The 72089-nt window shown below is 37.5% G+C and overlaps 3 protein-coding genes across 4 annotated transcripts; all 3 read left to right on the forward strand.

Moving 5' to 3' along the window:
- The first annotated feature begins 4854 nt into the window (after nt 1–4854).
- On the forward strand, nt 4855–24079 carry LOC121424949. Its single transcript, XM_041620848.1, has 4 exons — nt 4855–5287; nt 6095–6193; nt 6761–7147; nt 23876–24079. Exons 1-4 carry the CDS (start codon nt 4984–4986, stop codon nt 24061–24063), a joined length of 978 nt encoding a protein of 325 aa, XP_041476782.1. The 5' UTR covers nt 4855–4983; the 3' UTR covers nt 24064–24079.
- Nucleotides 24080–27649: 3570 nt separating this feature from the next.
- Nucleotides 27650–38908, forward strand: LOC121425132 (aqualysin-1-like). Its single transcript, XM_041621124.1, has 8 exons — nt 27650–28095; nt 32147–32296; nt 32944–33073; nt 34004–34125; nt 34805–34946; nt 35468–35652; nt 36551–36722; nt 38227–38908. Exons 1-8 carry the CDS (start codon nt 27961–27963, stop codon nt 38364–38366), a joined length of 1176 nt encoding a protein of 391 aa, XP_041477058.1. The 5' UTR covers nt 27650–27960; the 3' UTR covers nt 38367–38908.
- Nucleotides 38909–44690: 5782 nt separating this feature from the next.
- LOC121425076 (PRELI domain-containing protein 1, mitochondrial-like) lies at nt 44691–53801 on the forward strand. Of its 2 annotated transcripts, none has more exons than XM_041621038.1 (4): nt 44691–44792; nt 47361–47585; nt 48544–48766; nt 50995–53801. In XM_041621038.1, the coding sequence occupies exons 2-4, from the start codon at nt 47497–47499 to the stop codon at nt 51295–51297; spliced, it is 615 nt and encodes a 204-aa protein (XP_041476972.1). In that variant the 5' UTR covers nt 44691–44792; nt 47361–47496; the 3' UTR covers nt 51298–53801. The 2 variants fall into 2 exon arrangements, with proteins under 2 accessions (XP_041476972.1, XP_041476973.1); XM_041621039.1 differs by lacking the exon at nt 44691–44792 and adding an exon at nt 44895–44947.
- Nucleotides 53802–72089: the final 18288 nt, after the last annotated feature.

Genomic DNA, 72089 nt, shown 5'->3' on the forward strand with positions numbered 1-72089 from the left:
TGTCACTAAATAAAATTTTCGCTCGAGCTCGCATTGCATTTTAGGTGATTTAATACATATTTTGTTCAATATGGAGTTTAAATATCATTATAATATGATATACAAAACATATTTCATCTCGGAAATCGAACTTTCATTATTTTGTGTGGTTTACAAATTGATTTTTAAAAAGTGCTCTGTAAAAATTATGGTAAAAAGTTTCATGGTCTGAATATTAACATTTTCTGCTCGCGCTGCGCGCTCGCAAATTTTGATTTATCAGGTAACTATATATTATTTTTCTGTATTCCATAAAGTTTTCAAATTATCCTTATCAGGTCTGATTTTCAAATCGTATCAGCTAGCGCTGCACGCTCGCATTTAGATTGGCGAGTTATGTACACTGTAAAAAATGAAGTGCTAATTTAGCACTTACAATGCTTGCATAGTGACTGCACTACGAGTGCTGATTTTCTAGTTTAAATTTGAACTAGAATATCAGCAGTCGTAATGCAGCCACTATACAAGCACTGTAAGTGCTGAACTAGCACTTCATTTTTGTCTCACCTGCAAAGCAGAGTGAGACTATAGGCGCCGCTTTTCCGACGGCGGCGGCGGCGTCAACATCAAATCTTAACCTGAGGTTAAGTTTTTTGAAATGACATCATAACTTAGAAAGTATATGAACCTAGTTCATGAAACTTGGCCATAAGGTTAATCAAGTATTACTGAACATCCTATTAGAGTTTCGTGTCACATGACCAAGGTCAAAGGTCACTTAGGGTCAATGAACTTAGACCATGTTGGAGGAACCAACATCGAAATCTTAACCTGAGGTTAAGTTTTTGAAATGTCATCATAACTTAGAAAATATATGGACCTAGTTCATGAAACTTGGACATAAGGTTAATCATTTATCACTAAACATCCTGCATGAGTTTCACGTCACATGACCAAGGTCAAAGGTCATTTAGGGTCAATGAACTTTGGCCGAATTGGGGATATCTGTTGAATTCCAATCATAACTTTGAAAGTTTATGGATCTGATTCATGAAACTTGGACATAATAGTAATCAAGCATCACTGAACATTTTGTGCAAGTTTCAGGTCTCATGATTAAGGTCAAAGGTCAATTAGGGTCAATGAACTTTGGCCGAATCGGGGGTATCTGTTGAATTACCATCATAAATTTGAAAGTTTATTGGTCTAGTTCATTAAACTTGGACATTAGAATAATCAAGTATCACTGAACATCCTGTGCGCATTTCAGGTCACATGACCAACGTCAAAGGTCAATTAACTTTGGCCGAATTGGGTGTATCTGTTGAATTACCATCATAACTTTAAACGTTTGTGGATCTGATTCATGAAACTTGTACATAAGAGTAATCAAGTATCACTGAACATCCTGTTCGAGTTTCAGGTCACATGATCAAGGTCAAAGGTCATGTAAGGTCAATGAACTTTGGCCATGTTGGGGTTTTTTGTTGAATAACAATCATATATCTGTAAGTTTATTGGTCTAGTTCATAAAAAGTGGACATAAGAGTAACCATGTATCACTGAACATCTTGTGCGAGTTAGAGTAGTATTCAAAGCCAGCACTGCTGCTATATTGAACCGCGTGATGCAGGTGAGACGGCCAGAGGCATTCCACTTGTTTACAGTGTGTGTCTCAATATTGATTATACAACAAACTACTTAAAATCCCCTTCTTATGACAGTGAATAAAAAAATAGGCTCCCAATTTCCGCTCGCATTAATGGTTAATAATATATTAACTGATGCATCCTTGTTATAATTACAAAAGTGATTGTAATGTCCAGTTTTCAGGCCATCATATCATCAGATTTCGCGCCCTCATTAGGCATTAATGAATTAAGATATTAATTTAAAAATTGTTTCATATCGAGCTTAGCAAGATGAATAGGAAGAAAGTCTTCATTTGCACATTATCATTGTCCAGTTTCAGATCACAATATCAAAAATTTTCTGCTCGCGCTTTTTGCTCTCATTATTAATCCCTATACTCATTCTTTTCACACTCTAAAAATGAAGTGCTAATTTAGCTCTTAAAGAGAATGTATAGTGACTGCACTTCGGAGTGCTGATTTGTCTAGTTCAAATTTGAACTAGACAAATCAGCACTCCGAACTGCAGTCACTATACACGCTCTATAAGAGCTAAATTAGCACTTCGTTTTTTAGAGTGCATGATTTACAAAACATGAATAGAGTGTCCCGTTTTTAGGTCTAAATCTCGATTTTTTTCCGCTCACGCTTCGCGCTCGCATCAATTCTTTAGTTATATAGCTATCTTGTTCACGATTATAAGAATTGATTAAAATTTGCCATTCTTTATGTAGAAATGTCAAAGATTTTCAGCTCGCGCTTTGCGCTCGCATGATTTGGTTGTTGAAATACGTAACGTCTCCATTTGGCTAAGTGGCATATGCGTTTTGCGTAACGAAAATATTTGTAGTTTAATACACAGCGTACAATTCGCTGAGCAAAATGCCGAAAATTTCATCAAAATCGGATAACAAATAATAAAGTTATTGAAGTTTAAAGTTTAGCAATATTTTGTGGAAACAGTCGTCATGAATATTCATTAGGTGGGCTGATGATGTCACATCCCCACTTTCCGTTTTCTGATCTTATTACATAAAATCATAATTTTTTCATTATTTCATACGTGTGTGAATAATTATGTCTCCCTTGTAATGAAATAAGTTGCATCAGTAAATATCTAATGCACTAAATCAGTTGTCAATTCAATTTTTCTAGTTTTTAAAAGAAAAAATCTGAATAAACCTAATTTCATGTAATAAAATACAAAAGAACAAGTGGGGATGTGAAATTTTCAGCCCACCTAATGAATATTCATGACGACTGTTCTCACAAAATATTGCTAAAGTTTAAAATTCAATAATTTTGCTATTTGTTATCCGATTTTGATGAAATTTTCGACATTTTGCTCAGTGAATTCTACTCTATATATACTTTAAGCCCGGATCATCCCTTTAACAGGTACCTTTTTGAACATTTCAAAACGAATATGAAAATTTTCTGCTCGCGCTTTGCGCTCGCACTATTAATGTAAGGAAGGTTCTCAGTTACTAATCCTTTTCATGATTTCCAAAACATGAATAGAGTTTCTCGTTCAGTAGGTCTAAATCTCGAAATTTTCCGCTCGCGCTTCGCGCTCGCATTGTTCAGTTATAAACCTATTCTGTTTAAGTTACAAAAAATGCTTAGAATTTCCATCCTTCGGGTAAAAATATAAAGAAATTTCAGCTCACGCTTCGCGCTCGCATTATGTGATTTTTAAATAAGTAACGTCTTCTTGGCTAACTGCATGCAATTTCTAACAGGTATCTTATCCATCCGTTCATTTCTGCTCGCGCTTCGCGTTCGTAGTAATGATTTAGTTGCATACACATCCTTTTCAGGATAACAAATAATGCTCAGAATCTTCAAATTTTAGGAAAAATACATAAGATTTCCAAAAATTTAGCTCGCGCTTCGCGAGCTAATATTATGACATTATATATTTATGTTGATTAATAAGAATAAAGCTAAAAAGTGACTGTTAGGACTACTCCTTTATGACACCAAAAATCATCTTCGAGCGGCCGATCGGGGAAAATATGGCTGAAAAAAAATTCCGCCCCCCTCCCTATTGGCGAAGGCTGGATCCGCCCCAGAAAGGCTCATGATAATGTTCAATGGTCTGATCTGCAACACTAAGAATAATTCCTACACTATGTACTCTATATTCTCTGACAGTTCTTTGTCTTTTATAATATTTTCCCGATGATCACTTCCCTTTTTCATTCCATTTACTCACTCTGTGGATTTTTCACTATTTGCATTATGATGGATGCGTTCACTCGATCGATTTTCGAGCATTTTCTGCTTTATTTATTGGACATTTTGGCTCCACTATCTTGCTGAAAGGAAAGGATAGGGTGAAGAAGAAAAATCGACGTGCAACAAGGTGAACAATGTAAAATCTGCAAAAGGGTAGGGCTTCATGCGGAAGCTTAAAAACGTGAGAAAGAGGAAGGTGAATGCCAAAACATCGATGAATAGGAAAAATAATTTAGAATGTCAGTTACAAAAAAAATTGTATTTTCCCGATCACAAGAATCCGTTATCACTGCATCACAATACGTGCTGATTTGAATTCGTCTGAGGATTTTTGCACTCCAAGCGTGGATAAGTGGTATTGGTAATAATCTTCTGAATACGGTCTTAGAAAAAAAAAATTGAAGTGCACGATACATCAAGAGGCTGGTTGTACATATGGGTGTGCTAATAAAGTTGTTTTTCGGTCGTTTGGATTTTCTTTTTTTTCCACTTTTTAGTCAATATAGCTATTTTCAAATTTGCTCCACAGTGTAATCTTAACGTGGGTCCAAGACATGTCAGATGAAAGTTAATCTTTTTGACAAATTAGAATCGAACGCGATTGAAAATACCATTTCCCCGCGCTACTTTAATCACAGTAGCACGTTTACACTTTTATACGACAAAGTTTTCTCTCCTTCATTTCCTGAATATCTGTCTAAACTGATGGCACTGATCTATGTAGACAGCATTTGAGGTTATTTGGTTTTATCGCTCAGTTTCATGTACACACTCTTATAAACACGATTTGGTCAAAACAATGCTTTGGTGAATGTGCGTCCGACCCACAGATTAAAATGGTGCAAACTAACCAGTTTATTAGAATCTAACAGAAATTTGGTTGAGATTAACCATTCGGTCAGATATCAACCAGCCGATTTGTTACATTGACCAATAGAGTGTACTAGCATTGTATTTCTGTCATCAAGGATGAATCTTTCACTAATGAAATTGTTCTATGCTCTTTTCTTTCACGATAGACGTTTCGCCTTTCAAGGGAAGATGAACATAGACAACTCAATATCTCCTTTGCCACGCCCTTCTAAAGGTATTTAGACACGCCCCTCTCATCCCACCGGCCCTCATCATCACCATGGAAACGGATAACAAGATCAGTCCCACCGACTTACAGCTCCGGAACCTCTCCGAGCACATCCCTCCAGAGAAAGCCTTTGGACTAGGCCTTAGTCTTGGTCTCACCAAGACCGATCTATCTGGTATCATCCGGACCAACGATCCCATCGGGAACGCGTTCCGAGTACTGGTCTGCTGGCGGACCAACTTGGACCCGACGTTAATTGGTTGGAGGAATAAAGTCGAAGGGAGACGAACAGAACTGGTGAAGTTGAAGGCTGCCTTGAAAGAGAATGGCCTGCAAATATTCATTTCGTGCATTGGTAATGATCGAAATCTATATATTTTTTCTTTTCCTTTTCTCCCTTTCCCGCCTTTTATTCAATTGAAACCCGTAGGTAAGTATCTCTCCCCAAAGCCACCCTACGAATTAAGCTTTACTAGTCTTGGGCAATTTGAAAATCGTTTGCCCAATTGGTAAAACTGACATAAAACCCTGAATATCTCTTTTCATGTTTACTGCAAACCTATAATGGCGCATGAGATTAACTCGGAAATTAAGAAGATTAAGATCAAGAAAATGAAAAATCGGTGTCATTAGATATTAATCTTATTTTTTTATATAACTGGATGATTCATTGCTCTGTGTTGGCATAATTTGCTGTCGACAGAGATAGTGATATGAATTAAAATCGAGGTATATCAGACAAACAGTACATATTACTCTCCTTCTTCAGACTAGATTGTTTATGCTTTCCCATCAAATCAATTTGATATGAAATAAAAAAAATCATTAATCGCATCGTTAAAAGGTAGTACCCGAATGTAACAAATCGTATTAGATAATTTTTTAATGTGGGAAAGCGTTATAAAAATCCAAATTATTGAATACAAAAATCGATAAAAATAAATAGGTCATTATTCCTTCCCCTTTGTTTTATTTTTCTATATTAGTGAAACAATTCTCAAACATGTCAAAACGTATAGATTATTGAATAAAATGTTTGTTTAAATAATATTTTTCATCTTTAAAAAAATCTGTTTAGTCACAGACCTAAACCACTTCATACTTTTCCAATTACAAACAGATAAAATCGAATTGATTAACATATTTTCATCTACCTTTCCAGATGCTCATGTAACTATTGAAGGTAAAGAGATCAACATGACAACACCCACTGTCAATCTTGCACTACCGAATCCATCTCATGAAGCACACAGAAGACAAGGTTTGTTTCATTTCAGAATAAAATATGCATGGTTCTAAGAAGCGGGGGTGCTGACGCACCCACACTTTTTTCAGGGGTGCTGTGTTTGTTATTTACACGGGCACCACCTCTGGAAATCAGGCTGGCGAAAAAAGAAATAATACAAAAATAATCAAATTGACATTTTACATATTTTGTCCCTATCAAATATTATTGAATTGTTCGCAATTGCAACGGGGATGTTCACACTTTCACCTATCAACTTGTCTTTTTCCTCTAAAAACAAGTGTTTATTTGGATTGGATTCCCCTTTACTTTATTTCAGCAATTCCACTTAAGCTGATGTTATACATGTATATTCCCAAAATCATAAAAAATCACTTTTTGTTATGTCATTCCACTAGGCGTGAGCGATCACAGTATGGTGATCTGCTCATTAGGCATGCTGTAATGCACAAATCTCCATCTGTGTGTCATAAATATTTGATTTCAGAGATGTAGTCCTACCACCCCAAAAGTTCAAATATCTTTACACATGTATTTCGGTTTTGTAGGCTAATGTGTGTTCTCTCACCGCATTTTCCTCAGAAATTGACATCCTTTCTACCGTCGAAAGTGGTGACGATATTTTGACAGAGAAACACCGTTCCCACCTGTACCATCTCATAACGCACCCTGCAGACTCGGAAGAATCCTGGTCAGTCATCCGAGGACTCAAGTCCATCTTTGAACCGTACGCAAGATTGAAGAACATCATGGTGTATCCCTTGCGCTTCACAGTGGACGTTGTGACACTAAAGGATCTGAACTCTCTCTGGAAAGACATAGGTAATGGACAACTAGCCGAAGATTTATTGCCAAAGATTATGACCAAAGGGACCAAAGAGGGCGCTGTCCAAGCTGACCTGAGACCGATGGCCTTGAGGCTGGAGGTAGACAAGGAGTCGTTTGCCACTGGAGTGCAATTTTTCAAAGGTAAACCTTAGAGAGTTAACTCTAAAGCAATTGTTTCCATGTTATTTTCTTTATTTCCATACTGCACCCTTGATACTCATGATTATATTATACTGATGTTAACAAAAAAATTATTATCTTTTATTAGCTTCTCTAAAATGAAGGTAGTGGAGAAAACCAGTTGTTGAATGTAATCATACGAATGTGCACGATTGCAACATCAGCGCGCCAAGGGTTAATGGTCTATTTCGATTGTTGATACAGGAAATGTTAAATATATGAAGATAATGAATTAAATTATTGTAGCGGCACAGCTTTGCAAGACGGCCGGTGGCCGCCCACCGTCTTGCGCTGCCCACGTACAAAAAAAAGACGGGAGTCAAAGAATGACAAGTTCGATGAAGTTAAGTTGTGTATCAGGTTTTATTCTAAATCAAAGTCAAATTACATGCTGGATAATAAATGTCGCATCTCTGGGCTGGACGACCGACGACAGACAAAAATCAAACCGACATGGCCTACGGCGGCAAAACAAATCGGGAACGAAAAACTGCCCCTTGTCAACTAAACACTCCCTTTTTATCCCCTTTTTGGTCAAACACCGCGTGGCGAAAAAAGCCTTTCCCCAAGTCGACCCTATCACTTTTGGTATAATGCGCGAAATTAATCCGCCTATAATGTAAGTATATAAAACGGAACTTAATTATTGTGTACTTCGATTCCAAATTCAAGTTCTTCGGCTTTCCATTATTCTTCCTACTTACGTAACTCTCTTGACCACTCCCCCAACTACTCTCTCAGTCAATTAATCCTCTTTTGCGACTCTTGTCACTTCAGCCACTCTCACTCACAGCTCACTTCCACCAAGGAATTACCAACACTCCTTGCTTCCACACCTGTTCACATTCTCTCTCTCTCTCTCTAATCACTGAAGAATGCAAGCGAGCCGAAGAACATGAATAAGAAGCAAAGTAGTAAAATAACTGAAGTTCCAATGGACTTCTATTAGCCCTGAACGCCTAGCAACCCAGTCAGTTTGCCCTCTTTCACTTCCACATTCCAATCGCTAGCCTGGCCCAGAAAAACTAGCAAACGAAATCAACACCTTTAAGGAATGTAAACGATGGAAGAAGGCGAACGAACTTCTTTACCCAAACAAACAAATCTCTATTTTCCATCCCGCTATAACTCTCCCCTACTGAATCGATCTGTTCCATAAGATCGCAAAAAAAATAAGGAAAAAAAAGATTTGTTGATACTGACGGTCGTCCATCCATGACACTTACAATTTGTCATAAACAATATAAACATTTCAACATCGTTCTATATTTATGCCAAATATTGTTTTTTTCAAAATCTTCCCTTTTTGGCAAATAGATTGCATGTATATACATTGTACCTGTACCTTCTTCAATTAAAAATAGGATTTGGAGAGCTTCCATCAGGGGAATGTCAACGTATAGGCATTGGGAAGTGGATGACCCAAGCTTCCTGCTGCTTCATCGATGACATCACCCCTTCAAAGGTGAACACTCCAGACCCCTGAAAAAATGAATTGAAAGATTAAGTTACAAATTCAACCTCTAAACATCTATTAAACCTTCATTATACCTCTTATGCAAACTAGTTACGTCAAAATACTACAGGTACATAAACATACATGTACAGTAGTAATAATAGCAATGATACATGTGAAATGTAAAATTATCCATATCCGTATCTATATCCACCTTACAAAATGAAAACCAACAGCAGTAAATCTGGTCATCTTATATATATATATAAAAAAAAACTATAAATAACCTTAGTTAACAAGTGCATGTTTCATGTCCAAAATGATACTAAAAAAATCTTTTGCATCAGCATACTTGTATAATGCCCTAGTAAAAGTGTTTATTAATCAATTGAACATTAATCAATGGATGGGTTGTAATTGTAAACCATGAACAATCAACTTCAGGCATTATATATCAACCATGAACATGTATCATAGACAGTAAACAGTAAATATTTTGATATTGGACAGCATGCATGCACATGTTAGACCTCGCTCTGCTATGGTTACAAATAATGACGCTTATTCTGAAAGTTACTATTATTGTGTTATACTTTCAGAATCATTACTTTACAGTGTTTTTTTTTTTTTTTTTGTACAATTCATCCTTCGCTTCCAAACAGATGACATAGTGCACTTCTAGGGTAAACCTCCACATTAAAAATATAACAATTGTTAAAAAAAAACCCTTCTTTCATTTGTTCAGATTTTACACGTCCTTTTACATGGACAAAAAAATAACCCAAACATTTCTTGTTTTCTACCATTTACCAAGACTTTGGGATGATGTCAACACTACCATCAGAGGTGGATATCCCATGCCTCCTCCAGTTCCGTTTGACACCATCCTGCCGTCTGATATGTAGTTTTCCTATAAGGACAAATATAATTACATATTTACAGATTAATTAATATCACAAAATATATTAAATGATCCATGTCGGCAAACCAAACTGGGCCAGTCAATCAATAGAACCAAGCAATCATACATATAACCCATAATCACTGATGTACATCATTTATCCCACAATAATAAAAAACTAATTAAATCCAAAAATGTGTCTGACAAAAACTTACTATTCTACGTAGGTATAGCTCCTTCCCCCTTTCTGTTATGGGGTGCATCCGGCAGGGAAGGGTGCTCCCAAACCCAGAACAGATCCCTATGTATTTGTATTATGTACCATTCTTTCAAAGTTGAGTCCCCTTCTCCAAAACTTCTCAATATTAGTTATTTACCACCTACTTCCAAATTCATGCTCCTTACCCCACTCCCTACTAATCGTTTCACAAAGCTATGTCCAAATAATAAAACTGTCAGTCATAAATAATTGAAGGCGGAGTCCAGCCCAGAGACCCAAGGTAAATTTTTAATTGTTTACTTATTACTTTATTTTTCCAATACAGACTTAGGTAAGTTGTATGGATTAGAATGAATGCCTTTATTTTGTCTTTAAGATCTCATCTGGACGACACTTGTTCCGCCTCTGGTACGCCCACTTGTACGCCCCCATCCGTACTCTGGTTAGACCAGTACTCTCCCCTACTGTTTCTGTAGTTACTCTTTCTGGTACTAAAACATATTCATCCTCAAAATATTTTCTAGAATCCTTGTAGCTAACAATGATTTTCCTTCTCTCATAACCCAAAATCTTCCATATTTTGGTCAACCACATCTAATTCAGAAGGTACTTTCCTTATTAGCCTACGATTCACTATCTTTGGATTACCTCCATTAATAGGTCGGATACGATAAATATCCTTAGTAAGATTTATCCAAGCAATAACATATAATTCATCAAAATAAACATTCTCCAACTTGTGTCTTTTACTAAAAGCACACTTCTTTAAGTAAACAAGAGATCCTATGCCCAGGGGAGGGGGACTTGCAGAGATATTTGCATCAGCTCGGGCCTTATTTCGGGCTGCTAACTTGTCGGTCCTTTCTCTGACAACCTTTTGAGCCCTCTCAACCAACTCGGCTTGTTCTTTAACAAAGTCTTGTCCCCATTCTACATCAGACACACCCAACAAATGATCTAAAGGAATACGCTCTTTCCTACCAAACATAAGAGCAAAAGGGCTGACCCTCGTAGTTTCGTGGGGGGTGGTATTGTACATGTAGACAAGATGAGGCAATAATTCAGGCCATCTACGTCTATCACGCTGATCCAGCGATTTGATTAGGCCAAATAAAGTCCTATTGAATCTTTCAGCCTGAGCATTACCCTCAGGATGATATGGTGTTGTACGAGTCTTACGTATACCATAAAGCCTACATAATTCTTTTATCACCTGACCCTCAAAATTACGTCCCTGATCACTATGAATTCTATTTGGAATTCCATACTTTGTGAACCAGTGCTCTTGTAGAGCTTTAGCTACTGTTGAGGCGTGTTGATTTCTACAAGGGATTGCCTGAGCTAATTTCGTATATACATCTGTAATAACAAGTACATCCTCAAATCCTCCCTTAACCAGGATCTAACTTAACAAAATCAATAGCAATAATTTCCAATGGACTAAATGCCATTAGATGTCTCATTGGGGATCTTACCCGAGGCTGCATCTCCTTTGCCTTAGCACATTTAATAATCTTTTAACATAAAATTCTATATCACGAGCCATGCCAGGCCAATAAACTCTTGACCTAGCTAATTGTTCAGTTTTATTTCTACCTTGATGTCCCCATTCATCATGACATCCAACTAAAATACTCTTACGCAAACACTGTGGGAGTAAAATTTGAAATATATTACCAAATAAAGGATCAAGAACCTTCCTTCCTAATATTCCATCTTTAACAGTAAAATTAGACCATTGATATAACCATTGTTTCAAACTATCCGGTTCTGAAAAACGTGCGGGAAATTCATCCCCCGGTTTCCAGTGCGCACTTCACCGTTCCCACACAAATCTCAGTTCTGGGTCAATTTTCTGCATTTGAATGAGTCGTTCAGGCGAAAAGGAAGGAAACAAATTTAAAAAAGTGGTCCCTAACAAATTTTCCTGGTCAGAAACACCAGACTTCGATTGGATTTCATAAAAGGCTTGCTGCAAAGATTGCACAGTTTGTTTCTTTCCAAAATGTTTTTGAAATAGTTCAATAATACTTTTAGTATCTTATTTCCCCGAAAAACAACTTTTTTACGTGCTGCACCTTCCAAATTTGCTCTGATTATGCCGCACTTTTTTAGTTTCAGAGATTTGGTATTGTTCACAATAAAGATCTATTTCTTCTAACCATTCGGTAAGGGAAATGCCACCTTGTCCAGAAAATCTCTCAAGTCTGGTACTTCTATAACTAGGGGTAAACCTACACCTTTGTAATGCTCCGGTTAAACCGGTTACTAAATCTTCAACTAACTTTTCAGCCATAATTTTTCTATGTATATGTGAATACTACTGAAAGGAGATGCAACCTCAACTACGATAAACCTTCAGTTATAACACTTATAAAATAGCCCTTATAAAAATCGCCAATGGTATTTGAATGGTGCCGAATGGTAGTTGAATGGTGATCTGAATGGTAAATGGTACGCGAATGGTATTTAAGTGGTGTTTCAATGGTAAGTTCTGAATGGTAATTGGTAGTTTATTTAATGGTAAATGGTATACCATATACCCAGTGGTGTCTCAGTGGTATGTGACTAATGATATGATTGGTATGATGAATAGTATACCATACATCCAATGGTGTCTCAGTGGTATACAATGGTGTCTCAGTGGTATTCAATGGTGTCTCAGTGGTATGTGCCTGTAATGGTATGATTGGTATGATGAATAGTATACCATACATCCAATGGTGTCTCAGTGGTATACAATGGTGTCTCAGTGGTATTCAATGGTGTCTCAGTGGTATGTGCTTGTAATGGTATGATTGGTATGATGAATAGTATACCATACATCCAATGGTGTCTCAGTGGTATACAATGGTGTCTCAGTGGTATTCAATGGTGTCTCAGTAGTATGTGCCTGTAATGGTATGATTGGTATGATCAATGGTATACCATACACCAATGGTGTCTCAGTGGTATTCAATTGTGTCTCAGTAGTATATGCCTCTAATTGTATGACTGGTATCATGAATGGTATACCATACACCAATGGTGTCTCAGTGGTATACAATGGTGTCTCAGTGGTATTCAATGGTGTCTCAGTAGTATGTGCCTCTATAACATGTATAATGGTATGATTAGTATGGTGAATGGTATACCATATACCCAAATGGTGTCTCAGTGGTGTCAAATGGTGTCTGATTAGTATGTGCCTCTAATGGTATGACTGCATGGTATACCATATACCCAATGGTGTCTCAATGGTATACAATGGTGTCTCAGTGGTATTCAATTGTGTCTCAATAGTATGTGCCTCTATAATGGTATGATTGGTATCAATGGTATACCATATACCCAATATGGTGTCTTAGTAGTATGTGCCTAGTGGTATATATAATCATGTTGGATAATTGTAAAGCCATAGTGGCTTAGTGGTGTTTGCCTAATGAATGCCATTTGTGTTAATGGTGATGCCCAATTGCATTACCCATTATGTTAAACATAATTCCGAAGATTTAAAGAAAATATATCAAAGATTAAAAGGTATTTAGAGTTAATTAAATATTTGAGCTGTGACTTTTATGCGAGCAGCTTCCCCAAATCAAGTGCAATCGCTCATGATTGTAAACATGGTCTCTTGCATTCTTTTAAATTGTCTTTTTCCTTATTAAGTAAAAGGTCTATATGTGTTTAAATATTATTGATCCAGTGGTTATAATACAATATTATAAATTTGTTATATTTTACAATTGTACATATTACCTTCTAAATTTAAATCTGATGCAATGGGTGCAAAAATAAAATCAATCGGTCAATGAAATCTTTTTTGATAATAATAGAATAAAATTTATTAATTAAAAATCAAAACCCTTAAGGGTTTTGATTTTTAATTAATAAGTTTTATTCTATTTTTATAATCATTTTGCTTGTTTATGGCCGCGTTTTATAAAAAGAACTATATATTGTTCCAAGAAGATATTTGCAATCAATCCCAAAATTCGATCAGATGCAAATACACAGGTGATGATAAACATTAAGTTTATCTAGAACATAACAATTTGGATTTTTTTATGGATCAGTTGCAAGTTTGCAATGAAAAGTATGACTCTCATGATTTTGGAGTCTGAAATTGATTTGCGTTCGATTGCTTCGATTGCAAGTTTCTTGCAATGCCCCATATTTTTCTCAAAATGAATTCACTGTTGGTTGTCTTGGTCCCCCAACCTCTATCAAATTCCCATCCGCAAACCCTGATTTGGTCTGTCTGCAACGTCAAAAGCCCCCTCTGAAACCATTTGTACGCTATTATAGCTGCTTCCAATCATGAATTATTTCTCTCTTTTTTTTACAAATGATATTTTCAAAATTCTAATTCTATTTTTTAGGCCCTTATTATTCTTTCCCACTTGTGGACAGCGTTTATAAAGAGGAGAGATATTCTATAGGCCGGTCATTACTTGATTGAAATGATTTATCCACATGGTCTTGCTCCCTCACCCCTATCAAAATTCCCTGCCGCCATACAATGTAACAGAAAAGAAATCTACTGAATGAAATCTCAATTTCAATCATTAAAAAAGCAAATTAAAAGGGAAGAGGAGTGAGTAAAAAAATATATATTAAGGGGAAAAAACAAGAAAAGAAAAAAGGCAATGAAGAAAAGAAAGATTAACAGAAAAGAAAAAAAGACAACGAAAATAAAAAAGAAAATAAGAGAGAGAACAGGAAAAAAAAGTGAAGGGATCGAAAACTTTTTTCATAGATTCCAAGATCCAAGGAAAACAGTGGCACTCACGCCATCATGGTTTCCAACCCAGAACCAATCGAGAGGAAAAAGAAGACACCCCTGATTTGGTTTTAATTCACCCCCCCCCCCCCCGGCCCCCCCCCCCATGCGTTGGCAAGCGCAGCAGGGCCGCTTGGCTGCTTGCTATAGCTAGCTCTATCGCACGCACGCGCGCGCGCACGTCTAACCGCCAATTGCAAGATTTGAAAAAGAAAACTCCGTCTACCGGGACCGTCGTTTTGCTGTTGATAAGTCCGTCGATAATTCATCAAAAACTAAAGGAACACGGTTCAGATTCGGACAGCGACTTCAAAGTCATTTGTAGAAGGCTAAACAGTAAGTTCTATAACAATTATCTTTGATTTGTTTCTCAAATTGTCTCAAAATGTTAGATGTCGGTCGACTCGGGGTACTGCCACGACCACTGCACTGCCACCGCCATTGCCCCGTTGGCGCTGGCCGCTGCTCTACTGGCCGGGACGTGGCTATGACGATAGGGAGTGCTTATGCTTTGTGTTGGCTGAGTTTAGCTCGGCGAGCATTGAATAGATTAGTAATTCGCTCGTATTGCCTGATGTTTATTGTCAATGTTTTACAAAAACATCTCTGAATACGTTGAATTCATGAATGAATGATTTGTTAATGCTAATGTCAAGACTGTCAAAGCGTTAATTGTGAAACACTGCACAACGTAATTAATTCACTGAAATTGAAAACTTGCCAACAAATATTGTTTTGGAATTAGGCCTATAATTTGTTGTTGTTGATAGATGTTGGTAAATGAGATAAAATGGAGGTGAAACATGGTAGGGGTCCTAAAGTTTGAAAAATGATAAAGACTACGCAGCCCCTATAATTATAAAGTTACACTGTACACACACCACTCATGCGTGTGTGGAACTGTGACTGGACAGAGTGACAAACGATTCCTATTCAATTTTTCTACAGAGGCTGCAATGATTATGCAGAGAAAAGTGGCGCTAATGCAGTTTTGCACCGGCCGATTACCAGCATACCTCATCACCAAAATTTGTTCCCAAATGTCATGACAGGTCTCTCAGTCACATTTCGATGTTAATACCACCGCTTTTCAAAATATCGGGAACGGCTGTATTTAGTCTTCGATCTCGACGCGTTGATCTAATCCGTAGAAATCACTTCGCGGTTTGCTTGGATTCGCTGTAATGTTTATTGGGACTGAAGTTAGCAAACAAATCATGCTAACATGTGACGAACAAACAGCCAGCATGCCGCATGCTAATCTTTTGGTCACATAACTTCGGTCCATATCAACATGACGGCAAATCCAAGCGATCCGCAATATTTTGAAAAGTGGTGGCATATTGTGTATTGACCTCAAAATGTGTGTAGACAAATAAGAAAATTTCTGGTGGGGAGTTTTGCTCGAAGTTGGCTGGTGTGAAACTTGTGAAGCATTAATGCGGGAGGGTATTATTAGATCTTTTCATGGGACTAGGCATATCAATTTTTAAAGTAAATTTTATCCTTTTTTAAAGTTTGTCCTGTGATCACAATTTATCTGTTTTTATTTATTTACTGATCAAAATTTGCCTAAAACAATGTCTGGAATTCATCCACTGGCATATGATTGTCCATGAACGGATCCATGATTTCTCAAAGGGGGTAGTGGGGCAGATTTTCCCAAGGAAATTTTAAATAACAAGCAAACCAAAAAAGAGATCCTCACTCTTGTATGAGACAATATTTTCAATATAAATATTTGCTGTAACTTTCGAAGGGGGGGGGACACTTGTGTAAGAAAGCCACATTTTTATCTTGCTCTCAAGGTGGGGGCACAGGGGTCCATTGCAGAAAGAGTTGCGTTTAAACGCAGGTCAAAAAATCAATCGCAAGTCCCAAATGCGCGCTGTTGATTGGTTGAAAATCAAGTTGTGTATGATATTTAGAGTTGCGATTTATTGCAACTCTAAATATACAACGGACCCTGGGTCAAATGTGCCTACTTGGATCCGCTTCTGCGATTGCCAATACCAGGGATATGGAATTTATGTCGATTACCCTCCTTTTGAAAATTGCTGCTCTGGAAATTTGATTTCAGATGACATAGCTATTACTAGTATAAAGCATGCACAGTTATAATACAGCCTTGTCTGAACTAAGCTGGACAATATCACATTTCCTTATTGTTTTCCTGAATTCTGGGCTGGTAATCAGAGATCCATGAAAAATATCTCTAAGTAAGATCATTCTTTTTCTATTACTATTCTATTTTTGTTTGTATCTGCACATACATGCAGATTTTACAACACTTAAATTGATTTTATTTCATTTTCAAAGTTTGGACGACGGATACACTGTTGGATAAGGTAGATGGTCCAGCCTTATATGGGATTGGGAATGACACGACGGGTGTTGAACACAGAAAACGTGCCGTGTACAAGAAAAAAATGGAGTTTATGAAAGGTATGTGTGTAAGAATTTTCTTCAGTAGGAAAAATTGCGAAGCTTCATGAGATAAAACAGATTGTATTCCTGCAGTGGCATAGAGCTCTGAAAAAAAAATCAGTATGTTGGCTGAGGAGGAGGGGTGGACACTTTGTCCTCAGGTATTCATTTGTTGTGGTATTTGTCATCATTGGGGCATCCCATTAGATAATAGGTTATTTTCTTCCCATCTATGGTTAAACATGAATTTATTTATCATATTTTACAAAATGTTTTGTTGATATTTGTTAATTGGTACCATTCAATTGAATGGTAGTGTATACTGCAAATTTCTCGATATTTAAAAAAATATATGAACTTCTAAAGAAAGCTCACACACACGAGAAGCATTGATGTTTTGAACCCTTAGCTAATATACTGTCCTTTGCATTGTTTTCATCCAATATTTCTTATTACAGCCTTCAAGGAATTAATCCTGCCAGGTACCCATTCACTTCACCTGGGTCTGGTGCAGCACAGTGTGGATAAATTTCGGGCTGAAGGAAAACACACCATGGCTAGGACTCAAATTCATGACCCTCTGTTTGTAAGGTGAGAGTCAGAACCACACGACCACGACGTACCCAAGCTGATGTCATATCCCCAATTGTTCTTTTGTATTTTATTACAAGAAGTCATGCTTATTTACACTTTGTCCTCCGAGAACTATAAAAAATGGAGTGAAAATTTATTTCAAAGACATGTCCACCCTAACAAAAAGTTGATTTGATTAAAAAGAGAAAAATCAAACATAAAAATTGGATGAAAAATAAGAAAGGTATGACATTTTTAAGTTTCACTCAATTTCACTTAATAGTTATATGCACATCCTGGTCGGTATGCAAATGAGGGAACTGATGACATCACTCACTCATTCACTTTTCTTTTGTTTTTTTAAATATGAAATATAATTTTCTCCCCATTGACCTATGAAATAAAGTTTTATTTCTCACTGAACATGTGGAGTTACCATTGCTTAACATTATTTGGTTCAGTCCAGTTGGTCCTTATTGTCAAATCTGTAAAAATTGAAATATTGTAGAATTCAAACAATGAAAAACAAAACAAAAAGTGAGGGACATCATCGATTCTCTCATATGCATGTGGGTAAATTGTGCATATAATTATTTTGTGAAATATAAGCGAAATTTCAAAATGTCATAACTTTCTTATTTTGCATCCGATTTTGATGAAATATTTTGCATGATGCTTGCCTGATTTTTCTCTGTTGATTCAAAACAACCTTTTCTGTGGTGGACTTGACCTTTAATGTGAAGATATGCATTGCTGGAAATAATGATATGATACTTGGGACATATCATACACACATGTATGAAAATATGAAATAATTATGATTTCATTTCATACAATAAGCCTAGCAAATATTCCTGACGATGTGTACGTTAGGTTAATTTTTTACCAAAATATTGTTAAAATTTCAAATTCAATAACTTTGTTATTATTAGATGCTAACGAAATTTCAGCATGATACTTTTCTGATTCATTCTCTCCCTACCAAAATCTCCCTTTTCTATGCTTTCTTTCTATGGTCCCCTTCATTCTCCTTATAACTATTTTATGTGTAAATTGTAACCGGTCGTCCAACCCATTTGATTGAAGGGCTAGAGGTACTCGAGACTGAAAGTTATATGATATAATTCAAAGTGTACATCAGACAAACAAAAAGCACTGAAAATTTCATCAAAATTTGTTTGACGAATTAAAGTTGTTATTTTTTGGTAAAACTGTTCTCTTCAAGTCCTCATGAATATACAAAATCACAATTTATATATTTTTTGTATTATATGAATTCAAATTTTGTCCAAGCTAGGTTGTAAAAAATTACAATTGACTACTGATTCTGTGTAAGACAATCATATTATTTCTCACACATAGTTGAGTTATTCATCTGATTCAGCACAGCAAAAATAGACAGAAAAGAAATAAGTGGGTATCTTGTATATATTATTTTCTATATATTTTGCAAAAAGAGGTCTCTATTTTTTCTGTTTTTTAGTGTTCCAAATTGAATAATTTTCTTTTCCCTATTTTTATTATATTTTCTTTCTATGTGTGATATATTATTTATTTCTTAATGTATCTTTATTGTATTTATGATAAACTTTTGGCGTGTTTCTACAGTAAATCATTAAAAACAGTTTATCTTTTCCGGACTTGAATATTCTTATCGCTCTTAAACCAACCTGTTTCTACAGACCGAATAATCTGATTAACTTGCATTTCGCTTCGCAAATACGGCAGAAATCGGAAAATTCAACCTATAACATCAACATTGCATTTCGGTATGTCTCGTTAGGAAAATTTTCAAAATTCATGGTAGATCTCACTCATTGTAGCAGGGATACGTGTTTCGCGATCAGCTGGCGAGATTAAACAGGCCAGAATATATGTATACTGTGAGATCGCACTTCTGGGTTCAAGCACTTAAGCCAGACATGCATGCTATTTTGCCCCATGTTTTACAGAAAAGTTAAACGGATTAACATGGCAATAACCACCTCTCAAAGATGGTTATGAGAAACCGTATTTTGCGTGATGCAATTTATCAATTAACCGCATCGCTTATGTTTCTACAGGAAACTTATACAGGATTCTGGATACTTAGGCGGGTAATACTTTTTAACAATTCTTTGTAGAAACACGCCATTGATATATCTTTTTAGGTGAAAAGAAAAAAAGAGAACAATTTGGGGGTACTATTTTGCCCCCTTTTGGGGACATTTCATTTCTTCTAGGTGTGGTACCCTTTATTCATTTGGCCATGTGAAGGCTATCGCACATTTTGAGTTTAATCTTCGAAATTTGGCGTTCATTAGTTTGTTGTCCAAATTCTGTCTTACATGTAAATTTGTTTATAGGAAGATTAACATAATATCTATGTGGAGTGCAATCATTGATCTCTTGTAGTGTTGCGTAGTCACATGTATTCATAATATGGTGCTTTTATGCCATACCTGTCAATACTCTTTTGTACTTGAACTTATTAGTAAAAAAATGTTTATTAATGTTGTTGAAAGCAATTACACACAACAGATTTAACATCAAGTATCAGGTTTGTATGCAGAACAGTGGTTTTTCCAAGTACTCAATCAATGTAAAAAGCAATAAGAGAGAACAGGTTTATTCTTGGAAATGTTAGTCTTCATTTGTTGTGTTTTTCAATCAAACTCGATCTGTCTTGATACATGTTTATTTTTTTCATAACAAGATTGACAGAGATATCAAGGAGTAGCTAAGTCATATATATTAATAACTTATGTGCTTTAATTGTAAAGTCTATACTTGTGAATACTCTGTGCCATTTATGCTGTACTTAAACTTCTTATAGTAAAAACATTTTAATGACGTTCTTGAAATAACTGCTTTCATTTTTTTTCTTGTGTATACTTATTCCATTATTAAGCCTACCATTAACCCCAGAGATATGCTGTTCACCATTGGTCTACCATTCACTGTACTTTATTGGCTTACTATACATTGCACATCTTTGTTCTACTGTCTACCATTGGTCTACCATTGAATGTACACTTGTGGTCTGTAGTGTATGACCAATGGTGTTATTTGAATGGTTGACTAATAGTATAGAGTGTATGGTATGACAGTATTGTATGGTAAATGGTAGGTCAATGGTGTACAGTGTATGGTAAGCCAATGGTGTATGGTGTATGGTAAGCCTACGGTGTACGGTGAATAGTAGTTCAATGGTGTATGGTAGGCCAATGGTGTACTGTAAATGGTAGGTCAATGGTGTACGGTGTATGGTAGAATGGTGTAAAGTGAATGGTCAATCAATGGTGAACGGTGTACGGCGAATGGTAGTTGAATGGTGAGCGATGAATGGTTCACGAATGGTGTACGTTGAATGGTACGCGAATGGTGTACGGTGAATGATACGCGAATGGTGTACAGTGAATGGTGTACGATGAATGGTACGCGGATGGTGAATGGTACATGGTGTATGGTCAATGGTAGGCGAATGGTGTAAGGCAATTGGTAGGCCAATGGTGTCCAGTGAATGGTGGCTGAATGGTAAATGGTAGGCCAGTGAATGGTGGCTGAATGGTGAATGGTGGTCAATGGTAAACCTGTCTATAGTGGCCATATGGTAGATCAATGGTGAATGGTGTTTGATCAATGGTATATGAATGGTAAATGGTGCTCATGAATATGGTAATAGTAACGTCCCAATTATTTAAATTAGTTTGAATGGTATACCATTGAGGCTTGAATGGTATACCATTGGTGTATGGTGGGTGCTGTGCGAATGGTATTCCAATGGTATATCAATGGTGTATGATGAATGGTAGTCAATGGTATACCATTCAATTTTTTTTATAAGGGAGTCTACTATCTAACTCTGGGAGAGAAAGGTAACCAATCGAACCAGACGCAGAACCTAGGAAAAAAGGCATTTAGTTAAAATTGTGAAATGTGTAAGTCCAGATCACAATAAACATTGGGGGTCTGACATAAAGGTAAGCACAAAAGACTGCAAATTCTATATAGATTTTCTGAAGATGTATTTTCACGTGTTGCCAAAGAACACTATCAAAATCTAGATTTTTACTATTATTCTGTCTAGTGGTGTATTTGCAGAATTTATTTGTGCTATCCCCTTCAGATCCCAATGCACACTAATGCAAAACAGACATAATAACAAACTGCATAGCTACACACATATCTTAACACATCGTCATGTTGAGAACGAGTTCATATCTTTTCAGATACATTTCAAGCATATCTTATAGTTTGTAATATGAGAGTCTACATTAAATGTGAATGACTGTTCTGGAAAAATCTTACAAGGGCTTCACTACATACCAGCGACTCCTGCTGCTTCACTCGCCAAGGCTATCGGCTTCCAAACGACAGTGCCAGCTTCCACCGTCGAAGATATCGAAGACAGGGTCTACCACACCACGTCGATGACGAAGATGAAGGGCCGTGTCGAAGCGTTGGTTGGAAGAACGATGTCTCGGAGCTCCTCGATAGCGTCCAACTCCCCGAGCCGGACTAGCGCCTGCGGCCTTCAGTACCTAACCTCAATCCATCCTCATGAGACGACCAAAGGAAAAGCAATCGCCCTGCTGAGTTCCTTTACAGCCCCTTCCAAGACGATTCTCGCGCAGTTAAACGACTCCTCTCACCGCAGTGTAATGTGAAATCACCAGACTTCGTCGGTACCAACTAATCCGGAGGGTTTTAGTGGAAACCAGCTATGCTACCCCGTCAGGTCTATTTGCAGTGGTTTTCACAGGTCCCTCGACTCCTCGCTACAATGCAGCCACGCGTGAGTCCCAGGACGAAGGGTTCTTTCTCCTGAGCTCAACGGCACATGTAAGGTCCCAACGTCGAAAACCCGGGCGATGTGGGGGCTCAATCCAACCCCTGCAACTGAATTTCTCTCTCCAACGTTAAAGTTAAAATAATATCAATTCACATCCTCGAACAAAAAAATAAGCCGGAACCGGTGACATGAAGTGAAGCTCTCCTTGTTGAATTTATATCAATGTCCGATAAACATTGTGTTTATGCGTAAAACCAGACTGAAGGACTAAAACGTTCCCCGAACATGCTGAAAATGACGGTCCACCCCATCCGTACTACCAATTTTGTAGCGGCACAGCTTTGCAAGACGGCCGGTGGCCGCCCACCGTCTTGCGCTGCCCACGTACAAAAAAAAGACGGGAGTCAAAGAATGACAAGTTCGATGAAGTTAAGTTGTGTATCAGGTTTTATTCTAAATCAAAGTCAAATTACATGCTGGATAATAATAAATGTCGCATCTCTGGGCTGGACGACCGACGACAGACAAAAATCAAACCGACATGGCCTACGGCGGCAAAACAAATCGGGAACGAAAAACTGCCCCTTGTCAACTAAACACCCCCTTTTTATCCCCTTTTTGGTCAAACACCGCGTGGCGAAAAAAGCCTTTCCCCAAGTCGACCCTATCACTTTTGGTATAATGCGCGAAATTAATCCGCCTATAATGTAAGTATATAAAACGGAACTTAATTATTGTGTACTTCGATTCCAAATTCAAGTTCTTCGGCTTTCCATTATTCTTTCTACTTACGTAACTCTCTTGACCACTCCCCCAACTACTCTCTCAGTCAATTAATCCTCTTTTGCGACTCTTGTCACTTCAGCCACTCTCACTCACAGCTCACTTCCACCAAGGAATTACCAACACTCCTTGCTTCCACACCTGTTCACATTCTCTCTCTCTCTCTCTAATCACTGAAGAATGCAAGCGAGCCGAAGAACATGAATAAGAAGCAAAGTAGTAAAATAACTGAAGTTCCAATGGACTTCTATTAGCCCTGAACGCCTAGCAACCCAGTCAGTTTGCCCTCTTTCACTTCCACATTCCAATCGCTAGCCTGGCCCAGAAAAACTAGCAAACGAAATCAACACCTTTAAGGAATGTAAACGATGGAAGAAGGCGAACGAACTTCTTTACCCAAACAAACAAATCTCTATTTTCCATCCCGCTATATTATTTTTTTCCCAGGTTTTTTCTCTGAATTCTAATTCGGAGAAATTGGAAGTCTAATAAATCGATAAATGTGTAGAATCATTTTTCAGATTATAGTCAAGCGATGTTATACGATGGTAACTACAATGAGTTTGTCCCCCTTCTCACTTATTAAGCAATCCGATCTAACAGTCACGACAGTGGGGAATGCCTCTCTCCATCCCCCCCCCCTCTCTCTCTCCTTCTCTAATGCTCTCTCTCCCTAGCTCTCCCTCCATAACCTTCCCATCCCTCCCCAAACCCTGCATCTTTCTCTTCCTTTTCTATTATCATGATCAAATGTATCTCTCTCTTATATGTTCGATCATTCCAACCATTACAGATCTCGACCCCACATTGTCCTCTCAAGACGACGGTGATCACGGGACCTCGCAGACCTCGACTGAGGAAGACGGCTTCAATGTATGGACCGCTCGGAGACCAAAGACGGATGTCGAGATGCAAGACAGCCAAGAAAGAGGGGCCAAGCTTGTCTGGAGGAATGTCTCCCAACACAACTTTGGATTCTGAAGAAAAGACTTCACTTCATGTTATTCCGGCGTTAAATCTTCAGTGCTAATTCAACACCCATGAGTGTCATGACAAAACTGTTGGTGTTATAATGTTCAAACTCTTTTGTGTTACCTTCTAACTCATCGGTGTAATTTTAAACCACAGGGTGTGGTCCTCGTGGACACCAACTGGTGCTGGTTTTTACACCTCAGTTTTCTATGTTTTTTTTTATTCAAGACATGCAAGATGTTAAACATGATTGTATTCCATGCGGAAAACTTCTCGGCATTTCCAATACAACATTTTAAGTTACTTTACCTTAATTGTTGCTTAACATAAATCTTTGTGCTAAAACTAAAGCGGGAAAAAGTGGAAATAGTCACGAGCAAATAGTGAAGTTTGTTATATAATTGTGTTTTATCACAGAGCACATTGCGTAGAGCTTTAACGACAAGAACGTTATATATATTTGTTACACATAAGAGCATTATTGACTTGTCCGACTCATAGACACTGGTTTGGGAATAGCTTTGGTGTATGAACATAATGAAGGTGAAACCTATTAATAAAACCCATCAAATGTTCCAAATTATCAAAGCGCAGTAGAGTATATGCACATAGTAGCTGCGCTATATAAATGGACCTATTATTATTATTATTGTGTGCTCTATTAAATTCAATTTCTCTTTGTGTCAATGCTGGCGGGTCGATTCTCAAACCAACATTTTGCTTTTCATGAAGACCTATAACCCATGTTTGTCACTTTCCACCCAGGTATATTATGGGTTATGCCAGCGTCCAAGACTAATCATGCTGATTGCAGAACAGCATTAATCACGAAGAAGTCTGAATGGAGAAGACGGGTTACTAGTATACAAGATGGTTTAACCTTGCTTTTATATTAATATCGAACAAAATAACTCAATCCTGTATTTACAATGAGAGCTTCCAATCCTCTCTTTTATTATTATGGTGCATACTAATAAAATTCTTCATATGTATTCACCATTTGTCAATGTTTACTTATGAGGGAGAACGATGATTTCATTTTGGTCAAAGCAAATTGTTTCCAGGTTATTGTTCTTATATACGTGTATGTACAGTGAAAACACTGTTTAAACTTTTGTACAATCTTATTTACTATATGAACTTTACAGACATGACAGAAGTTGATTAACAATGTAAACAACCATGCTTTTTCATTGAAATTTAGATATTAGATTTCAAACATGGTTGTTGGAGGTGATATGCACTTGTTTAATCCATTTAAACAATTGATGTAAGGTTCCTACGGTAAACGGCGTTGTTTAACAATATTAAATCAAAACAATGCTCACCTACACCAATGAAACCGATGCCTGAACGGTCAAAACTATTACGCTATTTCGAATAGCATATCATCGGCCGATCTGTAGTCTTCGGTGTGACTGAAGTACCATGTGTACTATTCTATGTTAACCTAATACTATGTGTATCCATCTCATAACAATGGTGCAATGGCGATGTGTAGATTATAGGTCTGTGGTTGATTAATGAAACGAGTGTTCGATCAAATTAATGTAAACTTTAATAGTAAAATGATAGAGATATCCAGCATTTCAAACGATTTGTTTACTACATTGTTTAAGCTTGTATTTCTGATTCTCTTGTTTTCACATGCAGTTCTGGGAAGGGTTGCTAGAATGTCCCCAAAATAACGCTTCATATCGGGTGTTTTTTATATTTCTTGTAGTTTAAATGATTTGATTAAAATGTTTGTCAATGTGTCTAATATCTTGAGAGCAAAATGTAATTTGAATACTGTAGCACATTTTTCTATTGACCCCGTTTATATGATTTATAGAAATGTTGTGGCTCAAATTCCACCGCAGCACTATAGCATCCTTTAGCAAGGCGTTTATCTACATTTGCCACTCTTCACCCTGATGTAGTAAATGGGTAGGAAGGAATGTCTTGAATGCTCGAGCGTCCGATCACGATAGCCGTGTTAAAGTCGGGGTAATACTATGCAGAGCTTAGAAACAGTATGTTGCATATGATTATTTACATCACTTCAACATCACCGTACTAGTAACCAAGGTAATTTAGATATGTGTCCCCCCCTCTCTCTCTCCCCCCCCCGCCCCACCCCGCCCCCCCCCCCCCCCCCCCCCCTCTCTCTCTAGAGATTATTTGTATGATAAACCATGATGCTTAGTTAGAACCTATTAGGCCAAGAATAATGTCTGCATTCGACTTTTATAAAATATTTTATAATTATGAGAGTATTTTCTCTCTCCTGCAGTATACAAATGTGTAATGACATTTAAAATTTCTTTAAATCCCACGATATAATATGACTATTGGAACTATATTGCAAAAAAAATTGAGATCACTTGCAAATCCATCTTAAGTTCTGAAATCGTGCGTAATCAATGGCAATGAGCTGTCTCAAAGAAGTGAGTAACAATTTTCGTAAATCAACTACAAATTTGTGGCTTTAATCAAAGTATTTACTATTGTTTGGGGACTCCGCTTGATTTTGTATACAGTATTGAACGCAATTTTCTTGCATGCTACTTATTTCTGAATATGTGTCGTAGCTTTTATGGTAGTTATCATAAACTTTTGGGGGATGGTTTCAAACTTTTGCAAATAAACATAACTTATGGCGTGATGATCAAAATTAAACATTGTAAGTAAATAAAAGTTCTATATTTCGCACAATCCTTTTTACTTTTTGTCAGTGTATTCTGTGTTTATATCGTGTTATCTGCTGTTTCAAAACGCGAGTTTCACTTTAATTCATTACCAATCTATAGTTCTTTTTTAGTCCTTTTGGGCATTGCCTTCCGGGAACGTTAGAATGTGGAATTGAAGACTAAAACAAGGTTTCAAAAAGAGTAATTTCGAACATGTATCAAATATTCACCTTTCTAGAAATCAGAATCGTGCAGATCTTTCACTGGGACAGGGAGTGGTAACAGAACAGAGGGAAAAATAGTATTAAAAAAAACTTACAGCCGAAAATTTAACAATATTACAGCCAATTTTTTTTTATCGCGATGAAAATAATAAATTATCTGAAGTCCTAACAGATTGGTTTACAGCATTATTTCATGCGAGACTATTGAATGACGGAGCTTTGATGTGCCTTAAACCAATTGTATTGATTATCCAGGCCTTGACCATTACCCTTTAGCAACTGCACTCTTAAAACAAATCAGTCAAATTGACTAGACCAGTAGTCAGCTGGGAGCAACTGATATGGCAATCACTGATATTCACATTTCTGACATATATTCTAGTCAGAAATAACTCTTCTAGTAAAATATGACTAGAAAATAGTCAAATATGACTAGAATAACAGTTGCTCCCAGCTGACCCTATTAATCAGTCATTTTTGACTGATTTGTTTTTAGAGTGTGAATTCATTAAGCCAGGTATCAATTTGGTGACGATTTTCTAATTAATCTACCCCCCTTGCATGGAAATCCTGGACAAATCCCCCCCCAAAAAAAAAAAAAAAAAAAAAAATCATCTCGGTAGATGGCGCTCAGTGGGTAAATTGTTCGTGAAACTATCAACTATCAGATCAGGATTGACTGCACAGGAGAAAAGGAAGTAGACCCATTATGTGTTATTATGAGAGGTCAGTATTCTAAGCTCTGCTTGAGAAAAGTTGAGAGAACAAAGCTCTTTGTAGATTTATGTAAATCAAACTGGTCAGTTGATCAAACAGTTTCAATGGAGCTGGACATACTAGAAGAGCAGTTTCGTGTTGGGATATGCTCTGTTGGTTTCATTCTGTTTACAATCGCCGGAATAGTTTGTACGAGCCGTAGCCTTCCCATTGACAACTCCGATCCATGTACTTACATCGGGCTATATTAAATTATATTGCACTGGAAGCGATTGAGACTTGGTCTATATTACATGTTCATATCATGTAGAACGATGAATCTCCTCGTCGTAATTCTGGCCACCTTGGTCGTAGCTACGACTGCCAACAACGCCACACTGTACACGGTGGAAGAAGCATTGGAAGACCAGTATATTATCGTGGTGAAGGTAATTATATGCTCCCAATATGTTTTACGTTTGATATCACGAGAAAACAGGTTCTGACTAAGGCACTCTTTACTCGTCTCAAAAGTACAAAACCAAACCTATAATACACGCAGGGATTTGACCTACTGCCCTCGAAATAGTCGTAGTATATCAGACCTGGGAGTTGGGAGAGAAGCTGCTTGACTCAACTACTAATGCTGAATATATATCTAGGATCTGTATTCTCCACGTTGCAGGGTTGTCGACCGACTGATCGTATTAGCCGCACGCACATGCTCAGAAACATTTTCTTTTTATAACCTACCGTATTAAAAAATGATGTATAAAAGTAAAATTGTAATTCATTCAGTAAAATTCAGTAAAATTGATATTCCCATAGTCTACATATTTTTTACAATAGAAAAAAGTGATATGATAATCATTTAATGCTAACCTGGCAGCCTTCCGAAATTTATTGTACAATATAAGTCTTCCTCCATGGCAGTACGCAGCAACGCAGCCCTCGAAATTTTGAAAAATTTACATTTCCGCGTACACGAAATCTTAAAATTTCACATTCGAAAATGCGAAAGTGTCCCCATTACAAGCTTGGTCGCTTTACTCACTCGCTTTTGAATTAGGGTTTCTTCGAAAAAAAAAATGTTATTCCCCCGTAAATGAGTCTGCGTAAGACCATGAATGGCTCAATCTGAGTTAATACCCATCTACCTGAAAAGTTTGTGGAAAGTTTTAACCCTGAGTCAAAACTTTGAATGATTTCACGTTACGGTTAAATGACACGTATGCGAAGCTGCATATATATATATATATATATATATATAATTAACTAATTTTTTTTATTTGGGTTGCAATATTAAATATTTCATTGTTAGTATTTCGAACTCAAGTACCATTCAATAGAAGTATATGACGAGTTTAGTCCGGTTGCTGTTCACAGTTTGGGGAAACGGAAAAGTATAGCTCATCTGCCACTCCCTCCAGTTTCCCGATACCCAGTTCCCACTGTCGCGATTAGCGTGAAGATTAAAACGGCGCGGCGGTCTCATGGAGTAATCGTAGGGATCGTATTCAGAACGTATAAGAGGAGGCATGAAGTATGTAGAGTAGGCATAAAGGGGAGGGTGCTCTTTACCTGGGGATGGGGGGTTGGGAGGTAGAACATCACTTTTTTTATCATTGTTGATTTTTTCTCTCGTCATTTAATACATCTTGCTAATATTTCATTTTTTTAATTGTTGAAACGCATCAGTATTAATTTCAAGTATCTTTGAAGTTTGATGTATACTTTGGATATTTATATGGGATATGAATTTATTGTATATTTTATAATCGTGTTTCAAATAATTTGTAAAACTTGTTTAGGAATGTGAATATGTATTTTCATTTGAGAGAATACAATAAAAACGTCTTTTCAAAAAGTCAGATCTTATCAGATTGATCCAGGCGATCGTTCCGATTTTAGAAATGTTTGAATGGTTCAAAAATTTTAGCGATCAGTGACGGAAGCCAAGGCCAATCGTGGCGTTCGTAACAGATCACACGGAGGTGGGAACGGGATATAAGCCAATTGTTATATGCTTCTTCTGTCAAGGCTTTAATTCTATTGTGATGTTGATAAAGACTTCGGCATCTTTATCATCCAGTTTTATGCAGGTCTTTCTCTTTTCCCTCCTTTGTTCGAGGTCTTTCTCTTGGCTCTCCTTTGTTCGATTGTCTAATCTTTCTTTAATCATACCTAATCATGCCGACATTTTTTTTTCTTTATGAATAAAGTTTTGAATCTAAGCAGATCTACATTCGAGATTTGTGTACGTAATGAGATTAACGTAAGGGAAGGATTATTGTCTTTAAGGTATTGATACTTTTCATCCTGATTTGATGGGACATATACTGTACACATCAAGTAAATCTGAAATCGTGAATTAAGTGTCTTATGAAGAAAGCGTTGATGCAGTTAGAGGTTGGTGAATCTAAAAACTGTCATATTGCAAATATAAAATAATCATATCAATTTAAATATATATATATATTTACAATCACTGTAATGGTAGTATTGTACATCACCAGTGTATTCATGATTCACGTCAATCTGTATCAAAACATGTATATAATTATGAAGGGGTACCTACTCCGCGCTAAAAAAAAATAAAATGCATTTATAGGTGATGGAGAAAAATCAGATAAACGAAACACTGAAATTTCTTTAAAAACGGACATAGCTTTGCATTATTTTGTTGAAACAGTTTTTTGCATGTCTTCAAGAATATGCAATGGGCTAGCTGATGATGCACATAATATATCCACACTTTTCATGCTTATTCTTTTGTAATTTATTACATGAAAATAATGAAATCATATATCTTTATTCAAATCTTGTCCGCCAAGAATGAAAATATCGGATTGACAACTGATGAAATGCATAGATAATATATTCATCGCTGCAACTTATTTTGTTTAAAAGTGAGACATATGTCATACACACATGCATGGTTGCATCCAGGATTTTCCATTAAAAAAGGGGGGACACATTTCTTCAGATTTTTTTTTGACAAGCAAAAAAAGGGTTTCGCCGGCGTATGCACATTTCGATGTATAGGGGAAGGCGGGGTAAGTTGTGACAGTTTTTGCTTTTTGCATGTTAGAATTGATATGATTAATAATCTTGTCAAAATAAGTACCTTGCCTTGAAATTTAATTCTTCTGAAATATTTTCCACCTATATATAACTTTCTATCCCCACACTGAAAGTCATCGTGACCTTTGAAAAAAACGATGTCAAATGGCTCAACTTGCCCCATATATGGGGTAAGTTTGAGCCACCTTCTGGGGTAAGTTGAGCCACAAAAACTATGTACAAAGTGTATGAGGGGAGAACCAGCATGTCAATTTTTTGTTTAAAGTTTTTTCACTTGCTAATTCTCTATAAATACTAACATCCTTTAAAAGGAAAAGAGCAGTCATGTAAATTTGCTCCTTTCAGCCAGCATTTCAATCGATTTTTATGGTTTGTTTGTTTCTTAAGATACATTACCATAGGATTTACCATGGCTCAACTTGCCCCATGCTGTTTGGCTCAACTTACCCCAGTCCGAACTTAGTGCGATAATTTTGTATCCACACATTTATTATGCATCCATCATATAAAAGACTATGACAAGAATGAAGATCCATACCTGGACTAATAATGTTGTTATCATGTCTTTATTATATTTAAAGACGTGTGTGTTTATTTCACACTCTTTTTTACTTTTTTGGCTGAAATTCATATTTTTCCCTCTAAAAAACTACTTTTTGTTTCAAAGTTGAAAACAATATGGTGGGGTTAGGGGTTATGCTATGGGTCATCAATACATGACACCACCACAATGTCTGACTCATTCATTATTGGCCTGGGGCTGGTGGCTCAACTTGCCCCTATGCTCAACTTACCCCGCCTTCCCCTACATATTTTATTGCTTTCAAGGCGGAGGAGGGCACGGGCACGGGCTGGATATACCTCCTTCTGAATCCACAACTACACACATGTATGAAAATGTGAAACGATAAGGGGATAGTGGGGACATGACATCATCAGCCCACCTAATGAATATTCATGATGCTGTGTATATAACGGTTTTCAGAAAATGATGCTAAACTTTAAACTTAAAGAACTTGTCATCAGATCTTTATCAAATTTTCCTCGGTGAATTTTACTCTATTTAGATATGATTATCTTTAGGCCGGAGTACCCAATTTAAAGTCAAAACCTTCCTCTACAGTCAAGACGAAATCACTTGTCCTTTCTCCTTAAAATAATGATAATGTGATTTATAAAGCGCCAAATCAACTCTCTAGAGTGCCCAAGGCGCATAAAGAGCTAAGAGTTTAAAAAAGTGAAATAAAAATCCGCCGATCTGCAATGGAATTGGGGTTTTACTCACTTCAGCAAGAATTGTTCGTTGTTTGTCCTGTTAGAAAGATCGATTTTCTGTATACTTGCCACATTTTCTTTCAGATGCCAGTGTGAACAGAGTATATTTCTAAAAATATTTTAATCTATTTTCATTCTCAGCCAATATATACGGATGAAAAAGTTGAAGCAATCAAGCGAATGATCCTAGATGACGTTTCTGGTGTCTTTTCTGGTTCTTCCATCAGGCATACCTACACCAAAGCCATCAAGGGTTTCTCGGCTACTCTAACCCAAAGAGCTCTCGAAAAAGTAGGTCTTGATTATGGGGCAAAGATGAATTATTATGAAATTTGTTGAAATGATAGTATACACTGTTGAAAACTAAAATTGGGGAACTCGTTAGAAATCATGATTTACTAGTCGAAAGGGGTAAAATGAGGAAAAGATGTTATCGAGAGAATATACATCAATGTTGACGACGATGACGTTGTTACGATCTAATGACCGGATGTTAATAATGACAACGAATATAATGACGACGGCTATCATTACGATGATATCGATGGTGATGATGATGATGATGATGATGATGACGATGATGATGATCGTGGTGGTGATGATGATGATGATGATGATGACGATGATGATGATCGTGGTGGTGATGATGATGATGATGATGATGATGGTGATGATGATGATGATGATTACGATGATGATGATCGTGGTGGTGATGATGATGATGATGGCGGTACTATGGGGGCACTAATTCAGATACGAAATTGAAAGTTATCAAATTTGATCTTTTTTTCTATCTTTGCATTCCAAGTATGCAGTACACCATTATTGTGGATTATGATCCCCTCGAATTAAAGTAGCATCGTTGCTTAACATAATTTATTTTAAAAAATATGTATAACTCTCTACAATATACTTCTCGTTGGTATATTTTGTCATAGCTACTATCGAGAGAAGAGATAGAATACATAACCCAAGATGGCGTCGTCCGTACCTCTTCAGTGAAATCATGGGGCTTGGATCGTATTGATCAGCGATATCTACCTCTAGACGGGACAGCAGATTTTACAGGTATTAACGTATTCACACTGCAAAAGCGCCGGTGTTGATTTAACACCAGCTTGGTACATCGGTCCACGCTAGAGAAGTGTTGAATCAACACCGGTTTGGTGTAAGGCATTTCAGCATTTAAGCAACACCAATTATTGTTGAACCAATGTCGGTTTCATTCTTAGATACTTGGCTCGTGTTAAATCAACACCGGCGTTTCTTCAGTGCATTTATAATATCTGCAGAGGGTGTTGTATGATACTGTATAATATTTATGAGATTTGACTAAACTAGAATATATACCCCGCGGTACAAACTACCTTATAGAAGATGAATAATGAGACGGATTATTCAGATCGTGAAAGTTATGTCCATGTCTTATGGAAAGGGTGCGCAACGTACGGAAGGTTCTAAGGGGTCGCATCATTATAGTTATATAGTGTGCCCTCATCTTTTTCTTTTTTTCAATTTAGGGCCTTTAAAGAAAAACTTATGAATCAAGACTAATCATCTGGCACATGACAGGGCGTTGACGCCACAACTGGGAGCTGTGGCCTGTAATCCAAGCTGTGGGGAAGTTACAAATTAATGCAGAGGTTGGAGGCCTGGTTACGTCTTTCGGATAGTGACGTTAAAGGTCGGTCCCAGACGTAAATTATCATATCTGATTGATACACGTCTGACAAACTCAAATACACACACACACACACGAGAAAAAAAATAGAAGAAGAAAAGAAAGGGAAGGAAAAAGAAAAAAGGAGAAAAGAAGAAAAAGAGAAGGAAAAAGGAATGGGAAAGGAAAAAAATATGATAAGCTATTGAAAATGAACAAAAACTGTGGCAAAAATAGTCAATCCTGACTGGTTGCCAACCATGGAAAGAAGAAGAAGAGCCCATGGACATCCTCGGAAAGGCAGTAAAATCGCGCTTTCATTCTATCCTTCTTAACAGGTGACGGTACAGGTATCCATGCGTATATCATCGACACAGGGATCTATCCTGAAAGCATATACTTTAATGGCAGAGCCAGTGTTGCCTTTGATGCGTACCGTGAAGAGGGGGCTGAAAATTACGTGAGTATTTATATGAGAGACTATTTTTAAACTAGTTAGTGTGTGTGTATGTGTGTGTGTGTGTGTATTTGAGTTTTGTCAGACGTGTATCAATTAGATATGATTATTTACGTCTGGGACCGACCTTTAACGTCACCATCCGAAAGACGTGACCAGGGCTCGAACCTCTGCATCAATTTGTAACTTCCCCACAGCTTGGATTACAGGTGCACGCCACAACGCCCAGTTGTCCAACGATTGGTGTGACGAACGTAGAGGGCGTCAATCGCACTTTATGCGGGAGCTTACGTATACGTAAGATCGTATCTCTGTGCTTTATGCTCGTTGGATGTGACGACGAAGTACTTCGGAAAAATTCAACTGAATGTTATTTCTGGTAGTTTTGGTACGTCTGGCTGCGCTTGACTGTTTTCCCTATTTCAGATTTCCATGACATTACTGAGACAAATTACTAGTATATGAACAAGAGAAGGTTATTCTATATGCGTAGGGTTATTCTTAGTTTCTGCACGGCATTTTAGGGGTCAGGAAATTCATATTGTTCTAAGATTGGTAGCTTGTTTCGGATTTGCTTTGGTTTTTTTTTGTATGGGTGCTAGCACATGTAAGCAATTTCAGTTATAATCACATTATTTATTTCAGTATGTTAGGCAACTTATAATTGATTTGATCCTTACAGGGCATTGATTGCAACGGCCATGGAACGCACTGTGCGGGGATCATAGGCGGCGATGAATACGGAGTGGCCAGGGGTGTCAAGCTCTTTGGAGTGAGGGTGCTGAACTGCAAGGGGTCCGGTCCAACTAGTGACGTCATAGCAGGTATTAATATCCCGTAACATCTAATATAAAAAGCACTAACACACTAATGGTGGGATGGTTCCTCGGGATTAGATCATCGTGATTATAAATGGTCGCCGGTGCAGTTCTTGGTGTTCATGTTTGTGTTGAGGGCTGGAATAAGGTAACATAACCTATAGCTCAACTATAACACCGAGTGTTGGTGTATAGGCCTATAAAAACGATAAGCCTCTTCCATTAATGATTCAAAGCGTTGACTGCATGGCATCCATGGCAGCAAGGCCGTAAGCAGACTTGTTTTCCGGGGGGCAGGACACGTAATAAATTTTGAAGAAATTCGAAAACAAGGAAGAGAAGCGACCGAGCTTGTCATAGGGGCGTTTTTTTGCATTTGTAAAAGTGAAATTGGAGGATTCCCTGCCTTTGATTATTTTTGTGAAAATTTTCTGTAAACAATGATGTAGGTTGTCAAAATTTGTTACTTTCGACACCAATATTGATGAACAATTTGTGTATTATTGGTGTTTTATTTATTTTGGCAGGTATTGATTATGTGGCTGAGAACGGAAAGAAACCCGCTGTAGCATCCATGTCACTTGGTGGATTTTCCAATAAGGCTATGGACAATGCAGTTGAAGGTTTGATCGAAGTCGGTGTCACCGTGGTCGTGGCGGCTGGCAATTTCAATATGAAAGCATGTTCATTTTCACCTGCTCGAGTCAACAAGGTATAGGTACCAATTATACGGTGTCCAAAAAAAACAATCACCTTAATGCAATATATCCATTATTATAGTAGCGCATATTCTTTGACAACCTGAAATAAAGGGATATGAGATAGAATTGTTTAACCCTGACTGAAAGGCCCGGGTGAAATCCGGCCGCCCCCCCCCCCCCCCACACACACACACACACACCTCGACTCCACATGTTTAGCGATTCATCTGCCTCGCGAAAGTTTATGACCGCGCCGCAAGCTGACTTTTTTTAATTTCAAGTCTCGCAAAACTTTTGAAACCAATATTGCGACCCCCGGGTACGCAATTAAGAAATTACACAAAATTAGGTAAGTGCATGTCAGACCTAAAATTGCTCAAAAACGTGAATTCACGTACAAATCTACAAATCCAATGCAAATTGTGCTTTTAGCCATTTAAAATTCATAAATATATCCTTATTTCTACTTTTATCCATTTAAATCTTGCACACAAACACACGCACTCTATCTTTTTTTTCTCTCACCCCCTCTCCCCCCCCCCCCCCCCCCCCCCCTCTCCCCTCTCTCTCTCTTCCTCTCTCTCTCTCTCACTCTGTTCTGTGTTTAGCCCTCTTTTCCAATGACTTTCCACCATGTTATAAGTAGACTTAAGTTTAGAATACTGTAATTACGGCATTTGTTCATTTGCTTTATAATATTGCAATTTATTGATCAATGTTTGAAAATTGACCCTTTTAGCATGTATATGAATACTAATAAATAAATGACAACATGACAAATACGATGTCAAGTTGTCGCCTTGCATAGAGTATCTCCACAAGCTTTCTGTCAAGCTGTGTTGTTTAACCTTTCATTTTCAGTTGGATTCAGTCAGGTATAATAGGCCAATTATCCCTCTTTTCTTGCAGGCAATAACCGTTGGTGCTACGGACATCGATGATAATAGGGCTGATTTTTCTAATTACGGAAAGTGTGTTGATATCTTTGCTCCTGGCGTTGACATCCCTAGCGCATGGATCGATGGGACGACCGAAACGCGCACTCTCAGTGGTACATCCATGGCTTGCCCTTTCGTGGCCGGTAAATATGATGCATTATTGACTGCTTTGAGTCACATTTAAATGTACAGTAAAGGATGATATAGATACTATTACATGCCCCGAGACGAAACGTCATCCTACGAACGTGGTCGACTCATGGAAGAGTGGTGTATATATAGGTATATGCTTTTGCCCAAGAAATAAACATTATAAAATGAAAAGGGGGACTCTAATTGTCACCACTGTTGAGGGATGCGCGTACCTACTTCGTCTCTTCATACATCAGGAATAACCAGGGCCTAACAACATGAACAATGACGTTGTTCATGTTGTTAGGGCCCTGGTTATTCCTGATGTTTTTGTGGCTCTAAATGTCGACTTTAATAGGTAAAACCAAAACATAGTCCCCCGATTCTCTCTGTCAGTTTCTCATTAACTGTATCATCTAGCATTGATGCTTCACATTAATTTTAGCTAGCATGAAAAATGGGAACCCCCATCCGGATGGGCACATTTCCTGTCGTCCCTTTATAAGTCAGCTGTATAAAGCTTTACGCAAGATGGAATAATGTTGGGGCCGATCGTGCCAAGATATTTTGACTATTGCGGCGACAATTAAAACGCCATAAAAATGAGGTTTGATTAATTTATGTCTAATCAAAATGTGGGACTTCTATCATCATTATTTCATTACTTGTATCATTTCTTAATGAAACGACCATATTATTCATTCTTTGACAAGCACATCTTTAAGAGGCAGGTTTTTCTCTCTCCTTTTTCATACATTTTAAAAGCATTGGGAGAAATCGGCCCTGCCCTCCTTCCTAACCACTCCCTCTGGTATGTGACAATCTGGATGAAAATTGCGTGAATTGCATAGGGCCTTTAGATGCACTACTTTCTTCAATGTGCATTTATTTCATTCTGGATATGGGTCGTGTGGTCCAGGGGTTAGAGCATTGGACTCATAATCGCAAGGTTGTGAGTTCGAATCCCAACTCTGCCATTGTCTCCACTTAAAAGGCCCAAGAGTGATATCTATTACGTCAGCCACTATGACTGATTAACCTAGACGTAAAATGTTTCCAAGGTAATTGGTTATATACCAGCTTGGCGTTTACCAGCAAAATGCTGTCCTGCTGAGTTCCTACGGGAGTTACCACAAACAGAAACAAAAACAGATATCATAAAATAAAAATTGCATTATGCAAAGTATACACTCTAAAAATTTTGGGCAACATACTGTCCACTGTGTTGGGTAAGTATTCTATTCTTGGCAATTATTATCCAATTGAGCAAATTTATTACCCAATTATTAATTGTCATCACCCAATTTAGACATATTTTTAACCAATAGTTGTGTGGACAGTATGTTGCCCAGGCCAGTGATAGTTAAAATTGAGCCTGTTTTGCCCAACCTTTTTAGGAGTGTCAGAAATTATTTATAAGCAAATGAAGAAAAGGAAAAGACATGGGGAAGTGCTTAAATAAAGATTTGATTCTGTCATCATTAGCATATAATTTAGTTTTTTCAAATATTTCAGGTGCTGTGGCTGTCGCTCTGGGAAACACACGTGGGCAAACACCGGCTGAACTCAAACAGGAGATCATTGACGACGCCACTGAAGATGTCATTAAGAGCGTCAAGGAGCGGTCGCCGAATAGATTGCTTTATGTCCCATAGACTATATTCATTTTATCCTGAGACGACAGTTTCGTGGAAAGTACTATATCTTCGAGAAAGATAGCTCAGAATAAGATGGAAATCCACACGAGCCAGCCCTCTATCGTCTATGCTCTATTTGCATGAGTGAATAAAACGCACTCCACCTTCATTCCATGACATTATATCGCGGTCTTTCATGACGGAACTGAAATGTCTGTCGCGGTGCATTTGTATCGTAACATGATAAATTTCTAATATCAAATTATTATAACTACAAATTAATACCAAATTTCTTACATAAATTTCCGTTAGAAGGTATAAACAGTTCTGGTTAGTCCATAAAAGGATCCAAATTATATAGAGTCCTATATAGCTACATACTAATCCAAAATGGCTGATGGTAAAGACTCCATCACTATTCTTGTAGTCCACAATGATGGCGATGATGAGAGTAATGTTGAATTGCGATGGTTAATCACAGGCACTGTACACAGCAAAAACTGTGGTGTTAACCGGTGTCCATACACTCTAAAAATGAAGTGCTAATTTAGCCCTTACAGTGCTTGTATAGTGACCGCACTGCGAGTGCTGATTTTCTAGTTCAAAATTTAAACTAGAAATTCAGCACTCAGTAGTGCAGTCACTACACAAGCACTGTAAGGGCTAAATTAGCACTTCATTTTTTACAGTGTAGATGACACACCAGTTATTTTACTCCGGTGTTAATTTGACGGTGTTAGATTAACACCCATAGGTGTTATTACAACACCTTTGATTGTAACATTTACACTCTTTGGTGTTATGTTCAATCTCTATAGGGTGTAATTTTAACACCTAAGGGTGTGGTCATCTATTTACACCAACTGGTGTCAGTTTTAACACCACAGTTTTTATAGTGTACTGAGCTAAACTGTTTCAGTACTTTCAGTACTGTATGAGGACTAAGTTGATGATGATAAAGAGTTGATTTCAGCAACTCATTGGTTGGTGAAAATGTTCTAAAGAGGTTGGTGGTCGTGAATGAGAACTGTCAATTCCGGTCTCTCTTGGGGGGTATTGCAAGAAAATATTTGCGATCAATTGCAAATATTCTATTGCAATTTTACAATTGATAGATCAACGTTAGCTGTAGCAAATCAGATTAAACTTCTTGTTTCAAGGAGCAAATTAGCAATCAATCACTAATTTGCAATTAACTGCAGGACATATGATTGATTTAGGAACCAAAAATTGACTTACAATTGATTTTCTTGAAACACCCCATAAGAAATAGTTGCTAACACTGATGGTTGATGAAATGAGAATAATTCCTCAGGAGTTAATGCTGGATACCAAAAGGTAAATTATGCACGGAAATATATTTTGGGCTCGTAAATTCTAAGTTATGAAATCCCTGAAGGATATCTTATAGCCTTTTATATCAATTTCAAATTTTCTAGAAGCTTCCAAATTCATTTAAAATAAGAGGAGCCTTTGACAAATCCTGGAATGCTAAAACAATATCTCGAGTTATGAACGACCAAATTAATAAGATAATTCTCTTAAAATTCTTCTTTTATGTAACACGAACTTTATAGAAGCTTCTAAATTTATTTAAAATAACATTTTCTATTCTTCTTGATAAATCCACTGTTAAAACAATTTCTGGAGTTATGAACAACCCAAACTTTCTTACGACAGTTTGAAACCTTGTGTCTAGATATGTAATATCTCAGTCACATTTCCCCTACGGCGAGGCGAAAACAGTCGTTTTATTCATTTTTATTCAAACCACCTACACCATGTATATTACAACAATTGTTAAAACGGCTTTTTTCGACTCCCCGTACGGCCGCCATGGGGAAAATGTGACTGCGCTAAATTAATGATTAGCCAATATTCGGGGTGACGGTCCTTGTGTGACTGGCGCGTCTAGGTCTAGTTGTTCTGACACTCGTCTTTCAAACAGTGGGTCGTGGGTTCGAATCCTAGCCATGGCGTGTTTTCCTTCAGCAAGAAATTTATCCACACGGCTGCATTCGACCCAGATAAGGTGAATGGCTACCCGGGAGGATTAATTCCTTGCATGCACTGAGCGCCGGTGCTCGAGCTAAAGCCGGGGTAATAAAGTGCTTTGTATCCTAATGCATATCATGCAAATAGCGCTATGTAAATCCAGCTATGATTATTATTACTATCTCAGTAGTATAATATCATTTTCTAATTGTAATTCCATGTCTATATCTATTAAACTTTTTCCTAAATAAACCAATTTCAAAGTAAACCCCTATTGACTTGACAAAGTAATCATTTGGCTTTATGTGTTGATATTTTTACTCCTCAGAATTGATATGAATGAACGATGACAATGATTTTGGTGAAGAGTATGCCTAGGCAGTGGCGTAGCTAGGATTTTTTTTCCTGGGGGGGGGGCACTGGGGGGTTCCTTCCTTTTTAAGGGGGGCACCAGCCATCTTTTCCGATGTGTGTGTATGTGTCACAAGGGCAGATCCGACTTTCGCCAATAGGGGACGGGGCCCGAAATCATCTTCACCTATATTTTCCCCGATCAGACACTTCTTAGTTTTATTCTTATAAAACAACATAAACATGAAATAATCTGATTAGCCTTATGAAAAAAAAGTGCGAGCGCGAAGCGCGAGCGATTTTTTTTTTTTTTTTTACTTTCATGTACTTTGTCCCGAAAATTTGATATTCTGGGCAATGTTATGTGTGATCCTGAACAGAACAAGATTCGTATTTAACTAGATGGTTACTGCGAACGCCAAGCACGAGTAGAAATTTGTATTAACTGTTCTAGCATTATCTAAAAGGGACCTATTAAGGACTGCTTACAGTTACCGGTATATATTTCAATAATGCGAGTGCGAAGCTCGAGCAAATTTTTTTTGATATTCCGACTTAAAAATTGTTATTCTAAGCACTTTTTGTATTAATAAATCGGATAGGTATGTAACTAAACAATTGATGCGAGCGCGAAGCGCGAGAGGAAGAAAATTGAGATTTTAGACCTAAAAGCAGGACACTCTCTTCATATTTTTGTAAATCATTAATAGCATAAAGTTAATTGGGTATCATTAATAATGCGATCGTGAAGCGTGAGCAGACAATTATTGATGTTCTGATGTGAAACTTGATAATTTAAGTACATTTTGAATAAACATGCAGGCTATCGCGCATGTTTTAGATTTAGACCTAGAATCTGGGCATTCTGAATACGTTTGTTGAATGGAACATGATGGAATACACGAAGACAATATGAACTTGGCATATCAAACAATGTGACAACGCAGCGCGAGCTTAAAATGCTGATATGTAAACCATAAAACGTACATTTTACAGAGCACTTAAATTTGTAAATGAAAAAAAAAATGACAGCTCGATATCCGAGCTAAAATATGTTTTGTATATTGACTTCAAAAACTTGCCCCATATCAGCCTAATGAGCAAGATATGAATCTCATCAAACAGGCAATTCTGGCGCGAAGCGCAAGCAAAAATTTTATATAGTAACATGAAAGATTTTTTTTTGCAAGTCTTTCCCCTCACATTATTTCATTCACTCGTCTTCCTCCTCTTATTTTTCTCTTTTTTTATCTTCTGTCTTTCTTCTTCTTTTCCTTTTTTCTTTTCTTCTCTCTCCCTTTTTTTTTGCTCTGCCAATTTTTTCTGGGGGGCACCTGGGGGGGCACACCAATGGGGGGGCACGTGCCCCCCCGTAGCTACGCCACTGTGCCTAGGCTATGATGAGTTGACTGTTATTTCAATAGATAAGGCAACAAACTCGAGTGTGGAGCATGCATCCATATCTCCAAAAAAAATAGGGGTCGTACATGCACCCAATTTATTTAATTGTTTATTTTATTCATTTATTTATTATTTTCATTTCTTTTTTGAGGAGGGACGAGTTCGTGTGTCTCATCCGTGTTAATTGCCACCCGTGGTCCAGAGGGCACGTACATTTTATTCTTGAGTAAAACCCAATATTATAAACTCCTTAAAAAAGTTTGGAAATCTGAATTTTATTGATGATTCCTCCTCGATTTTAGTAGATATTAATGTGTAATTGATATGAATAAATAGAGCATTAAATTTACTCTAAAATGTTACCCTACATGATGTGATTATGGTTCCCATGGAGGAGCAGTGCCTTGAAATGTGGGGCAAGGTCAAAATTCAAAAGTTTCAAAATGATACAATATTGAAAGTCACTGTTCTGTTTTTCCAGTGGTGATGAGCAGTGGCGTACCGTGGGTCGTGGCATTGGGGGGACCATAAAAAATTTGGAGTCACTTAGTGAGCGCGCCAAGCGCGCCCAGTTGCCAGGTATACTGACCTAATAGAGACATTTTAAGGACAGTGCCATTAAACGGATATGTATTTCACTGGTCAAATAATGCCAGCGCGAAGCGCGAGCTTAAATTTTTGATATTCAGACCTAAAAAAGGACACTATAATTAATCTTTTGTAATCATGATACGTACCTGTCTCGCTAAATAATGCGAGCGCGAAGCGCGAGCTGAAATTTTTGTAAATATTGACCCCCAAACAGGAAGATTTTAAGGACTATATTTTAGGAATCCATTAAGAGTATACACATCTCACTATAGTCATCTAATGCGAGTGCTAATAAGCGCTTGCTAATTTTGTTAGGAATTCACGAAGACCATACGTAGTTCACTAACCATATGATGCGAGCGCGAAGCGCGAGCTGAAATTTTTGATATTCAGATCAGAAAAAGGGACATTTTTGAGGACTTATTCTAGGAATTCATGGAGAGCAGACATATTTCGCCAATCCACTACTGCGAAGGAAATGTTATATATTAAGACCTTAAAATGGGGCAATCACTTTAGAAGTCATGAAAAGGATGCATACTATTGTACATAAAAAATAATAACTCGAAGTGCGAGGAAATATGTTTGGCAGTATGTTGTATATTGACTATAACAGGGTTATATATCTCGTTAAACAGACAATGCGAGCACCAGGAACAATGAAAACATAGGCCATAAGAAAATTATATTTCGTAAAGTTATGAAAAAAATATTTCTTATGTAATATAACATAACATAATTTTGATATAATATAACATCATAATGAACAATAATGTCTTCTTTCCCACTACGTTTATCTAGCTTTCTCCCTCTTTTTCCTTTTTCTCCTTTTCCCTGTTTTTTTTTTTTTTTTGGTCAGCCGATTGGGAGGGCACGTGCCCCCCCCCCCCCGTAGTTACGCCACTGATGAGTGAGTTTCTCAGCGGTTTCTTTTAATTATTTTCCTGCACCTCAACATCAACATTACCATGGAATCAAACACACCTCTGCACAAGCAAACACATAACAAACAAACATGCATCATGGGTATTTCAAACTAGACCCAAACCATGTTATCTCACAGATCCATCACTAAACACTTAGGAGCGTTGTGGCCATAGAGTTGTTTAGGTTTATATAACTCTATGGTTTTGGCCCAGTGGGTTAGTCTTCAGACTTTGAAACAGAGGGTCGTGGGTTCGAATCCTAGCCATGGTCTAATTTCCTTCGGCAAGAAATTTATCCACAGGTGAGGTGAATGGGTACCCGGTAGGATTTATTCCTTGAACGCTTTAGCACCTATTAATATGGCGGCTTAGCTACAGCCGCCATATTAATATGATACCAACTATCAAAGCGCAGTTAAGTATATGCACATAGTAACTGCGCTATATAAATGGACATATTATTATTACAGAAGCAGGGGCTTGATTTGAATGGATTTTCATCTCTATTGAAACAGACTAAGGAATCATGTTCTGCATTGACCCTTCATGACTATTTCTGCTCGTTTTGCAGTTTTTCAATTCAGACCTCATCCAACACTTTTGAATCCTGCTCTTTTCGTGATGGCATGATCATAACAATCATATAGTATCCTTTTGAAGAGAATTGATGTAAAATATGCAATGTGTCAAATTGGAAGTTGGGAGATATTAATGGCCAAACACTGATTTTTCCAAACTTGTTAGATATATATATATAAATAAAACAAAAATTCGATGCCTTGGAACGGAAATTTGAGTGTAAAAATGGGGGTCCCCTCCGTGGCACATACCCACCAGGCAATATACTGAGTGCCCCCGCCGGGGCCCTATATAAGAACTTATATAGTCCCCTTACCTTAATTGAGGGCAGATTTCCGCCTATGAAGCCTGTAGACCTCAAGAGATCTCCAGTTATATATTTTGATTACGAAATCAAAGTTCAGCAAGCTAAGGACTATAACACCTAAATTGATTTCATAGATCAAAATATCAACAACAACAAATTGTATCAATGCAAAAATAATCGTACGTGCAAAAATTCTTGTGACGTCACTGGTTCCATCGAATCCATGCGAGGCCCGTCAGGTTGTCACTCCCATTTTGTCAATTTTATAGAACAAAGTTGCCTTTTAAATGAGAAGTAAGTTTCGTTTTCAAATTTGAATAATCATCAAGTAAGGCTTAAGTAGTCTGCTGTTTGATAAAATATTTTCTTTTCTACTTTCCCAACATGATGATGAATATTATGGCACGTGAAGAGTGCAGTAATTGTTGTGTAGTCCCAGATGCTGAAATGTGAGTATGGTACTATTTGTCGATGCTTCCTAGCCTAACGTACTTGGGCCTAAACTAAAGCTAGGACTCTGATATTTCATCGTATTTGTCTTTTCATCACGGAGCCTAGACATGATAAAGCTATGTGTCTAATGTGGTAAAATCATTTATTTCCTCGGAAATCCACATGACGGGGTGATTATAATTTGTGCACATAATGATCACAAAAATAAATCTAAAAATCCTAACGTTTTGAACGTTAATCATGTTAATCAGAAATTTCTCAGTTTTTTTTATGTGTGTGTGTGCATTGAAATTGGGGTCGTGTGGGAACTAAGGGAATTTCACAAAATAATTAAAATTTATGTCATTTTCACCAAGTTTTGCACAGCCACAAAATTACCATTTAAGTTACCAGGCCATGCATGCCATGTCCATGACCATGTCTTTAGCATGCGCACCTGTAGACTGTAACGTGCAAAAAAATTGATACATGTACATGTATGGGCATGGGTTCATCTTAAGCTTTATTGTTTTGCTTGAGCTTTTTTAACTCTAAACAATTGAAATGTCTCTATAACATTTTTATTGAGAATTCAAAAGAATTTGGCATTTTATCTATGTGAGGAAATGTTCCAAATCACCCCACCATTTATTTGAGGTCATATTCATTATACTTTGCAGCACTTTTAATAACAGAGTAAAGTGTTCAGAAATTGCATTAAAGAACATTGTTTTGTGGATTATTTTCAGCTTATAGTTAGCTACAGATCGGATCTGCAGTTAGATTGCAAAACGTGTGAAAAATCAGCTGATACCTACATGTATAGGTGATTACTGGAAATCGCATGTTCATCATTATGACGTCAGTGTGCATAGCGTAGCATCTACTAGCGTAAAATATGCACACAAACATGATACAAGTTTATAACGCCAACTGTTCACGGGAATTGTGCGAAACAGAGTTAACATCAATTAGTTTCTGATGGATATCTTGATAGGTATTTGAATTCGTTATTTTTCGATTAGACCAAATGAAAGAGAAAGAAAAACTCTGAAAGATATACTTGTATGTGTAGAACGAAAAATCAACCAGGGGACAAAATTTTTGAGTTAACGACAAGTATATGCTTCTCAGGCGACGATCAGAGCATGACTTAAAAATGTAAGATGAAGGGGATGCAAATGACCATAAATGTTCTGTTTGAATGAAATTTGGCCCATTTTACTGTATAAAATCATGATAATTTGGTCAACTTGTAGTCCAAAATGATACTTGTCACTCTAGTCACACTCCTGTGTCAAATTTTCAAATGGAAATCGACTCAAAACAATAAGTCAGGCGTCAATGAATTTTTAACTTAATAGTTTCCATATATGTTTCTAAATACTCTCCAGAAAACTTTATCAAAATCTGGTATCTAATGAAATTACAAATATACTGTAAGGTCAGGAATCTTCAATCGTTTCATGTCACGCGAGTCACAGCAAACAAATTGAAATATCTCCTACAATCACGACTGTAAAATAAAAATTTTTGTTGGACAATGTGGATCACCAATAGTTGGATTGAAATAAATAGGAGAAACAAGTCTGCAATATACAATGTTCTAGTAAAGTAATTACATATAATCTTAAGAAGTTGAAATTTTGTGTGAATGTCACGCGAGGTACAATGGAATGGCTGTGTGACTCATAGTTACTCCGCAACCATTGTGACTTATCAAGGCTGTTAACATGAGAGGTTAGCGAAAAATAGAAGTAGATCACCACTTTGTGTTTGATGCACAACTCTTCAATTGGTCACATGACACAGATGTCACCCCTAGGATAGCAACATGCTATGTTCATGGAATATAAGGAAAAATCCCAGGGGGGGGCCACTTCCATTGACAAGTGTATACCATACCACGCATGACCAAAGAAACACCTAAAAGGATCTCTTTTTCAAGATAAGGCATGTTACGTATGTAACGTAATAAGGGTGTCAAAAATTCTTAAATAATGAAAAGTATATATTTTTCGCAAGGAAAGCTAGGTGTTAACAGTCCAATTTGCAAGGGTATAAAAAGACTAAAATGCTTGTACATGTATAAAAGATTTACTTTTTGCACCAACACTACGTGTTAAGGGTCCTGTTGGAGATGGGGCATTCCCGGAAAACTTGCACATAAGCTGTTTGTTTGTTGTTTGCTTTTCTGATGTAACTCAAATGTGCATGTACTAGAAAAAGAATTGCTGCTAATGCTGGGGCTGTTAAACTATCGCTGTACCTAGTTGTTTAGGGGGTCAAAATAAGGGAATGCTTGTCAAAGGTACCATTTTGTTTCCAAAACCTGTTAAGGGTAGGGTTTCACATGCCCATAGAAGTGCCCCTCCCCCTGGGGGAGATTTAGTACATTGCTTTTTCATGATTTTTCTGATTCATCTATAGAATTGTGATGAATAAAAGTCCTCAAGGCTGAAGGGTATTCTGACACATCTGCTGTGGAGTGTGGATGCAACCGGCCTCTCCTCCGAACAACTTGTATTTCAAGAAAGCCTGTGATCCTCCTCTCAGGTCCTGAGAAATGAAGCACTTCACTGCTGCTACTACCTTCAAACACTCATGGGACCAAGTCTCCTCGGCTTTCTGGCAAAAATACCCTGGACCATACAGGTAAATGCATTGGCCCGTATTCTAAAATAATCAGGTCTAACTTAGACCATGCTCCTAATCTGGGCTAAACTTACGGGAAGCCATGAGTGCTAAGAATTTGTTTACACTATAGGCCTAATGCTTCTTTTATTTACTGGGGTCCTTCCCATGGTTTAATTGGGAAGGAAACTATATCTATCATTTCAAGAATTTGTTAATGATTTAAATGCCTAATAATGTGATGATATACATTAAAATTGATCACATAATTCTAGAGTTTGATACCACTTTGGGCTTTTCATAGTAAACCGCAACAGACTGTGGTTGAAGTTAAAGCAGAATTCAGAATACGGGTCATTGATGATTGCCACTGAGAGCAACCCTAACCTTTCAAAATTCAAAACATGGATAAACTCTAATAATTACCCATGCTGGCACCATGTGCTCAATGGTTTGCTCATTGATTGGTTCAGATATAAGACAAAGACATGAAGAAAATCAAATTCACAATTTATCTGGGATCAGGAGACCTTACACTTGTATTGGTAAAGTAATAATCAGAGAAATATGTGGTACAGGTCAGCTGCTCTTTCTGTTGCTATATTCAATTCTGTAACTAATGCTAATTTGGCATTGGTCAATAAATTAGGGTCATTCTCAGAAAGGGTCTTATTTCTTGGAAATCATTTCTAAACTAGAGGAGGGTAATTGTTTGGTTTTTTTTCTTTCTTTCTTTTTGAATGGTGACCACCCATGATTTTTTCTGCAGAGACCAGTCGACCACTAAAATACATAAAGAAAGTTGTTGACCCAAAAAACAAAAATATGAACATCAACCACCTCAACGCTTTTATTTCTGTGAAAGGAAACATAACTTCCATTAAAGGGAGTGATAATTTCTAACTCTTGTTCTTATAAAGTTTCATTGTTGTCTTTAATACTGATGCTTTACTTTCCAATCCTTTGTGATTGTTCTCAGTAAACATGTGCTGTCTGAAGACGTTGTATCCCGCTACATCAGCCCAGACTGCAAGCTTCACAGCACCCGCCTGCTGACCAAGACCAACAGAATGCCCAAGTGGGGCGGCTTTCTCTTCGGGAACAACTCAAGATTTGTTTCTATCGTCGAAGAGAGCATCGTGGATCCCAAGAAGAAGACAATGACTACCTACACAAGGAATATAGGCTACCAGAATTTCATGGTAAGAATGTCTACGAGTTGATTGTAAAGTGGTGTCATTTGATTTGAATCAATTTTCAATCCATCTTAAATGTGAAAACCTGTCTGTGTCATCATTGTCATAATTATAATATTCCACATTTGTATAGCACTTAACACATCGGAATGACGTCCTAAGTGCTTTACAGATATATTATTACCCCGTTCATCAGATCCTTGCATGCCCGCATACAATAGGTGCCTTCTCCACACCCTGGGGAGCATTCCAGCAAGAGTTCCAAGACTCGATTGCTACATGTAGGCATACTACATGTACATACATGCTTTCCCACCCAACCGGGTAGCCATTTAACACCTGGGTGGAGAATGGCAAATGGTGGATTGACGCCTTGCCAAAGGACGCTAGGCCATGATGGGATTCGAACACACGACCATCTGATTACAAGGCGAGAGACAGAACCGCTACAGCACGGCACTTCCATAATAATATCTCATGTACCTTCTTCTGAACCTTCCGAAGTTTTCTGGCAGGGCAGTAGACTGTAAATCGCCAGCGTGCTGCTCACGTGTGTTTCTCTGAAACTTTCTACAGATATTATATTATGATCCAATGAGTTCCAAGCTCTAATTGTTCTTGGAAAGAGTGAATTTTTGTAAGTTTCTTTCTGGGCAAAGGGCACTTCTATACGGGTAGTGGTACCACTGTTGTTCCTCGTCTCCCTTGTCAAAATCAAGTTCATCTATTCCTCTTTGTTTATATCAACAATATTATTCTGGATTTTAAATATTATTATTGTCAGTCTGCTCTTTTCCCTTCTTCGTTCCAGTGTATTAAGTTGGAGATCTTTTAACATTCCACTGACGCTACTTTCACGGCTATAATCTCCACAGCAAAAACGGGCTGCCTTGCGTTGAACCCCTTCTAGAGTTTTAACTTGATAGACTTTATGTGGATCCCATGCACAAGTGGCATACCTTAAAATTGGGTCCCATTTTACAAAGAGTTACGTTGATCCAATCAATCGTAACTATGTGGAAATCAATCAGTGTCATAATTTTTTCTACCGGAAATTTGCACAATGTCCTTTGTAAACAAAGAGACATTGTGAATTTTCAAGAAAACAATGAATGCATGAATATGCATAATAGTGAGAAAATGTTTTGAACAAACATGCATGTAAGACATTGCATTGCTGGCCATCCACAGTTGTGATTGATCAGATCAATCACAACTCTTGTAAGAAGGGGCCCTGGCCTGCCTAGTGATTTATAGGCTATGACTTTGACATCCCTTGTACGTACTCTGCATGTAGGGACTGCATATTTGTATTGTAAACAAATGCATGCTGATTAGTGTTGTATATCTTAAAACTGATATTGATCTAAGAATTAGTCTTAATCTTGAATTGACTCTTTAACATAAAGTGGTGTGATTGAATCTTAAATCAATCTTAAACATGAAAAGCCATCAATGTGATAATACGTCATCGCTACTGTACTTGTAGGCACTCTCCATTTCTTTACAACTGCATGCTGATTAGTGTTGTGATCTTGATTTGATACTTAATTAATCTTGACCCTGACCTCAGAATTTGTATTCTTTAATATGTTGATGAGATCAGATCAAGTTAGTTTTTTCAGACCGTTCTAAACCTTAACGAAAAACACCCATTCTCAAATGAAGAGCTTAATATGTTTGAGAGAAGATTGAGTGGTTAAAGGTTCTTTTATATCCGGAAATTGATCATGATCTTGTTCTCGAACTGCATCTCTGGCATACAGTTACTGTATGTGGTCTTGATCTTTAAAAATTTTGTTTTTGATTTCAGTCTCAGGCTGTGTGATCATGATTGTGATCTCCCACCCTTTAGTTGGATACTGATTGGTATATGAAGTAATTCGTTACAGGCACCTACATGTAACCAAGAGTCAGCAGACATCCAACAATGTAGACTACATTATCCATATTTTCATAGCAGCTTAGCTGATTCCCCACTGTTATATTTGTGATGAAATGTGAGGATTACCAATGAAAAAATGCTTTCTGAATACCTACATTCTTCTTTATTTGACTTTCTGTAAGATGCCCGAGGTGCTATAATTAGACTAAGAAATAGAAATGAAAAATTATGGCAAAGTTGGCTTTCCATAGCCTTTAGATCAAATTGTTTCAATGATTTCTTTAAAAAGGAAACGTGTAGGAGTTAACTTGAATTACTTATGATGATATTTGTCTGATATTTCCTCCAGGTTCTGGAGGAAAAGTGTGTCTTCACAGAATCGGAAGAGAACAAGGATTGGACGCAACTGACGAGACAGGTGTGGGTCAGCTCCAACCTGTACGGTTTCTCCAGAGCCCTGATGGCCTTCGGTGTGGAACGCTACAAAGCCAACCTCACCAAGTCCAACAAAGGCATCCAGTACATCCTAGACAAACTCTTTGTGCCGGAGAGGGTTCCCGATACACTACCTCACGAGGTTTCCAAGCTCAGAGACAATGCCAAAGCCAAGGCCCAGAACATGGCTGCCAGGGCCGGCGGAATAGTCCAGTAGTGCGCCGCATGCATGTGGTAGGAGAGCGATTGGCTGCTGGTAAGCCCCACCATCATAAACTGGAACTTGGAGGAAAAGGAAGGATTTGTTGCCAGGTTCAGTAAAATGCTCCAGGATTCATGACCCGACTAAAAATGAGCTGTATAATGTACAGTGAATTTTAAAAGTCGTACCCCTCACTGCATCGGTTGATATTGATGAAATTTCCTGTACACTCTAGATCTCGCTTCATATGAAGTTCATTTGATCTTGAGGTGAAGTAGTGGGAATATTCCCCAAATGTTGATAACGGTTAGAGATATATGACTGATCGAATGAGATGCAATTTGGGGAAGTTGAAAGTGCATTATTAGTTACAGATCTACATGTATGATGGTCAAATGTAACAAAAAGTATCTGTGATATTGAATTTTTGTAAAGAAGTTTTGTACCATACCATTCTCATACTGAAAAACAAGCTGCAGAACAAATAGATTATCAAGATTTATTGTTCTAACTTATTAAAACTCAAGTAGGATATAAAACAAATATACCAAGCCTTTATTTCAAAAGTGTAGAGGGAATTATTCATCCTTTATTGTACTCGTCCCTCTTGCTAGAGTTTTAATTAACTATTTTTGTGATCCATGGATATTGGCGGTGCCTGTCAGTAACTTTGCTATGTTCACAATATATCAGTCTGTAACAAAAACAGTACAGCCATTAATGGCAACTATTTGTTATTTTATGTATGTATGCACTACTCAATGCAATCAGATGGTCATCATTGTAGGTATGTAGCTGTGGACAGATTTCTGTCATAGCTTTTTACTTATTGCACAACGCAACTGCAGTTCACTTTGCATGTTGGGTGCAATTGCAATTTTTTAGAAATTCTTATTGGAAAGCTGTTAGTAAGAAGTGTTTAGTTAATCAATTTTTAATGACCAAACTCTTGAATTAAATGTTAATGATCTGTTTTTATTGACACTAGTCTTACTGTTTCACCTCAAGAATAGAAGGAGGAATATTCATTTCATGTGCACTTGTTCAAAATTTTCAGGCTTTGCATTGACAAGGTCAGTGTATTGGTTAAAGTAATTTGGATTTTAAATGAAAGTGGTAATTGAAATCACCAGATTAGTGCCAAATGTCCATGAAAGCTTGCTAACAATGTACAATATGAAATACATTAATTTGTATGTTTACATTTAGATATGAGATCTACTTTTGCGAGGTGATAAACATTTGGTGTTCAGCTTGATAGCTAGCCCCTATTGTCTCCTTGTTGTTTTATGAACTTATGTTGTCCGGCCCGGCTAGAATTAGTGGACATTTAAGTTGTTTGAGGAACTAAAATGAGAGAAATGAAACCTGGGGAGATGTTATTTAAGAGTTGATTGAAATGTTTGTTCCAAAGTGCAAAGTGGATTTATCAACTACCTGCAACCCCGACAGATCTCCCATTGTTGTATCCATGTAGCTCGTTGGACAGAATGTATGATGCGGTTGGATATTTGGGCTTATAGTGGACTCGAACACAGGTTGTATGGCCTAGTGGTTAGAGCATTATACTCATAATCGCAAGGTCGTGAGTTCGAATTTTCACTCTGCTATTGTCTCTACTTCGATAAAAAGGCCAAAGGGTAATATCTGTCATCTATAATGTCAGCCACTATGACTGATTAAACTAGATGTAAAATGTTGCATAGGTAGTTGGTTATATACCAGCTTGGCGTTTACCAGCAAAAGAGCTGTCCTGCCGAGTTCCTACAGGAGTTACCGTAAACAGAAACAGTTGTGTCTCAAGGTTGTCATCAGTCCGATTATAAGAATCAAGAGCTTATGTCCTTTCATGGCAATTTGATGTAATCTCCGATTTGTAAACTGCCAACAGATCAACATGCGTAGCTGCATCAAGGTGCTGATGAGACTGATCTTGTTAAATGGCTCTTATACCATGTGAGAAAAGTGTGATTGGTCATAAGTGAACAGAAACAGGATGTCTGCTATTCCAAAGGTTGATACCTACATGTAGTCACAAGAGTGCAGAAATTGGTAAAAGGCCATCCTGCAATCTCGCACATATATGGAAAGTAAACCTATAATCGAGTGTACTCTGGGATTAAACTATCAGCAGTAAAGTAGGGAAGAATTCTTCCCGTGCCAGCTAACATTGACATTAAAAAAAAAAAACATTTACGCTATTAAAATTCTGTGTAAAGCCTGCTGACATTGCCAGTCTTATGTTTAATGGCAAGAAACCTCCAAAATCATGCCTCGTGCTCATCTGCCCATAACACTTGACCTTGTGCCTCAGGGCTATTTACACCAAGTCTGTTGTATCTGACCATGTAGGCAATGAGACCAAGTGGTGAATTACCTATCAAAGCAAGAATATTGTCCTTACATCGACATTCCAGTGGAATATATGATATACATGTGTACTCAGGTATATTCATCATTTCTCTTGAAGTGTAGAATTCCTGCAATCCAAATATACTGTAGTAGATTTCAAAAGTTGATTCTTGTTGATATTCAATGCTTTATGCATATATGTATTCTGTCCAGCCTAATCGAAAGGACAAGTCCACCCCAACAAAAAATTGATTTGAATAAAACGATTAAAATTCAACAACCATAACACTGAAAATTTCATCAAAATCGGATGTAAAATAAGAAAGTTATGAGTTTTGCTTAATTTCACAAAACGGTTATTAACACATCCTGGCTGGTATGCAAATGAGGAGACTATGACGTCATCCACTCATTATTTCTTTTGTATTTTGTTATATGAAATATTCTAATTTTCTCCTCATTGTCAAGTGATTAATTCCTCCCTCAACATGTGGAATTAGCATTGTGTAATACTCTATGGTTCAGTCAAGTTGGTCCCTATTTTCAAATCTATAAAAAGAATGAAATGTTGTATAATTCAAACAATAAAAAACAAAAAAATAATGAGTGATGGACATCTTCTGACTCACCTAGCTGTGCATACCACTGTGAAAAATAAGCGAAACTTTAAATGTCATAACTTTCTTATTTTACATCCAATTTTGATGAAATTTTCAGCACTATACTGATTTGATTTTCTCTATTTATTTTAGTCAGCATTCCCCTGGGGTGGACTTGACTTTGAAAATATTATGCAAGTTGTATCATTATTAATATTGTGTCGTAGAGATGAACATAGCAAGGTTCTTCTTTTTATTAACTTTAAAGAAGAAGAAAAAGAAAAATTCTGCCATGAAATACCTTTGTGTTTGAACAAATGGCAGGAAAATGCAGCCACATGTCAAGGAAAGATAGTTCAGTGAAAATTTAGAGTTCTGAATTCCTAATAACCATTTTTCACCCATTGAACACAAATTTACCTTTCATATGCCATGTATTTTGCTCAGTGTAGAATGATGTAATTAATATAGATTTTTTCATTTCCCCACATTATGTCGCACTATTTCATCACTGAGTCTCTTCAGTGACAAAAATCTCATTTGGATGTATATGTTTGTTTTTAAGTGTTGAAGTATCAGACACATTTGAGGGCGAATCTTACCCTTATGATTCCTTTGGAATATTAATGCTGCAAGTGTTGAGCTAGAATATATTTTGATGTATTTGTCTATATAGTAGAAGAAAAGTGTATATTGTCTGTCCATATTAGATGCAGAACTCTGAAATCTCTGATTGTTAGGGGAGAATCCATGAAAATTGATTCATTATTAGCAAAAATGACTATTATTTTTCACCATCATGACAATTCACGCATTGACCACTGAAATTGTATTGTGTGTAATTGAGAATATTGAAGTTAGCAGCTCTTTCGGGTACCATGAAGCAACAATTCATTTCTCAATTGAATATGGTCACATTGATGCAGATGACAAGTGCATGTACCCCTCCGGGGTTGGAAGTAGCATACATTGTATGAATGTTAATGCCTTGCCAAATGTTATTTGCTTCCAGGGGTGCTGCCTATGACCAATCGCTAAATAGACTGACCAATCAAGATCAATGTTACATGCGCATTTGGCTCAAAATACTGGCCAGGAACCAGTCAGAAGTGACCTTTCATGTTTGCTATGCATTTGTCTGACAAAGTTTTCCGATCTGACAGCTTTCCTTGATTTTGATTGGTTGAGAAGCCCAGGTGTCTGGCTGTTACCATGGTAACCTGTTGGATTAAACAGACTTTCTTGTACACATATAGGCATCTGAAAAGTACTTTTATGAAAAGCCCCACAGTGTACTATTTCGTGTTGGTTGCAGAACAGGTGACATTCCATCAACTGCCTTAGTAACAGTCAGTGATTCTCACTGCTTCCCATACAATTAAAGGATAAGTCCACCCCAACAAAAAGTTGATTTTAAAAAAAGGAGAAAAATCCAACAAGCAAAACACTGAAAATTTCATCAAAATCGGATGTAAAATAAGAAAGTTATGACATTTTTAAGTTTCGCTTAATTTCACAAAACAGTTATATGCACATCCTGGTCAGTATGCAAATTGGCAGAATCATGACGTCACCCACTCACTATTTCTTTTGTATTTTATTATGTGAAATAGAGAATATTCTTATTTTCTCCTCCGTGTCTCATGTATCAAAGTTTTATTTCTCACTGAACATAGAATTACCATTATTTTAACAGTTTGTGGTTATGTTAATTTGGTCCTTATTGGCAAATCTGTAAAATTGAAATATTGTTTTATTCAAACAATAAAAAACAAAAGAAATAGTGAGTGATGGACATCATCGACTTTCTCATTTGCATATCGCTGAGTTGTGCATTGAACTGTTTTGTGAAAAATAAGCGAAACTCAAAAATGTGGTAACTTTCTTATTTTACATCTGATTTCATTGAAATTTGCAGCGTTATATGTTTGTTTGATTTTGCTCTATCAATTCAAATGAAATATTTTCGGGGTGGACTTGGCCTTTAAAAAACCAAGAATTTCACTTAAATTACCTGGGGGTGTTTCACAAGTATTAGAGTATGACTTCCGAGTCGCACTTAAGTTGCGTACAATATGAAAGGCATGACTGAATTGGTAAGATCATGCCAAGAGGACGCGCACTACTGAGTATTAATCAATTGCATATCATATGTGTATCATACTTGAATCTTTGGGAAACACCCCAAGGTCCGACAACTTTTGTGAAATTTCCGTTTTTTTTTCCAACATAAAGCTAAGGAACTTTCTCTGATTTAAATCGTAACAAATATACTTTGCATTAGTGGAAAATTGTAATGATTTCATCTCTGTTTAAATAAAAGAAAGGGTCCCCATATTATGTGCAAAGAGTTTTATGGCACACCTCCCTGTCCCATGGATCCAGATTTTAGCCCTGTGAAATCAAGAACTTTAGTTTTATTTTCTTTGTTCATTATAACATGATTAAATGCCGTTTGGATTGTTTTAAATCGATTTTCCCCTCTTTCATTCATTGAATTTATTTGTTGAAATCAATTTGATTGTTTTAAGGTACTTGTTGTTCCCTTAAAGTCCTCTTTTCTTTAAATGTTTTTTTTTTCTGTTTTTAATCGTCTAATTTGGGTTACTCTGACCCGCCGATGACGGTGATGTAAAATGTTTGTGTATATAATATCCTATAAAGATTTATTGAGAACAAAGTTTTGCCATTCAAAAGACTAGCTTCATATAGATGAATAAAACTATTCAAAACTAGTAATTTCATGTGTTGACTTTTTTGTGTCTTTGTTGAGAACGTTGCCTTTTCAGCACTTTCCCAAAATGTCTGCATTTTTATTTATTTTTTTATTGTTTTTACTTTAAGGTGTATTGTCAAAGAGAGGGTCAGGTAGTTTGAGGGTGTTATATGCCCCACCCACTCTTCTTGTTTCCCCCCCCCCCCGGGGGGGGCAGTCAAATATATTACTGCACGCACGCGTGACCAAAAAAGACCCGTTTAAAGGGGTGGGGGTTTTTTTCAGTTTTGGACGCGGTCCGCGCGTGGACTCGTTAAGGGTATAAAAAACACCGATTTTCAAGAAAAAGGGTGGTTTTGAAAGACTGGTCAATCGCGGGGTCAAACGTATTTAGGGTATTTTTCCCCCAAAAGCTTTTTTTAAGACTAGCCAAACGTGTTCAGGGTATGTTTTTTCCCCAAAAGAGTTTTCCCCGAGGTCATAATTTGGCGACAACTTGTTTAGGGGACAAAATGTGTAAATAAAGCCCGCGAAAATCTTGTTTAGGGGGTTATTTTGCACACAGAGAAAAACTCGGTTTGGAGGTGTTTCGAAATTCCTTGGTCACTCGTGTGTATAGCAATATTTTTGACCCCCCCCCCCCCCCGGTGTGTTTCCATTTACCCATCAACCTTTGGTTAAGGCGGCAGAATTTGAATCAATTTTCCTGACTAAATTTTGCAAAATGGGCCATTATTCAAACCATTTTATGTCAAACAGGATTTGTGTGGTCCAAACAGTTGCCTCTAGAAATAATGCTACAGTTCAAGATCTCCCCAATATAACTTGTCCGTTTCGAAAACAGTGTGAACTTTTCTTCACAGTGACTATGTGAACACACTATGGAGTTGTCCACGGTGGATTTATGTCCTACTTCTGTTTGAACATTTCAAAAGTGTGAATCACATTTTCACACAGCCCACTACCACGACTGTGTAAATAGACTGTGAACACACTGTGGAGGTGTCCACAGTACTGTTTTATCCTCTCACTCATCCTTGGGCATTTTAGCAGCGTGAATCACAATTTTCACTGTACAACACCATGTAAATGCACTAGGTGTCCACTGTGTGAAGTAAGCTTTACACAGTCAACTATCATGACTATGTGAACACACTGTCAAGATGACCATGCTGTGAAATTATCTGCTCTCTGAAAAAAAAACCGCACATTCATACAATATCTCGTCTATGTGAACACACTGTAAACACTGTTGAGGTGTCCAAAGTGTGAAATTATATCTTTTCTCCGTTAAATTTGAGCATTTTCACAGTGTGAATTACATATTCACGCAGTCAACTATGTGCATGTACACACACTGTGACACATCTTTCCAGCTGGGCTATTTAATTAATACATACACACACACACCCTCACACACAAAATGAAACCAAGATGGATATGACAGAGAAATAAAGAGACAACCGACAATAGCGTATCTGATATAGAATGCTGTCATATTTATATATTCTATTCATGAGGATTATACTGTGAATTATATGAATAATTCATTACATAAAACGGTTGCTACATTCACAAAACGCACTCAATTCGAGAAATTTCTCGATATTATGACAGAGATATAGTATTGTCCATGACGAAAAGGAAATAGTTTTCTCTCGATGTTTCGGCCAAAATTAATCTCTTGACATTTACCACGTTAACCGAGTCAGGCAAATGTTATTGTTTTATCCTTCTTTCAAATTCACTTGAAACATTTATGATCAGTGGCCAACACGCTTATCATAATTCAAACTTGTCAACATTTGTGTATTCCCCTCAACAGAAGCGAATGTCAAAATGAAATTAATCACATTGAAAAATTCAACATTTTAGTCCTATTTCTCATGCATTAATTTTGTCATTCTTGCATAGCATAAACATAATACTGTAAGAACTTACACTGAAATAAACATTGTGACATCCAAATCATTCCATTGCAATCTAAAACCCGGTAAAATATGAACGTGATTCAGAAAAAAAAAAGGGAAAATGGAAGACCAAAAAAAAATACCTTAAAAATCATTATGAAGACTAAAGCGTTAATTGTTCAACGTCATTTGTGTCATTTTTTAAAGTCTATCATGCATTAGGTTTTTGTATCAATAAATGTTTTATTGGCAGTGACGTCAACCTCGTAACACTTTAATTTGGAAAAAAAATCAGGTCTTGCAGAGAAATCAGAAAAAAGTGCATTTGTCGTCATGAGGATATTTTTTTTCAAATGAGAACAGCCAATAATATGACGGTGAGAAATGACGTTACAGTGACACTGCACTCAGATTTTATTGATAAATACAAAGATTTGCATAATAATATTTAACAATGTCAAAATCAAACAGTGATAGTAGTGAATGCATTCGTTTGGCAAGCACAATATTCATATGAAAGGAAAAGTCCGCCCAGACATCAAGTGGTACGAATGAAAAAATAGAGAAACATGACGAAATTCATCAAAGAATGAGAGTTTTTAATTCTTGGGAAAAAAAAATATTTTGTGAAGTCGCATACGAGCGGTTGCCCCCATATGCTATGCAATGCAAGTTACATGAATTATTACCGTTTCATGGTGACTGAAAATATTCTCCTAAAGAAATGTGTCTGATGATATTCAAATATATATTCAAAACCATTTTCAATTTTCTGAGGAAAATGCATCTTATGGAATTTATAGGCCTGTCACTTCGGATATTATACTACGTCACAAAATTATAACTTCCAATAACTTGTAACTCTGGAAGTGACGCAGTTTCATTGATGGATTGATTGATGGAACGCCATTAATATATTTCTCATTTTTTCTGCTTCAATTCAAAATAATTTGATGTCAGGATGAACTTTCCCTTCAGTTGAAGTTCATTTTTTGTCAATATCATAGTAATAAAAATACTGATGAGAATACCCAATTAAACACCGCTTTAAATATCAATATCACCCTCTACGTCGAAAGTCCGTAACTAGTGTACTCGTGTTTGCGATTTGAGCTATTCGAAAATAAGATGATTATAAAATAAGAATAAAAGTGATAGCAGACCGTTATCCTGATATAGTCATTATTGTACATCGCAAAAAGATATCACTGTACGGAATATAGTATTTTGTTTCAGACAATTAGCATTATCAATTCTAATAATGAACTATTTCATTCTATAATGGTTTTGAATAGTCAGGAAAATATATCTAATTAAAATGTCCAAGCATCGAAATTTGATGACCCGATTTCGTTTTGATCGTATACATACATCATAATATTCATTCACTCACTTTACAAGTATTTAAGGTAACTTTGTTACTTTTTTTTAAAGAGTACAACACAATTATATAAATATCGCAATATCGGATAGCTATTTGTAATGTATATACAGAATACCTACATCTTATAAATATTTATTTCCATATATCGTACTTTCATGGACTTTTCTCTTCAGCCTCACTTCGTAATTTCACAAAACATATACAAGAATTAAAATGAAGTGATTATTTCACATTGAAAGTCCATGAAACCAACGGACGTGGCGTACGGAACCATTATAGATTCATTTTCTGTCTACGCCTTTTAAAGTTCATAATGACTTTGGTTTATATAATAAATACATCAAAAGCATATGTACATGCCGCGCTTATTTAGAATAGAAAGTGTTTTCTCTTCGTGCCCTTGAAGTTTCTTTTAGGATACTACAAGCAAGCACTGCTATACTGACATAGTAGAGGATAAAGTTAACCCGAACACTGCCGAGCAAAATAGAATTACAGCGTCGTTATTACGTGTTTGGTCGAGTTGATGGGATGGAAATGATGGGTATGGTGGTGGTGGTGGTGGTGGTGGTGGTGTTGGTGGTCAGTAGCGGACCGTGACCCGGAGGAGACAAAGCATTGGGGGGCACTGCCTTGTCTGTGAACAATGCTGTGCCCTCCGATGCTTTGTCTCCTCCGGGTCACGGTCCGCCACTGTTGGTGGTGGTGGTGGTGGTGAAGTTGTTCGTGGTGGTGAGGGTTGAAGTGTTCATGGTGGTGACATAGAAGAATTGACAGGTTGACAATGTTATGATATGTAATAGAATTAATTGGAAGAGGTAGTAATGAGGTGGAGGACGTGGTGGTGGTGGTGCTGGTGGTGGTGGTGGTGATGAAGGTGGTGGTGCTGGTGGTGGTGTTGGTGGTGCTAGTGGCACAATTTGTTGTGGCGGATGCATTCTTATAGGAACTGAAGTGGATATTGTGATGATTTTTGTCTTATTAAAGGCATTAGAATTTGTGGTTGTAGTAAGGAGGATAAGGAGGAGGTGGTGGGGATGTTGGTCACTGTGGTAGTACTGGTCAATTATTCGTAGTTGTGGTGATGGTGGTGTTGGTGTAAGTGTTGGTGGTGGTGTTGTTTGTGATGGTGGTGGTGGTGATTGTGGTGGTGGTGGTGGTGGAGGTTGCGAAAGGGCTAGAATTAGTATTTGTCAATGAGCTGAGAAAAAAAATCGGTGGTATTAGTGGTTATGGAGGTGATAATGGAAGTGGTGGTTGTGGTAGTGTTGATAATGAAAGTGGCGGCTGATGATTGATGATCATCATCATGTTGATCATGATCATGATGATGAAATGATGATAGGTAAATGCAAATTATAAAGATAGTAAAATTGTAATAAATTGTAATGTAAAGATAATACCCAAGCTTATAATTCCGTTCATTCGTTACAATATTACAAACTTAATCAACGGACTATAAACGGCAATAATCATTCTCGTCATTGTGAATTGAGAAATAAATGCGTAATACATTCACAAAAGAAGTACATCAATGGTGGACACAGTTTACCGGATATGGAATACACTCCTCCGACGTTTGAAATATGAAACAAAAAGAACTAATTTGGCCAATTTAGACATAATGCATAGTACTATAATATATTATGTAGTAATACTTTCCATAATGCTGACATGAACGAGTGTACAATAGAATAGAAATAATCAGTTTCCCCATTGATGTAGAGACGACATTACCATTACTGGTGATAATAATTCAATAGTTTACAATACAATACAATATCAACGCCTATTCATTTGATTGTGTGTTCTATAATATTATCTGAATTATGTGACACCACCCCCCCCCCCCCACCCAGCCATCCATCCACCCCACCCTCAACCCCACATCCCATGGGGTAAGAACTTGTCATATTAGACAGTTTTTAAATACTTTCCAGGAAGGGGGAGTGGTAACATTATTAATGAACTTTTAATTCAGATTTGACAGGGTTTTGGGGAGGGGGGCTAATGGATATCTTCCTGCTTATTAATTGGATGAACGTGATTGGTTTGGTCAAAATGGTAAATGGAATTCGGGGTCTTTTATTTTTGGTCATGATTGTATTTAGTCACATGGATCACTGCAGTTTTATCCACGTGGAAACCAATACATCATTGGTCACTCGACTTACAATATGTATATACCCGTTTGATATAGACTCTTTTTTGTAACATTGATAAACACATCATATATCCACAAAAATGGCACCGATGTTTTCACATTTGATGTGCACGAGAGAGCCAGCAGATTCGGCACCAAGTCTAGAAACCAAGATCAGTCTAAACATAGATAGTACCATTGGTACACCGTCTCAGTTAGATGCAACATTTGTGACACCAACTTCTAGCTAGGAGAATTCCTAATCTGTGCACTACAACACCAATTAAACCATTACACTAATACACTAATATTTCACCGGTATGCCTCCATCCTGTACTGTCTCGTCAGCTAATCACGTTAAATCGGTGGGGTTTTTTAGAACACCACTTCTTTCGAAAACCCGTTCATTGTCCAGTGATGCCATCTTTCGGTACAAGTCTTGGTTCTGCAGTTCTGCACTTTGGAAAGGTCCACTGATCTCTTCATACCCCTCGTATAATCATCCGCTTGTCTGACACTTCCGCCTCCAGCTAGCACTGGGAGAAACAGATTAACTGCTACCGGTGGAGCTTTTAGGGTAGTTTCAAGGGCAGCGGAAAAGGAGGGGCGGGGGCGACAGGCCCTATGCTTTTTCAAGAAGTGAAGGGAAAAGGAAGAAATGCGGAAGAAAGGGGAAGATAGAAGAGTATAAAAAGGAAAGGTCTGGCTCTTGTTCCCCAGGTCATTTGACTGAGACAAACATGGCACCACCTCTTACAGGTCGGCTTACCTGCCCCCCACCCACCGCCCTCTCAAAATACCCTGGCGCCGCCCCTGGTTGGTAGGTATCACCCACCGCCATCAGTGACATCCGCAGCTCGTGGCGACCATCTGCTCGAAATCCTTGATGACCACGTTCTTCTCGTTGTTCAAGTAGAGCACTGAGAGACCGGTGAAACTGTTTGGTACGCAACACGGGCTTGGGATCCGCCTACCATCTCTTCGCTTCATCTTTCGCGTGTGGAGTATGGCTTGCACGGCGGCGTGGTTGGTCCCGTTGAAGTGAGAGTCGAGTGGGAACGGACAGTACCCTTCGCAGAAATTACTGTGGTAAGCTGTAGACCGAGAGAAAAGAGAAAAAAAATATGGATCATTAATTTTTGTTTTGTCTCAAATGACACCTGCGTACAACATCAAAATCCACAACCATCCCACACCTGACCACATCACCAAGACCCAATACCAGACCCGGGTACTAGCCAGCGCCCACAATCTTCCCACACCTGACCAACACTATCAAGATCTGATATCAGCCAGTGTCTACAACCGTTCTACACCTGACCTGACCCACACCCCCGAGATCCGATACCAGCCACCTCCCACAACCCTCCCACAGCTACCTAACCCACACCACCAATGCCATCTTACACCTAACCCCCCCCCCCCCCAACACCCACCACAACAATTTCACACACAAGTTCCTACACGCCCCATTAAACCACATCAACTTCCCACCTTAACCCACTCCACTTGCACTCATAATTACCAAAATGAAATATATAACGTTGCGCTTCAGAAAAGTCTTATAAATCAAATTACTTTGGGGAGTAACCACATCTGGAACAAACCAACGAACGTTTGAATAAAAAAAATATAAAAAAAAAACCCTCAACACCTTACATCCAAACCACACCCCTGCCACCAACTCTCTTCTCCTAACAAACAGGTGAACTCAAGGTACCGATCGACCTAAATGTCGTAAACTTATACTTGATGTCTTCCTGTTACTTGAACCATTGTAGAGAGTCTACATAAGGAAGACCTGGGGCCCGTAACACGAAGCTTAGTAACCATCGTACAACATTTATTTTACGATTGATTGCATTGATTTCAAAATAATCAATCGTAAAAATCAAGCGTCCGATCGATCGCAAACCTATGTGTTACGGGCCCCCAGGAAAAAGACAATCTCAAATGATTGACGCAAAGCATACCATTGAGAATCATTTGAAGACATACGTCATATCATTGATTTGGCAACTTATTCCAATGGCAGTCATTAGGCGTTTCTATTTTGGGGAGATGGTAATGACATAAAAATAAGTTTGTATCATTAAACTGTGTTTGAATTGCCATTCCCTTATCAGCACCCCGATTTAAAATGTGATGTTCTGACGACAATTCTCATATTGATATCTATCCCAACATGTTCATATCTTCTACTGATCGATTCCTCGTCATACCAACGCTAACTCCTAGTTGTCGCCCGGATGTAGTTTAAAAAAAGAAAAAGAAGTTTCTGGCCTTCGATAACATATAACTTTTTCACATTGTTTAGGTATTACCATGCAACTGGTTAATTCAGTTCAAAGCTCCTCAGGTGGAATTTTCACAGAATAAGGAAACGGGTTCTATATTTACCCAAGTTCGGGGCATGGCAAAACTGTGCGAGACCTTTATGAAATCCATGCTTTCTGAAATCGTGATTTTTTCTTTTTTAAAGAGATATTGATTTATAAATACAAATAACTAACATTACTACCAATATATTTCTGCAATTCGATGAATCTTCACGGACACATTACGCTACTCCAGACATGAAGTAGTGTGTGTGTGGGTGGGTGTGTGGGAGTTGCCGTGGCCGAGTGGTCTAAGGCGCCCGGCTATACATGAAAAGTCCGGGGTTCGATCCCGGCCGCGGCACCTATGCCCGTGAGCAAGGCATTTAATCTACAATGCTCTTTTATCCTGCTTTCAAATAAATGGAAATGCTTTGTGCATTATTGGTTACTAGGTGTGCACTTGTTTTTTTTAAAGTGGGAGTGTGTGTGGATGTGTGTGCGTGCAGCGCTTTGTAACCGAATGGAAAAGGCTATTGGATTGGATTGATAGAATACTCACTAATCTCATTCGTGGATATAATATTTTTTTTAATGCTTAGAACATAAAATGCATCATAGATACCTTTCCCACCTGAGAGCAAACATTCATCTAGCACCAACACACAAATCACAAATATAGAACCATAGTGATGAGCGATTTCAAAGGGATATATTAAAGTTAATGATCCGACTTCCGTCAAGCTGACACATAGAAGATCAAGTCTTTTGGGTGTGTGGTGTCTACGCACAGTAAAATGACAATTGCTGGAAAGCTACACTCGTGATAATGGGAACAGTCACACGAACCAAACTGACTTCGAACCGACCGATGTAACGTCATGGAATGCAACGTAATGGTTTTGATCGGCGATGATCGGTACCCTTTTGTGTGACCGCGACACTATACCAGGTAGTGAGAGCGGTCTCGGGGGAGGATCTGTACAGTGGATGTATTTCATTATTTATTCATATCCAGATATGAGATGCGATTCTATCACTCTTAGGTCATTACGTAAACGCACCCTGACGATATACTCAGAAGAATGACGTTGGAAAATGATCAAATGTGTTCCAGATTTGCCCCCCCCCCCCTTACTTTCCAAAGTTTAACAGGAATTAACACCACAAAGTATATAGAGAAATATAAAACAAACGAAGAATGAGATGAGAATGATCGAGTCAACGGAAGAAGTAGAAGTAGCAGAAATAGAAGTAGTACCAGTAGTTGTTGTAGTAGTAGTAGTAGTAGTAGTAGTAGTAGTAATAGTAGTAGTAGTAGTAGTAGTAGTAGTAGTAGTAGTAGTAGTAGTAGTAGTAGTAGGAGTAGGAGTATGATTAATTGAAAATAAAAATGACTGGGCCTGTAGGATAACGACAGAAATACTGATATCGAAAAAATCAGGGGTTAAGAAAATAATAGTAATGATATGAATAAAATGGAGAAAAAATGACATAAAGAATAATTAGAATGATAAATGATAGTCATGCTGATGATAATGATAATAACAATGATAATAATTGCAAAAGAAAATGTCATCACCAACGGCAGAATCAATTTCAATGAATTATTTTCGGAACCTATGTTTAATACTTTAGCATGTCAAGTAAAGTAAAACATGTTAGGGAAAGTTAATAAAAGGAGAAATTGGAAAATACAATTTGCAAAACATCCAGCTGGAAATGAGGGGCCTCAGAGTGTAATTATATTTGGCATAAGGGGTTTGCGAGGGGGCGTTGTATAATGATCAGTATTAAAGTTTTATCGAACATTAAAACGAAGCGTAGGCGTTGCAGGCGACTGATACGTAGCCTAAGGATATATAACTGACTCGAATGAAGGACTATTTCATTTTCCACATTTCCAGTCAACAGTCTATATGTCAACAATTTTCAATAGTTTTTACCTTTTCAGTCGCAATTGAGCTCAAATTCGTGTTTTATTTAGAGGCAGAAATGGTAAACAAGGCATAAACATGTTCATACTGAGTTGCATTATGGACTTACACCGTTTAAGTCCATGGTTGCATGAACTTTCCACTACGAAGTGGCAAGGATATACATATTTATATATATGCATTATACATGGCATTTGAAAATGGGAGACACATTCTGTCGGTTAGTAACCTCTTGTTATTAACAACAAACATGACAAACATCAACGTTACACAAACATGATTTCTTGAAAGATCGTTCAGGCATCCCTTCGAGATATAATTTTGAATTTCAGAGTAAAATATCATGAAATGGGACCACTGCGCCAGAATAATAACAAACATCGGGAAACAGTGTCTCAAACTCCAATCGAATAAGTCCTGTATAATCACTAAGATAAACAATGGTTTAGAAATTTCTTTTTTACTAAAGACAAATTAGAATTTTGATGGAAACTCACTTATGATATTTCCTGACATTTCAAAATAGACGCCAGCTCGATTCATCCCCCCACCACACACAAACACACACACAAAGAAAAACAATTATAAAATCATGCCCTGCTTCAACATGCTTACTCGGGATTTTAGATTTTTTTAAATGACCTAAACAAACCAATTGACATTAAGATTACTAAATATTAATATCCTGGAACATCATTGATAAAGGTTAAATGATGACCATCATTGAACCCTCTTCCTCTCCCTCCCTCTTATGATCTCTCACTTTCTCTTTCTCTCTCTTTCTTTTCCTCTCATCTATCTTTCTTTTCCTCTCATCTATCTATTTTCCTTTCTTTCCTGCTCATTTCATTTACAAATTGCTTTAGATAAGATGGATTGAGAAATGCTCAAAGTGATCTGATACATTTTCGTCAATCTCACTTTGTGTACCCATCTTCTCATACGATTATATCCGTCTTCTATACTCATGATACTCCCGAGATCGAGAAGGTAATAATAAATACCTATATCTGTTTAAACCGGTTCAAGAGTGGGCCTCTCAATTGGACCTCCTCTCCAGTGGACGTCTCCATTTCCAACATGCTAATTTCAGCTACAAAGTAGTTTTTCATTATCCGTCCAGGTTTTTCATTCTCATACATGTACATTTTATGTTCAGGAGTCATTTTAATGAAGTTACCTAAAGTAAAACCTGTTTATTGAGGCCACTCAAGGGAAACAGAAAAGGTCGCCACCATAGAAAATGGACCTTCATGGGCAGATTATACTGTATGGTATGTCTTTTTTCACGCGAGAGACGACTTCGGTGGCCACAAAAGACACACTCTTGAAATGTTGGGCAACATACTGTCTCCACAACAATTGGTTAAAAGTTTATCCAACTATCATGACTATGGGTAGTTTTTAATCAATTCTGTGTAGTTTTCACCCAAAGCCAACATTACTGGTTTAAACACTACCTAGAGTTTGATAAAGTCCTAACCAACTGATGTGGTGACAGTATGTCAAAGAGTGCAGATTCCGCCATAGAAAGTTGGCCACTATCTGTATCACGAAAAATTGGAAACTTTGCCATTAATGTTAACTACCTTGGAAACCTGAATGGGATTGGCTGTTGAGCCAAGGTGCCAAGGACGTTTCCACAACGGCAAGTCACTACAGTTGTGACCGGTTATAGAACCGGGCCATCAGTGGTCCGAAGCTATCCCGCTCAGTGAGAATTGAACTTTATAGTATCGATTAACATTTGTTTTTTATTTTAATTGTCTACGGCTTCAGAGTGTCTCTCTATCATTATAGATAATTACAGACATGGTATGATAACTTTTTATACCGATGAAGGGTAGAACAAAGTGACCTTCGGAAGGCATTTCATTTTTCCCTTCCGATCGGCCTACTTTGTTCAAAGAAGGGGAACCATAAGTCAGTCTACTGTAATCAAGATATCATAAGATGATCACGACTAGCTCGAATTGATGCAAGGATTAAATCATATTGACGTTCTAAATCCTAACGACCCTGTTCTATGCGACCTTGTAAGTTGTGAAGTTCGCTCAGTGGAGGTTAAGATGGCTTGGAAACGAGGAGCCTGTTACATGAATCCTAAAAATGATTTTATAATTGGTTTTATCAAGTCCTGGGACGAATTCAACCACTGCAAAGGTGACGCTTAATGGCTCTCTTTTTCGCCATAGGTGCTTCTAGGAGCCGATGCATCTAGGAAAGTGATGTAGTGTACATGGTTAAGTACTTTTGGCGCCATTCACGTGGATACTGCATGAGTGGAATACTCCCTAAGCAGTGGAGAATGTGTATACTTTGTGCACGTACGGGAAACCTGATTCAATCCGATGCCCGTGTAGACTTAGAGCAAGGACGAGAAAATGGTTGACAAGGAACAAAAAAAATCCTCGACTAAAGGAGAAAAGCCATTGTCTGAACCTTTACTAACCTCTCATGTCCTACTTCTTTTCTAGGCACGGTTAGACGAAACTTGCGATGACTCAATAGGATACGTAATTCTCTTAATCGAGCTGGCTTAAGCGCCGTCTGACAGAAGTCAGTTCCAGTGCCTTGATTCGTCTGGAGAAGATAATTCATTGGTTAGCCCTGTCGCAAAAGATTCACGGCCGGAGTTTATTGGCCAAATATGAACCGCATCCCTTGATCCTTAACCAAATCTTGTAATCAGAAGAAATCCAGTGATATGGCCGGATTAATCGGGGAGAAATGAGAGGGTTAAGACGAGACTGCCATTCATCAACTGATGGTGATTGGTCTTTAATTTGAATCGGGTCGCTGATGAAGGGTTCAAAGAGTCGCATACATCAAACCTGCTATTGCTGATACAAAAGACAAGGGCCACATCCCAATCATTTGTTTTCATAGTTCTAATCATCCAAAAGAGACTCCTGTCATCATTAGGAGAAACAAATGTATTGGTTAGGTGGCACTTTTTTTCCAGGTCGGGGTGACCCTGAGGTCAAAAAAGTCCCAACCCCGACATACTTTCTAAAAACGCGGCGGGTGGATAAATCTTCACCAATTTGCTTATAATTAAAGCACAGTGAAATTCATTAATTCGAAAGATATTAGAGAAAATACAAAGGTCACGATTGATCTACTGAAATTATCAAAAGCTAAGTGATCTGAAAAATTATAAGGATTGAACAGTTCTCGGTGACGAAGGTAGTCCGAAGAATGTGAAGGTCACGACTTTTCTGCTCAAATCTTGTTCATTTCTGAAAGCTAGCAACTCCAATGAGATTATCTAATTAAAACTGTTTTAATAGTTTTTGATCACGAAAGTCATTATCCATGTTCGTTATTGTCAAGATCTACAAACTCCATCTTCTTCTTCGATAAGGAAATGTCTAACCATACCATGGCATTTGGGAGATAAGTTTCTTGGCATCTTGTGGATCTTCAGATTCGTGGGATTTAAACATCAGTTGTGGTATCCATGTTTTATCCATGGTTTATCTAAACCTGGGTTAACTTAGACCACAATTTTATGGAACACAAGCTGTAAACTCATCACCACCTAAAACATATTCTTATCATGCTGCAAAAAAAAATGAGTCGTGGAATGGAAAATAATGCGATATATCAGGAATTTTAATGAAGTAATTGATATATAACAATAACCACAAATATGGAAGGTTCCCCATGCAGCCCAGCACTCCATATCACCTTGGTTTAAAATCCTAGTTTAGACTAGGGTTAAACCTTGATTAATTATCAGAAAATCACCTTTCAAGTTTTTTTTTATACTCTTTGAAATCAAAGGAACCTAATGCGCAGAGTATCCGTCCCGTATAGGTTGTATTCTTTGACCTCATCCAGAAAGCCGAACCCTCTTGCACCACTTCCAAAGACCACATCGCTTACTGAACCTATGAGACTAAACAATACAGCCCCATTATAAGATCACAGTCATGCTCATCTTCCTCCAAATACTCTTTGCCCTCCTTCACGAGACCCTTCCCAAAGGCACTACCTACACATGACATTACATGACGAACACACCATTTGTCTTACCTCTTAAAACTTTGACATATCTATTTGATCTAGCATGTCTAGTGTATGTATTTAAAAGACAGTATGCACACTTTACCTCCCAAGTCCCTAGGACTACATCTTCTCGACGGCATCATCACACTATCACATTCCAGCTTCGCTACCTTGACAAAAACAAAAGTCGCTTTATAACCACTTGTCCAAGTCATGCCTCAACCTTTTTTTCCACAAATTTGTATGATCCATTGTACTTCTCCCTCGTTTGCACCCTCCGTCTGACCTTTGACATTTTCCCCAAATCCTGCATCTTCTTGGATCTCACTGTAAAACTGTGCTGTCTCTTTACCGTTTTCGCAAGACATTTCTTTGTCAAGGTCACACCATGCATTCATCCTCCTCTTTACAAGACCTCTTTTTTTTTCTTGGAGATATTCCTCACCAATGGCCATACACTTTTGTCGAGATCACATCCGCATCGGAGCCTCTTCTCATACCCCCACTCGCTCTCCTTGTCCCCTACACCAACGTGTCCAAATTTAGCAAGTGACCACACTCCTTTGACCCCCTCGCAAAGACAGTACATTACTCTTGACCTTCTTTCGTGAAGAAAAAATAACGTTTTCCAACTTTTCGCCCACTCCAAAAATAACCCTATATCGTTTCTTAAAATACATGTTACTTCCATCTCAGGACAAGGTATGATATAGAACTCTCGAGTATCAGACATCTTGAGCCGATTGATGCGATCCCGCCTTAATCTTTGGTATTAGGGTCCAGCTAATAATAGATACTATTTATAACGAATTGTGTCAATGTTTCTATTCGTGAGGAACTAAAATTACTAAATAGTTTCGTCTCAAGCAAAGGTCAGCGGTGAGTCACACAACTCTTTTGGGTAAGTGAAAATGATATTAATCCTGCTTTAACAAATGTATAGAAGTGGAATATGAATACATGTATTTTTATGTTGTGTAAGTTTGACAATCAGCATGACCAATACTTTATTCTCTGTTTGCTATAGCGATGTTGAATACTTTGTACTGTTCTGGATTTTCGAAGAGCGTTGTTGTTGGGGGGTTAATGCTGAAGTTTTACTTCTGTGTATTAAGTCGAATCCACATTTTTACTATTTGAATTCATTTCCGGGCAGTTCTATCACAACGGATTACCGAGAAAAGATTGAAACTTTATTCTTGCACTCACTGGTAGTAGTATACATCCTATCCCTGCATAGGTTTTTTTTTTCAATCCAAACTTTGAGATGAAACTGAAATAAGATAAGACACAGTCGCCCTGCCATCAAACATCTTTATTATTGGTAGGACTCTCATCACTCTTTATTTCATTTCCTTTTTGTAATATGCTATCTTTCTAACGTATGTGTTTTATTTCCTTTTCGGGGGAGGGGGCATGCTCTTCTTTTCATTT

The sequence above is a fragment of the Lytechinus variegatus genome, chromosome 12 (genome assembly GCF_018143015.1).
Source record: "Lytechinus variegatus isolate NC3 chromosome 12, Lvar_3.0, whole genome shotgun sequence".
In the NCBI taxonomy this organism is placed as follows: Eukaryota; Metazoa; Echinodermata; class Echinoidea; order Temnopleuroida; family Toxopneustidae; genus Lytechinus; species Lytechinus variegatus.

Bases quoted from the DNA above. Each gene is read 5' to 3' on its own strand.
- LOC121424949 (XM_041620848.1), top strand. From the start codon at position 4,984: ATGGAAACGGATAACAAGATCAGTCCCACCGACTTACAGCTCCGGAAC. The intron at 5,288-6,094 runs GTAATGATCGAA...CTACCTTTCCAG, and splicing joins AATATTCATTTCGTGCATTG to ATGCTCATGTAACTATTGAA. The intron at 7,148-23,875 runs GTAAACCTTAGA...CAACCATTACAG, and splicing joins TGGAGTGCAATTTTTCAAAG to ATCTCGACCCCACATTGTCC.
- LOC121425132 (XM_041621124.1), top strand. From the start codon at position 27,961: ATGTTCATATCATGTAGAACGATGAATCTCCTCGTCGTAATTCTGGCC. The intron at 32,297-32,943 runs GTAGGTCTTGAT...ATTTTGTCATAG, and splicing joins CCCAAAGAGCTCTCGAAAAA to CTACTATCGAGAGAAGAGAT. The intron at 35,653-36,550 runs GTATAGGTACCA...CTTTTCTTGCAG, and splicing joins CACCTGCTCGAGTCAACAAG to GCAATAACCGTTGGTGCTAC.
- LOC121425076 (XM_041621038.1), top strand. From the start codon at position 47,497: ATGAAGCACTTCACTGCTGCTACTACCTTCAAACACTCATGGGACCAA. The intron at 47,586-48,543 runs GTAAATGCATTG...GATTGTTCTCAG, and splicing joins AAATACCCTGGACCATACAG to TAAACATGTGCTGTCTGAAG. The intron at 48,767-50,994 runs GTAAGAATGTCT...TATTTCCTCCAG, and splicing joins TAGGCTACCAGAATTTCATG to GTTCTGGAGGAAAAGTGTGT.